Here is a 72,089-nt window from a genome sequence, read left to right as displayed (position 1 = left end):
GCCACAGTGGATTCTGGGGTAGGTATCACGGATGCCCTCAAATCTTACACAAAGACTCACTTTAAGAAGGAGCTCATAAGCTGGAAAGGGAAAATACTCTTACAAGCACACATATACTCACAATAATGGAAAAGGCACTATTATATGCACATTATGTGTGTATATACTAGGAGGCTAACCCACATTAGGCTTGTGAGCATGGGAGCATGGGAACAAGCTCTAGTGGAGCATGGGTTATGAGACTAACCTTAAGGGTTAAGGTTAGGGTCAGGTATCCAAGGGTCACACATGGGAAATGGAGAGTCAAGAGTCACTTGAGGGCCCTCCTATATAATAGGGGCATGGGGCACACTCAAGGGAGGCTAAGGCTATGTTATCTTAAGGCTAGGTTATGATATGATGTCCTCTTGTATAGAGGATTATATCTACTCACCTACCATTTCACACTATAGCTACATGCTACTGGATTGGAGTTATACCTTTTGATGGTATGGGACATCAAGGTAAAGGTATGATGTACTTCATTATAATTCATGAATGAGTTTATGCTTGATTTATGCATATTTATGCATAACAATTATCTAGAGAGATCTTAGGGTTTTAACAGTGGTATCAGAGCAATCTCTAGTTAATTGTTGTTGATTTTTCTTTCTTATTATAATTTTTGGTATTTTTTAAAGTAAATTTTAATAGTTACTAAATAAAAATATTATTTTATTGATTTGTTTTGATGATTTTACACGTGGATCGTCGATATGGCAGTTGAAATGCGTGTTTCTTCTATTCAATGGATGAATCGACGTTGCGGGGAAATTTCGTGAGTTTAATGCTAATTTTTTCTTATTTTTTGTGGTTTAAAATAAGCATTAATGGAAATTTTTACCAAAATACCACATATTTTATTGCGGATATTTTTTGGTAGAATGAATTCCCTGAATTTCTATAGTTTTTAAGAATTTTTCTAATTTTTTAAAAAAATTTAGAGTATTTTTATGATTAAAAATGTATTTTTTATACATTTTTACGGGTTTTTCGCGAATATGCAATCCATTTTTTACCAAATTTGTGCTGAAATGCAAAGTGGGGCAGCCAATTGATGCATTGGGTTCTCTCTCATGCGCGTAAAGTTCTTTTCTTCCCCCAAAATCTGGAGATTCTTTCTCTTTCTCTATTCCGCGTGAACGCCTCTTAGAAGACACAATTTAATTAAATATTAATCAAAATTAAATTTTAATTATGATTAAAGTTTTTTAATTAAATCTTAATCATCTCTGATTAACAGAGAAGAGAGAAGATGGAGTGGTGAGAGAGAACTTGGATTTGGAGAAGAAGGGGAGGAGAGAGGAGAGAGGAGAGAGGAGAGAGGCATCTCCTCCTCTCTTTCATGAAACGAAAACATGCAGGGGGAGGGGGGGCGCGCTGCAGCGCTGGGCGAAAAATCGCCACCCCCCTAAAATAAAAAAATTTAAAGGTTTTTAAAACCTTAAGCTTTAAAAGTTTTATTTAAAACTTTTAAATATATTACAAAAGGGGCTTTTTTATAAAAAAACTTTTCAATGCTTTTCAAGCTTGAAAAAGAGAAAATTTGAAATCTGAGAACAAAAAATTCTCTGAAATTTTTTGGAAATTTTTTCTCTTGGTGCCTCTTGGCTTTCTATCTCCTGGGAAACCTATTGGCTTTTCGAATTCTGAGAAACCTTTTGGCTTTCCGAATTTCAAAAACTTTTGACCTTTCACATTCCGATTTTTTTTGTCTTTTCATTTTCTCGAAACTGTTGGCTTTCCGTATTCCGGGAAGACCATTGAGATTCCGAAATTTTTTGACCGTTCGTATTCTTATACGTTCATTTTCTCGAAACTATTGGCTTTCCGTATTCCGGGAAGACCATTGAGATTCCGAAATTTTTTGACCGTTCGTATTCTTATACGTTCAGGTTAAATTAAATTTTTTTAAAAATTTCTGAAAATTAGTGGAAAATTAGATGTAAATTTTCATTGGATTTAAGAATTATCAAGCGGAATTGAAAATTTCGTGAACAATGGGATTCTCAGGAAAAATTAGGAATATTCTAGGAATTATTTTTTAGAGATCCTAGAAATTGGTATTTTTAAAATATCAATGGTATTTTGGTAAATTTAATTGCTAAAAATTTTTCAAAAAAATATAGGTTGGAATGCCATAAGGTAGGTTTGGTGAAATTCAAAATTATCGTATTTTGAGACCCTATACGATTAAGGAAAATTTGGAAAAAATCATGATAATTCTTTTTCTCGAGAATTTAATATTTTCGAGGGTTATTTAATGTTGAAGTGCGTTTCTCGTGCTGACATTGCATTGATGTAGGTTATTCGCATATTATTAATACGATTGTACCTCGTATTAGTAGTTATTTCTGTTTGGATTAATTCTAAACGATGTTTTCATGATTTTTTACCATTGTTTAGTCATTCTTTTTGGACATGTTCCTTAATTTCTTTTGATGGCTATAATATGCGTTTAAAGTGTGTCTCACCTTTGACACTTGTCCATGATAATTTATTTTGCACTTGTTTAAGTGTGGTCTATGCTTAATTTCTTAAGCCTAAGACAAATTCTATCATGGGTTAGTTGATCTGTTTTTTTTTTGTGGATTTTATTGGATGTTTTCTAAGTTTTATATGGACTCATTAGGTTCTGCCCTAGATCACTTGTGTCTAGGGGTTTTTTATTGAGTGCTACACACGTGTTTCACTTGCTTACTTTGGAGTTTTATTTGAACGACACTACGTTCATATACTCCAGATTGATGAGTTGGCCAATTTTAATGCTTCTTTTGGTATGATTAATGACCATTAGATGGCATGCATTAATTTTTTTGATCAACTATGATTTTCATGGATTTGAGGATCTTCTATGCTTTTATCCATGGTTTTATAAGGATCTTTGGATCTTTGGATAATATCATGTGCTTTAAAGGTAGCATTTGCCTTCGTTTTTTGCACATAATTTTGGAGTATATTCCTTGTACTCTTGTACATATTCGAACTTGGATACCTAGTTGCTTATGTATCTAGGTGAGTTATTTTTCTACCCTAGCTTTATTGTGTTTATTGGGTAGTTATCATTAGAAAGACGCCAATAATTCAAATTCTTTTCATGATGTACTCAAAAAGGTATATAGAGACAAGTTTTAGTATGTGAAAGTCTAGGATAAGGCCATCTTATTCCTTTTATACAGGATTTTATTCATATTTCCCAGACGTCATACTAGGGAGTTTCAAATTGGTAAGGTATGTATGGGTGGTGGTATAGGACGCTAGCAATTCCTCGCATATATTATCTTATGAGATAATTTAGGGGGCTCAAGATTGTTGCTTTGCTAACATCACTTAGCATGTTGACCTCAACATTCAAAGACAATCTCATTTTATGAATTCATTTAAAGTTGTTGTGTGGGCATTCTCTAGATAAACTTCTTTTATCTATAGCCTACATGTATTGATGAGTGTAATCTCGTCAGTATTTTCACTTGTTGAAATCTCTTTCTTTAGAAGTTCAACGAGTTTATCTTGTTGTGTTCGGATTAAGGAAATTTGGATTCTTCCTTTTTGGCATTTCTTTCTCTAATTTTGTACTTTAGGTGATTTATACAATCCACCTGATGGTTTACGAATGAACATATGTGAATCATCGAGACGTTGATGACTCTCTATGTTGATATGGGTAACTCAGGATGCCGATAATTCCATGTGCAGATGTGGGTACATCGAGACGTTGATGACTCTCTATGTTGATATGGGTAACTCGGGATGCCGATAATTCCATGTGCAGATGTGGGTACATCGGGCCGCCGATGGATACCTAGTTCCTGCTGTTATAATGCCATGTTTTCTTACTTTTTTTTGAATGGTTTACAAATAAGGAAACTACTTTGAGTATGAATTCCTCTGATCATCCGCAGTCTGATGGGGGCAAACAGAGCGTATGAATCAGATTGTAGAGGATATACTTCGTACATATGTCTCTGGAAAAGCATCAAATTGGGAAAAATATCTTCCAATGATGGAATTTGCCTATAGCAGTTTTAAACATACGGCTATTGGTTTTATCCCGTTCATGCTTATGTATGGGTATCAACCCAGGGCACCTATTGATGTCGGTCTTAAGGACATACGGCTATTGGTTTTAGCCCGTTAATGCTTATGTATGGGTATCAACCCAGGGCACCTATTGATGTCGGTCTTAAGGACATCGAGCTTGATGCATCGAGGGATTTCTTATGTGATATGCAAGAAATGCTATCCAAAGCTTGGGATTCTATCAGGAGTGCTCAGGATAGGGCACGGTTCTGCTGATAGAGGACGCTCAACTTGGTCTTTTGAACCAAGAGTGTTGGTTTATTTAAAAGTTCCTAAAGATTCTCAGACTTTCTCAAAAGAAAAATGCTTGAATTTATCTCCTAGATATTGTGGTCCATTTTGATTTATACATCGGATTAGCACGGTTGCGTATGAACTTAAACTACCTCTATATGTTAGAGTTCATCCAGTCTTTTATATCAATAGATTGAAAGGGAAACTCCGAGGTGAGGATAACACAGTTATCAGGTTCATGTTGAAGTCAAAGAATTATCCTATGTTCTACATGAACCTGAAAAGGTACTTGAATTCAGGGAAAGAAAACTTTGTAGTTGACTAATCCCTAAGGTTAAAACTAGGTGGAAAGATAGGGAAATAGAGGATTCAACTTGGGAGTCGGTTGAGATTGTTCAGCACAGTTCTCCTTCTTTTCATTGCAAGAGTGCAATGTTTTGAGAGAGGGGAAGTATGTTATATGCACATTATGTGTGTATATACTAGGAGGCTAACCCACATTAGGCTTGTGAGCATGGGAGCATGGGAACAAGCTCTAGTGGAGCATGGATTAGGACTAACCTTAAGGGTTAAGGTTAGGGTCAGGCATCCAAGGGTCACACATGGGAAATGGAGAGTCAAGAGTCACTTGAGGACCCTCTTATATAATAGGGGCATGGGGCACACTCAAGGGAGGCTAAGGCTATGTTATCTTAAGGCTAGGTTATGATATGATGTCCTCTTGTATAGAGGATTATATCTACTCACCTACAATTTCCACTATAGCTACATGCTACTGGATTGGAGTTATACCTCTTGATGGTATGGGACATCAAGGTAAAGGTATGATGTACCTCATTATAATTCATGTGTGCATCCCTTGGGCTCAGGGGTGGTCGGGTGGATAAGTTTATGCCTGATTTATGCATGTTTATGCATAACAATTATCTACAGAAATCTTAGGGTTTTAACAGGCACACACAGAGATAGAAGGTTAAAATCTTCTTCTACTTGCTACTCTGAAAAGAGGTCTATAAATGATAAGTAAAATCCAACTTAAGTACTAGAGTAGCGGTCCATAATGTGAACACACTAAGTAGGTGAGCTGGTAGTATAAGCATACCATAACTCGGTTGGACTAGGTAGGCATAGTCTAGTTCTAGAATCACTAGACTCCAAGCATAGTGCCGAATCTATGAAGTTTCTCTGCTCCCAAGGTCTTGGTGAAAATGTCAACTAACCTACTCCTTTGTGCTAACATACACGAGATCAACATCTCCTGATAAGTGAATTTCATGCTTTCTCAAGTACTCACACTGAACTCATTGGAGAAGTAATCTCCCCCTCCATCTGACCTTAGGCACTTAACTACAAACCTGTTTGCTTTTCAACCAACATTCTGAAATTCTGAAAGTGAGTAAACACTTCACTTTTCTCTTTCATGAAATAGACCCACAGTACTTGGTGATGCCTACAACTAGGCCAAACAGTGTGACGTCTGTCATCAACGTCCTGGCCAGCCACCAACAATCTTGTGTGGTCATTAATGAAAGATACATAATAACGCTATCCTCCCATTTGATGCCATCTTTGTCGACCCCCACATACATCTGAGTTTACCACATCAAGTTCTCTCTTACTTACATTCCTGTCATATGGAAATACATTCTTTATTTACTTTCCAAACTAACATGCTTCACATACTTTATGCATTCCATCCACCTTAAACTTTGGCAAACTTGTAATAATTTCTGAATTCTAAGTAGACTTCAATCATTGCTCATTCACATGACCAATCCGTTTGTGCTAGATATCTATATCGGCCCCACAACACCTACACCTTGTGCAAACATAGCAGCTTTCATGCTTACATCCAAAGTAAACATTATGCCCAATCTTTTACCCTTTTACAACCAAACGACATTTGTTGTTGAAGTCCTCAACATAACAACCCTCAGGGTTAACTTGCAAACCATGCTTAATCATCTGACTAATAGCAACCAAATTCTTTGTTATATGTTAGGCACATAAAGTACATCAACAACCAAGTACCTCCTCTTGCCATCCTGCATAGCCAATGGCAAATTCCTAATAATGAGCAATAGGATAGGTTTTGAAATGGTAGAAATGTACATGAAGAGGGCCAAAGTTAGAGAAAGAATAGGAAAGGAAAGACCTTTAGTTCAACTCTCCTTAGGAATTTAGAGAGAGAAAATGTTGGAACCTTTGGTAAAACCACATAGGAATATGTCAATTGTGACCAAGGTTACCTAGAAAGAGAAAATTGGTTAACTAGAAATACTATTTAAGTCCCAAAGAGATCAAAGTGATTTTTATATGATTTAAGGAATGATTGTCCTCCTCTAGGAGAGAAAAAGAGAGACTTTTAGATATATATATATATATATATATATAAAGAAAGAATAAGAAATAAGAGAAAGTTCATCAATAAAATATAGATAAATTTAACCTTAGAGTTGGGAGAATCAATTTTCTCTCTTTGAATTCAATGCGCCACACAAGCCTCTAGGTGATGTAGATGACTAGTATTAGAAGGTGGTACTATGACATGCCTATGACATGTAAGAGTAGTATGTCGGTATTGTAAGGGCTTAAATGTGAAAAATACTAGCAACTAGATGCCAGGCTTGCATCCAATGGCTTTCTTGCCTTCAGGTAATTGCACTAAATCCCAAGTCTCATTTCCATACAGTGCATCCATCTACTCATCCATAGCTTTCTCCCAACACACATTTCCAATAGCCTCATCAATGCATGTGGGATCTACAACCTATACAACTTTTGCCATGTATGCATAGTGATGTGCCACATAACCATCATAGGTAAACCTCTGCACAAGATTCTTCACTCTCCTAGATCTTCGCAGCTTTGCATTCATGGCTTCCATAGCCTTCTTTACACCAGGTGTTCTCATAGCTGGTATCCCAAGATCCTCATCAAGGCTCATCTCTGAGCCACTAGACTCTCCATCAACATGAGAATGCCCTACAAAAATGTCAGGCATACTAAGGGGCTCAACCACTTTCTCTTTGCCTTTATGTGATGTACTAATCACATTTGCAGGACTGGTATTATGACGCAGCCTGCCACTCCATGGTCTATCAACTGAACCACTAGATGAGGACTCTCTTGGTCCACTAGATGAGGACTCTCTTGGTCCACTCAAAGACTGTGATTGCTGACTTGCATTCTGTGCAACCACATTTCCACTCACATTAGCCCCAACAACAGCTTCTTTTTCAGCAGCATACTAAGCTGCTCATCTCATAAAAAACATCATCCCTGCTTACCCTCGACTCACGTGTAGCAGGGTTATAACACCTGTATCCCTTTTGCTCAAGGGAATATCCAATAAACACACATTTTTTAGCTTTTGGATCCAGATTAGTTCTCAGCTCATCTAGCACATGCACATATGCAATGCATCCAAAGACTTTTAGATGAGACAAATCAGGTTTTCTACCAGTAAACCTCTCCTCTGGAGTTACATCATGTATGGCTGCAGTTGGAGTCATGTTCATGATGTAAACTACTATAAAAATAGCCTTAGCCCAATAGCTATGTGGCATATTCTTCTCTCCCATCAATGCTCGCCAAATCTCAGCAATGTGTCTATTTTTTCGCTTAGCAACTCCATTTTGCTACGGAGTGTATCTGCATGTAATTTGTCTCTGAATACCATTCTTCTTCAAAAATTCAGAGAACTCATTGGAGAAGTACTCTCCCCCTCCATCTGACCTTAGGCACTTTACATGTTTCCCTGTTTGCTTTTCAACCATAACTCTGAAATTCTGGAAATGAGTGAACACCTCACTCTTCTCCTTCATGAAGTATACCCACACTTTCCTTGTGTGGTCATCAATAAATGTCACATAATACTTGTAGCCTCCCATAGACATGGTCTTTGTAGGACCCCATACATCTGAATGCACAACATCTAGTGCATTTTTGCTCACATTTCTGTCACGTGAAAATACATGCTTTGTTTGCTTTCCAAATTGGCATGCTTCACATATTTTTTGCATACCTTCAACTTTAAACTTTGGCAGCCCTGTCACAATTCCTTTAGTCTGCATAGACTTCATTCTCTGCACATTCACATGTCCAATTCTTTTATGCCAAATGTCTGTGTTTGCAACAATTCCTGAACCATTTGCAAACATTGCAGCACTCACTTCAGGCATGTTTACGTTCAATGTAAACATTCTGCCCACTCTGTTGCCTTTTGCAACCAACCTGCACTTGTCTTTAAAGTCTTCAACATAACAACCATCAAGGTTAAACCGAACCTGCAAACCCTACTCAATCATCTGGCCAACTAAAACTAGATTCTTTGTTATGTTCTCGGAACATGAAGTACATCTGCAAGGTACTTCACTTTGCCATCCTGCATAGACAATGGCACATCTCCAACATGGGCAATTGGATGAGTAGTGTCATCCCCTGTTTCCACAAAACTTGGTCTTTCAAGGTTTTTCATCTCCTTGAACCACTTCCCATGACTTGTCATGTGGTTCGAAGCACCTGAATCAACGTACCATACATCATCTTTATGTGCTGCTTCAACATTTTCAGACATGGCATTAGCGACATGCTGCATAACAAACAACCTTTCATTATCCTCATTGTTTCTAGGATGCATAGTTGTTTTGTTGCAATTTTCCATTTTGCATGTCAGCCTGCTTCTTATAACAATCTGCATGCACATGTCCAGGCTTACTACAATAAAAGCATCCACATGTATCATTATACTGCCTTTGCCAATTTCCATGACCTCTTTGACTCCCCCTGCCTCTGAATTGGCCTCTTCCACCTGCGTGTTGTTGTTGTTGTGAATTCTGGGACTGTTGTTGTTGCTCTGCTGCTGCTGGCCATAATTCTGATTACCTGTTTGGCCACGTCCATGGCCTCCTCTACCTCGTCCTCTTCCTGAACTTGTGTAGAAGGCATGTTGCTCTGAACTGTTTTTGTTTTGTGATTGAAGACTGTTGGTCTTCACCCAAGCTCTTCTCTTCTATCAACATAGACACCAAATCTGTGAAATTGGGAATGTTTTCCTCCCGAGTCTGAATAGACGTCTTGAACGCCTTGTATTGTGGTCCGAGACCACGTAGACAAACTTCCACCTTATCTCATCATCATCTACTCAAACACCAATAGATGTAAGGGATTCCACAATACCCTTGATCTTCAATGCATAGTCATTCAGACATACTCTTTTTCTCCACAGTATGAAGTTCATTCTTCAACTGTATCTTTCATGCCTTGGTATTCGTTTCATAGAGTTTTACTAAGGTGTCTCACGCCTCCTTGGGGGACTTGGCATCCTGTATATGCCCAATCATGGTATCCTGTATACTGATAGAGAGCCAATACATAACTTTTCTGGCTTCTTGGTTCCAATCCTTGAACTCTTTCACATTATCTGCAGTAGTTGGATTGATCTCCGGTATCTCCGGTGCCTCTTCATGCTCACCTTCTATGTAGTCCCAGCAACCCTTTCCCATCAGGAAATTTGTCAACTTGAACCTCCAAGCATGGAAGTTGTTCTTGTCAAGCTTCTCAACAACAATCTGGTTTATGTCATCATTTGACATCTTGCCAGACACACAAATTTACCAGAAACAGCACTCTGGTGGTTTGCCCTGCACAAACTGCTGTATTTTTTGCAGCGGTACTGTACTACACTCAAATATCACAACCAGTGACCTCAATGTGCATACATACACCCAATGGCAATTGTTTGACCTCCTTGCAGCACACACAATGTCTGCACAACCAATTTGTCTTCCTGCAGTTCTTAAACACAGAGTTCTGCATAGAATCGATGACTTACCCGCAGTGCTCGAAATCGCCTGCTTTCCAAAAAACGGAGGTCCTAACACGCCCGAAACGCGTTGTCGGCTTAAAAAATTCGTCCAATAGGATAGTATAGTTGCCCTATAGCTTTACTCCCGCGAAGAAAGCTCGTCAATCAGAGATCGTTTTTGCTGGTGCCTCCCGTAGAGCTCCCGACAAGGGTGTAGTCGCCAACACAAATAGGGAAGAGTAGATGAAGCTCTTACCCTCGTATCGCTTCCTGTGCTTCTCTTGCTTGCAGCTCAGTCCTTAGCATGAACCAGGCTCTGATACCATGAAAAGATGCAGGGGAGAAGAGAGCTTGAGCTCTTGCAAGCATACACACACTCACAAAACCCTAAAAGAGTATACACAGGGTGAGAGGCTGAAAATCTTCTTCTTCTTCACACAACACTCAACACACCATATACAAAGATAAGAGTACACACAATATGAAAAGGTACTCAACCAAATACATACTAGGGTTCTCTATAGTGTGAACCCAACTAAATGAGCTGGCGCTATAACTATGCCAGCTAGAATGGCTGTCACACAGCCTGTCATCCCACTGGTCGCATATCACCCATGATCTCACCAACCATGCCAGTGGTGTAAGTGTGGGGCCTATCCCCCAGGCAGGTCATCAATGTCCACCGCCTCACTAGATGAGCTTGATATCTCAACAACTTCTATTAGCCAACATGCAGTGGCTAGGCTTATGCTTAATGGTGGGGTGTTTGAGCCCAGAGATCGGCCAGACAGGGATGCCCACTTAGCCCTCTCTCATTTGTAATTTTTATATAATCTCTACTAGATAAGCTAGTGGAGGATACCAAACATCAAAGTGATGAACATGTCTCTGCTTTGATAGTATCGAAAATATTCCAAGAAATAGACATATAAGGGCTCTTTGTTTACTTGGTGTTTGCTATTCTGAATAGGTTTTTACTAGGCATGTAAATGTTGACTATTTAACCAAGTGAATGGCCTCTAATATGGATGAGATACATACAGAGTACTTAACCAAGTGAAGGCCTCTAATATGGATGAGATACATACAAAGTACTTATACCATAATTGAAGTCTCTCCTCCATTATTTGTACTTTTGGGCTAGCATTTCCAAAAGGAGGCCTTAGTATTATTTTATACTTTACTAAACAAAGAAAAAAGTCCTTGATTATTTGATTCAAATAAATATTGATTGATGTTCATTTTTATAGGTTGCATGTAAAGGCTCCATTTTTCCTCGAAAGCGCATATCAAGTAGGCTTTTGTTTTTTTTATAAACATGCTACAGTCTATTTTACACATTCAATGCATCGCTCCCACTTGTAGGTTGTTGTCAAGCAAGGGTCATCGACATATAACCTCTACATTGGGATCCCTAACCACTCGACTACACAGCTGGGGCTTTTCCTTATCATACCTAGCATATAAAGCCTCTCTCTCTCTCTCTCTCTCTCTCTCTCTCTCTCTCTCTCTCTCTCTCTCTTATAATAGACATGCTACATTCTATTTTACACATTCAATGCATCGCTCCCACTTGTAGGTTGTTGTCAAGCAAGGGTCATCGACATATAACCTCTACATTGGGATCCCTAACCACTCGACTACACAGCTGGGGCTTTTCCTTATCATACCTAGCATATAAAGCCTCTCTCTCTCTCTCTCTCTCTCTCTCTCTCTTATAATAGAAGATATATTACCAAAAAATACTTTATAAATGGCCACATGGCCACCATATGATGGCCACCATATGATGTACTAGCTTTCCCTCACTACTCTGAACCATAGGTGTAGCTCGGAGTACCCTCATCCAATATATAGCCATGTCATTTTCCACCAAATGAGCTGACCGCAAAAGGAAGAGACTTACTACAATAGTAGCCCTTTTATACGACCTATGTGAGCTGTAACACCAACTTTTGCATCAAATATGAAGGCATTCCTAGTTAACTAGATATGCCACAAACCTATCCACTTAGAAAAATGAAAGAAAACTGAATGTTCTAGGTTATCCGGCCCATTTGGAATCTTGCTAAAAATCAAGTCTTTAACCTTTATAGGCCTATTTGTCAACAACAGAATCCATATGCGAGAAAGGAAATCCTACACCTTCTTTGCCACCGGACATGAAATGAAAAGATGCGGGCATGTTTCCCTCAACATCTCAGATCGTATGACTGGACATATTTTAATTTTGTTAAATCTCCACTCAATCGGTCAAATGGTAGAGCAACATTTGCAAGTCACGTTTAATGCCAATGGTTACTTCATAGATGATATGTCTTATGGCTGCAACTTGATTTTGCCAAAGGTAAAAGTGATGGTAGAATGTTCAAGCCAGAGATGCAAGCAGCCATGTTTACTCAAGGTATGGGGAATATTTTAGATGTTGAAATATAATATAAAGAATTGGGCATGTGAATTTTCAAAGACTGAAACACAAGCAAGAAACATGCGTTGTGATATATGTGAGACATGCTAATTCGGTAAAACATTGTAGATAACCATCTCCATAGTAATGAAGGAGACTAACAAGCCATTGGACATGATTTATACTTATGCGGATGGGGTCCTATTAAGCAAGACATGTTTCAAAAGTTCAAAGAATTCAAGTCAATGGTTGAGAAGAGAACTAGTAAGCAAATAAGTGTTTGAGATTGGATGGAGGAGGTGAGTACATCTCAAAAGAATTGGATGGAGGAGGTGAGTACATCTCAAAAGAATTTGATGCATATTTGAAGCAACACGCAAAAGAGAGAGAGAGAGAGAGAGAGAGAGAGAGAGAGAGAGAGGTAAAAAGACTTTATATGCTAGGTATGATAAGGAAAAGTCTCGGCTGTGTAGTTGAGTGGTTAGGGGTCCCAATGCAGAGGTTGTATGTCGACGATCCCTGCTTGACAACAACCTACAAGTGGGAGCGGCGGATTGAATGTGTAAAATAGACTGTAGCATGTACAAAAAAGATACAAAAAAAAAGCAAAAGCCTAATTGATATGCGCTCTTGAAAATGGAGCCTTTACTTTGCAGCCTATAAAAATGAACATCAATCAATATTTATTTGAACCAAATAATCAAGGACTTTTTTCTTTGCTTAGTAAAGTTGAAAATACTACTAAGGCCTCCTTTTGCAAAAAGTACAATTATATGGAGGAGAGACGAAAATACATACATACATTCAATTATGGTATAAGCACTTTGTATGTATCTACAGATGTCTACATATATTAGTTTATACACATACATATATCCATAGACATAGATACAGAAGAAGTTCAAGCTATCATATTTCAAGCTATCACATGGACGAGCAGCCTCTTTTCCCGATCGGCTCTTCATCTCCAAAACCAAAATCAACGTCGCAGCTCTTTCCTGTCGCCAACCAGGTGAGTGCAAAGCTGCGATACATTGGTTGCTGTATAACTTGTTTTAGTCTGTGTGGAAGCGTGATCAGCTTCCTAATATGCCCTTGCTTTTGCAAAATTGCATGAATAAAGCTGCTGAAAAGTGGCCTTGTTGCCCTAATCAAGGTGTGGAAGCATGATCAGCTTCCTAATATGCCCTTGCTTTTGCAAAATTGCATGAACAAAGCTGCTGAAAAGTACCCATCTGCACGGCCTTGTTGCCCTAATCAAGTTTTGCAACCCATTAATCTAATCATCACATCAAATAAAAATTTCTTCAGGCTTTGATGGGTCATGCTTGGGATCAGTGCGCCTACCCACCACCACATCCCAGGTGTTGCTTTAGATCTCCTCACATGTAGGCCATGTGAATAAATCCTGTGTATGTTTTAAAATCGGCAGCTGCAGGTTTAGGTCTCCTCGAATGTAGGGCATGTGGATATTCCTGTGTTTGTTTTTAAAACACTAAAGTTTGTCTTATGGCAGGCAGGGTCGCAAGTGTCGGCAGTGTGTGAACCCCATACATGGCTGTCGAATTCGAGCTTTTCAGAGGGCCTTCTTCCAGCACCTACACCTATTCCCGAGTGGTATGTGGAGGAGCTCAAGAGTCAGGAGCAGCAGGAGGACCATGTGCCGCGTCAGAAGGCAGATTGGTTGCTTGCCAGCTCATCGGAGGACGAATACAAGGAGGATTTTGGAAAGGCCAGTGTGGCATCTGACAAGAGGGACGAGAGCGAAGGAGGAATAAGAAAGAGGAGCAAGGAGAGAAGCCACAGGCACGAAAGAAAAAAGGACAAGAAAAAGAAGAAATTGGGAGGTCAAGAAGTAGACAATAGTAGGCGGTTTAGTGCCATAGAGGGTTTGGGATTGCATAGAAAACGGGATGGTGGCAGTAGATGGGTGGATATAGAGACCAAAGACTATTCGTTTGATGCACGTGGAGACCGTGACAATCTGGTGTATGGTTCCCTGTACAGGTTGGTGCCACCCCTTTTCTTGTTTTCTTTTGTTTTGAGTGCATCAATGCATATGAGGCCCCTTACACATATAGCTGGCACTTGGTGGGTGGGCTTGATTGCTGGTCATGAGATGCAGTGAGTTTTTAACTTATCGTGAGGTTCTCTGACAGCAGGAACAAGCACATTGTATGCATACAGGCCCTTAGACAAGTTCACTCATCTACTTACTGCGTTCGTTGTGCTATACAGTGATAAAATACTCAGAACAAACATGGTGTGAAATCTGTGCAGGATGGATGTTCCTCGTTTCTATCGTCACCAAATAAGGATCCGATCAAGCAAGCAGGGGAAGCCCTTATGCACCTTAGTTGGTTTCATGCGCTCAGAGGAAGATGATGCCACCATGGATGAGAAAGTGAGAGCAGAGGGGCGCTACTGGTCTGCAAAGAATGCTTCTTTAGAGCGACGCAAGGATTTTAGGAGACTTCAAATCAGAGGGAATTCTTCCAGTTCCAAAGCCAGGAAATCCTTTTCAGTTCCTTCTGGTGATTTTATGTCCCTTGAGGACTTTGATTTTCAAGATAAAGAGGCAGAATCTAGTTATACACTTAGAGAAGAAAGCTGGGATGGTTATGTTATGCGTAAGACAAAAGAGTTCAACCAGTTAACAAGAGAACGTCCACAGGATGAAAGTTTGTGGATTGCTTTTGCGAATTTCCAGGTATCCTCAAGCTAAGTGTCTATTTGTACAAACACACATTTTACCTTTTTGTACACAAGGTCAATAGATCATGGTTTCTGGTCACAGACTATTTGATGTGGGTAAAGAAAAATTACTAGACAACCCTATCCACGTGGAAATGTCAAACTTCAAAATCATGCCTTACATGTTTGGCATAAGGCAGATGTGGTGGTGGGAGCATATATGCTTTAGAATATGTAAAGGGGTTCTCTTTATAAAAAAGACCTATGTCTATAATGAATTCATGCTTTCCACTACTCTTGTATTCCCTTAATCCCTTTGCTATTGTGTTGATAACCTGATTGGTCAACATCTCTCTCTCTCTCTTCTCCCCACTAGCTGTGTGTTCGCACTCTTACCCTAGGCATCTTGCCAACACTCTGACTCTATGCGGAAGCTCCACGACGCCTTCCTGAGGATTTGGCGTCACGGTCCCTTTCTCACTGACAGTGGTGGTGAGCCCACTTGGCACTATAGACCACATGTGTGGTTATATCACCCCCCCCCCCCCCCCCCCCCCAATCTTCCCCTTTCCCCCTCCCAACCCCAATTGTATGAGATAGCCTTCCCCCTTTTCAGTTTCTTGACTAGCATCCTTCCTCCTTTTCAGTTTCTTGACTGTCACTCCCCTCTATGGAGCTGAGTTTGTACTTAGCCATTATGGCTCGTTTTGCTCGGTAACTAATGGAAGGATCTCTTTCCCGGGATTAAAAAAAAGGTGAGAATATCCTTAATTCAAGGTCACTTTTTATACTAGCTCATTAGTTAGCGACTTACTAATACTCAATTAGTACTGAATGTCCCCAAAATTGAGCCATTAATTAACTTTAACCTCACGAGTATTGCCATTCTAGTTATGCCTATGTAATGGACCCTTATTCAAGGAGTCTTTATATGCTTTTCCCCAGCACAAGTGCAAATATCTGGCATGCTTGGCTTTACCAATGGCTGTGCGCCCCCAACACAAAATAGTTTGCAGCTTTATGACTGCGTGTACTCCAATCTTTGAATGTCGTAATTTTTTTTAATCACAATGTGAATTCAGGGCACAAACATCCTTTTAACCAACAAAGAGAGAGAGCATTACATCTATGCAAGCATGCCGCATATAGTGAGACCTGATGCCGTATTACCAATCATGCACATTGTCTTGATGAAGGGATGTAAGATGATCTTGTTTTCTGGTCCATGGTTAGAAACAAAAAGAAACTAAAGGGAGGCATGTTGTATTTTTATCTCGACTTCAATCTTTAAGCAAAAGTGTAGTTTTGTGTTTTCATTGAATGCTTGATAACCTTGATAACATTTCATTTTCAGTCACAGTTTTTCTTTTACAGTTCTTGTTTAATCAGGATCTCACGCGTGTTTTCTGGAAACAATTTTTTCATGATGTCCTTTTCCAATCAATTCGAGCAGGATGAGTTGATAAAGGCGGCTTCAAAGAAAGCTGGTATGCAACAGGCAGTGGAGAAGAAGATTGCAGTATTGGAGAAAGCTTTGGAAATCCACCCCCTCAGTGAGGATTTGTGGTTGTTGTTTTTGGACACATGCCGAAAAAAAGACCCCACATCGACCTTGGTGTTGAAATGGGAGAATTCAATTCAGCACAATCCCAAGAGTTATAAACTGTGGAGAGGATACCTTCATTTCAGACGCGGAGAGTTCTCTCTCTTTACAGTATCATCCCTACGTAAAGTGTACATTCATGCCCTTCAAACGTATTCTTCTGCTCACAACCTGAAGGTGATTTCGTAACTATATTATTTGCACAATTTTTGGCAGTGCTTTTTTGAGTAAAAAAAATATTTTTGCCTCAGGAAATTTTGTTGTAGTTTGGAGGTTTTTTTCTTTGAGTAATAACCAACAAGGGCCTTGTTTGAGAGAGGAGGAGCCAAATAAGACTGAAACAAAACCTCTGCGTCGTGAGGAGTACAAGCCATTTTACCAACTTTTGGATTGCACAAAGACACCGGTACATGTGCACAGACTAAAAAATACAGAACTTTCTTGTGTCCGTATTATCTGTTCTTTGTACCATTCGGGATTCGAAGGTCGGAGCCTTATGAAAACACAACCTAATGGGGATGGGAGTAATGCCATTACAAGAAAACTGTTTTTGTGTCAGAATTTACAAAATGGATTGCTTTAGTACCCAAGCCAAGATCTGCTTAGTCTAAAAGAGAGAATCAGCATTTATTACCTTGCAAGATGGTTAAACACATAGCAGTACATCCCTGTCCTTGTCACTGCAACCCCTACATTGCCTTTCCAGACTCGTAGTTCACACATTGGCCATCGTTCCTCGCTTGAAGAGGGTTCACATTAGGGCATTCTACCTGTCAGTATGTCTAGCCCCAGCCCAGTCTGTACACACCCATCTAATGGGAGGTAGTGATGCATGTGACATCCTTTTGGAGAATAAAGGTAAATAGCCACCCTGATGACTTTAAAGACCAATGTAAAAAAGAAGGTGATTCATGCATCATTCTGGAGGGGCGAGAAGAAGCACATGCAGAAGCATTTGGGGATACCTGGAACACAGCAGGTGCAAGGTTTGCTCTTCTACGTGCATGCACATGATTTTTTTTAAATATTATCATCTAATTTAAAATCAAAAGGGTCTATCAATGATAGTCCCATTATATTGCGTATGACCAAGATAGTGTAACCAATACATTTAGGGTTACAGTAGTAGATGCTGGTGTCATTATAAAATGAAATTCAGTTAAGCACCTCAACCATGGGTGCTCCAAAGGTCTCAGGTACTTGAGTTGCCATGTAATTACTTCTGCCTCTCATATTCATTGCCTCAAACTTGAGTCTCTCTCTTCACGTGATACAAGGAGGGCTCCACCAGACAAGGACTCCGAGGAACATTGGAGTCCAAAGACCTCCCGAGGAGGACCAGATGACATACACAGTAGGGGGCTGCACCATCACGGCCTTTAGGAGTCACCCTAGACAGAGCCTATCGGTTGCGGTGGGCGAGACGTCAAGCACTCTAGCCTGAGGTGTACCTTCAGATCGAGGAGATTCTACAGTGACGGAGAGATGCCCCCCTCCCAATTTGTCAAACAACTTCGTTCTTTTTTGGGATTCATTGTTTTCCTTTGGAAGTAAGTGCGATACTATCCTAAGCTAACTTTGCCATTATGAACCTTCTTAGAGGACGTCGGCACAAGTCGAGTAGTCCTATTGATTGGAATGAAAAGGTGGATGAGTCTTTTTGAAGCCTTAAGATGAAGTTGAAGGATTCACCTGTCTTAGCCCGTGGCAAACTATTCGTAGTTGATATTGATTTTAGTGATTTTGAAATTTGCACTAGGGGCATCTTTGTTCCAAGAGGGGTAAACCTTTTGCTTTTGAGAGCAAGAAGCTCAATAAAGCTCAGGTGTTGTAGCCTACTGAAGTGCTGTACCCTACTCAAGAGAAAGAGCTTTATGTTGTCATACATGCTTTGAAGATATGGAGACACTATTTATATGGCTCTAGGTTTAGAGCTTTCCCCCCCCCGGAAAAAGATCCTTAAATTAGTTAAAGAGAAAACAGCCACAAAGGGCTAAGTACAACCACGAAGGGATAAATACAAACTCGCCTCATATAAGGGTGGGAAACAAGTGATCATAATGGGGAGAGATGCTTCTCCTCCGGCTGGCCGCTCTATGAAGAAAAGGCTATCTTATACAGGGGGAGGGGAGGGAAACAACCACACAGGTGGTCTGTAGTGCCAAATGGGGTCACCGCCTCTATCTGTGAGGAAAGGGCCAGGCCTCCAAAGTCTCAAGAAGGCTTCCTGCCGCTTCCGCATGCGGTCAGAACCTCCTTGCAGCTTCCCCCACTGACCGCGGAGGGTGTGAATGATGTCAAGCCATATGCTCCTGATGGTCTGAGCCGGTGGAGTGTGGGTACCCTCGATGGCCTTGCTACATCTAGCACGCTAGATGTGCCAGGTTGCTATGCTACTGTAAATCTCCCAGCGTTGGCATGAGCCTGGATGCCAAACACGTGCAGGTGGGGCTATGACTGGTACTACTGTAATACGATGGCGGGAGACCTGAAGGGCATGGCCTCCCCCATCCTCCTCGTAAGTCCTGACCACTCTAGCCTCGGTGGCCCAAGCGACAATACCCCAAGTGATAATCCGGGTCGATGCCCTATCCATAGCAAAGATGCGGAGAATTCGTTGCCAAATCTGTTGAGCCTTCGGGCAATCCCAAAGGCAATGTTGCTGAGACTCCTGGGGGTGGCTGCACCTCGGGCAAGCTGTTGGCCGCCCTCCGACTGCCAGCCAAGTACCCATTGCCAAACTCGTGTGTGCCGTCAACCAGAGGGAAGAGAGTGATCTTCCTCGACCGAAAGCTGTCCCAAAGCCTCTTCCAGAAATCTGAAAGGAAGCGCTGTGATAGGTCCTGAGACTGCAAGTGTGCTGCTGTTGCCGGTGTGCCATCTATCTCCGACATTTGGATCCTGCCGCCGAGCCTTGTTGTATATGCAAAGAAAGGGGCATCCAGAGTCTCCACCCGATCTGTGGGATCATGCCATGTCCACTCTCCAGGGTCCCACTGCAACCGTGTGAGAGGTCGGCACTCCCAAATCCATAACCGCCAAAATCTCTCCCTGGCCACCTTGGCCGGTGCTGGATCTATGTGCCATGCATGTGCCCGAAAACCAATCACCCTCACCCTCTGCAAGGTGCAGCCTCTGAAATCCTCCAAGGGATCTCTCTTAGCTGCCATGTAATCCAATAGAAAAAGTGACCAGACAACTGTCCTCATTTGCTCCATAGACCGCCACGAGAATATCTTGAGACTGGTGAACACGGCTAGCCATATCGGGGGGGTCGGGACTGGAATAGGAGTCGGCCACTCCGGAGGAATAACTAAGTCAATGTCGATGCTGAGCATGTCTCTACCCCGGATCCCTGTTAGGCCTCTCTCTTGCTCCTCTTGAGGTAACTGCCTGTGTGCAACCCAATCTCCAAGAGACTTGGCTGGTCCCGTGCTCAAGGCGCCCCAGGATATGTGCGGTCGGGCCCCTAGCATGTGGCCACTGGGTAAACGGATCAGGGGTTCCAAATCAAAGGCTGTCGAAGCTGCTCCTCTGAGGCCACTGGAACAATCTATCTGAGGGCTGGCTTGAGATGATCCCAAGCACGAAGTAAACTGGTTGTGAATCTGTCCTCAAATGCAGGACTAAAACCACGGGCTCGCATCTTTGTGAAGATCCATCTAGTGCTTTGTGGCCACGGGCCTCCAAGGCTCGGAGTGCCGGCTGAAATCCGGGCCAAGAGGAAATCCTTCCAAGGCTCACCACTGGGTTGGAGTCCTCTGACAGTCAACTTGGATTGGGGATTGGAGGGAACAGATGCATAGATCTTTTTCTGAGACAGAGTGGTTTTGGAGACGGGGCCGGGTTTTCAGAGAAAAGGGTTGCCGGGGATGGATGGATGATAGAGGGACTTCGGGAAAAGATTGGGATGATGACAGTCATCTAAGAACAGGTTGGATTCCCGTCATCAAGTTTAGCAGAGGGGGATGTCATGTGCATAAAGTGCCATGGACATTCTCAGATGTTGGTCCAGAACAGCCAGCCAGAAAAAGAGTATAAGAACCAGATAGAACTAGGATTATGGAGCATAGAGTGCAGATTGGCTAGTGTGGACTTGGAGAAGACCAGGATGCTGTCGTTTGCATGAAGGGGTACTGTCGGTTGCTTCCAGGAGACGTCGGCGGTACCAAAGACCAAGGCGGCTGAAGGAGCATCATGACATGGCAAGGCGGCTGCAGGTATAGCATTGTATGATTTATTTAGCCAGTCGGCTGGTCGGCCAGCACTTCTCTTTTCCCAAGGGCCTATAAAAGGCACTCAAAGCTCATCATTGTAATCATTCATTGTCACATGCACTCTGCACTCAGTGCATGGTGACAAGATGGCTCATCATCAGAAGTGCAACAGTTGTACAGTTTTAGAACCCAATAGGATGATATTTGTCGTACGCCGTGATCCCATTGTACATCCTCAGTCCAGGATAAGTCAGGCACGAGCTACGTAGGTCTGAAGGTTCAGTCTACAGCAGTTTCCAGCCCTGAAACAGTTGTTTGCATCAGTGCCCAGCCTTCTGTGCATCATCCACACATTCAGCAGTCATCTGGTGAAGGTAACATAGCATTCATATGTGTTTTCAGCATTCTAACAGTGTGTAGAACAGTTCACCTTCTTCTTCTTTGAGCCTCAGGTGTGCAGCCCTTCCTCATGCCCTTGGGAGGAGTGCATAGGCTCGAGATCAAGTCATTGAGGTGTTTCTACAGCAGTGTACAGATCAGCCGCTCTCCGATCCTCCGAGATCTTGCGTTCGGCTTATCTACAGTCCAAAGTCATTCTCTCTAAAGTAATAAAGCAAATACTATCTCGTTATCGGGATAGGGGGCCCTTCAGTGGGTAATTCGGGACCCAATTTGGTGTACAGTTATCATCTCTCTCTCTCTCATCTCTTTAAAGTTTGAAGTAAATGAAATGGATTGCTAAACTCACGAAACTCAGGATACAGAAGACGGTGTGAGCATATTGTGTGACAGGATCAACCAATACAAAGACTTCCGCTGCATATCACATTGGTATCAGATTCAGATAGTCCACACACACCGTATCCTAGCGTGGGGGCATCCTCGGATGGTTAGATTGCGTTCCGGCACGACCACCGACTTCACCACATGTCTACAGGAGAGAGTACTCATCAGCCGGAAGACGTCTCCCCCGAAGGAGACCTTGTTCTTCCGCCTACAACAGACACCATAGCTCTTCTTAGAGCTCAGAACTAGCTACTCATGGAGCGTCTCCAACTCTTGGAGGCAGCAGCAGCACGTCCTTCTACACCTCCAGCAGCACCCGACTACATCTCCCTCTTCTTTCAGATGGAACAACAAAGGAGAGAGGACGAGGCCCGAAGGCGAAGAGAAAAAGAAGAAAGACGGGACTATGAGGAAGCCCAACGCAAGATCGACGAAGACCGGCGTAAGGCTGAACTCGCCGCTCGGGAACACCAACGTGAGCGTGATCGAGAACGTATGTTACTCGAACACCAACGGGAAAAGGAGGCCATACACTTGAGGTATCAGTAGCTCTCCTCAGTCTCCCCAGTCATAGGTGTCACCAGCCAACATCCCGCAGCAGCATCAACCACCATCATTCGCAGTCAACCGAATTTCAGCAAGTATGATGGTAAGTGTGATCATTCTTCAGTTAATCAATTTGTTCATCAATTTAATGCTCATTTTCCATTAGCTAGGATCACAGACCCACAAGACAAAGTCCACTTAGCGGCTCCCCATCTCACTGGTGAGGCAGTCACTCGGTGGCAGCATTGGTCTAGTATTCATACTGACCAGGCCACAGGTGTCACAGCCTTTGACTTGGACATCTTTGTCCATGACTTGAAGACCAGATTTCTCCCGCCCCAGTACATGACCGGTCTGAAAGACGAGTTCTATGGACTCAGACAGAACGGATCCCCAGTGCTTCAGTTCTCCGGTAAGGTTATTACTTTAGCACAGCAGTTAGGGTTATCTGAGCAGGCCAAGATGGAGCAATTCATTCGTGGATTGGAGGCCATACACTTGAGGTATCAGCAGCTCTCCTCAGTCTCCCCAGTCATAGGTGTCACCAGCCAGCATCCCGCAGCAGCATCAACCACCATCATTCGCAGTCAACCGAATTTCAGCAAGTATGATGGTAAGTGTGATCATTCTTCAGTTAATCAATTTGTTCATCAATTTAATGCTCATTTTCCATTAGCTAGGATCACAGACCCACAAGACAAAGTCCACTTAGCGGCTCCCCATCTCACTGGTGATGCAGTCACTCGGTGGCAGCATTGGTCTAGTATTCATACTGACCAGGCCACAGGTGTCACAGCCTTTGACTGGGACATCTTTGTCCATGACCTGAAGACCAGATTTCTCCCGCCCCAGTACATGACCGGTCTGAAAGACGAGTTCTATGGACTCAGACAGAACGGATCCCCAGTGCTTCAGTTCTCCGGTAAGGTTATTACTTTAGCACAGCAGTTAGGGTTATCTGAGCAGGCCAAGATGGAGCAATTCATTCGTGGATTGGACTCCAACATTCGGTTCACAGTTCGTAACTTTGAACCAAGTACATATGACCGGGTTCTGACTCTCGCTCAGAACGAAGAAATGAAGCTCAACGGGGGCAAGCCCAAGCAGACATCTCAGCCCAGTACGAAACCCCAGCAGCAGCAATCAGCTGCACAGACAGGGAAAGGTAACGCATCTTCTAAAGATGCTAAGAAGGACAGCAGTAATAGCTCCAGTTCAGGGGGTAAGAAGGATAAAGAACCTAAGAAAACCCCTGATGAAAAGGCTAAAGCAGGCATTACTGGAGGTTATCTTCCTCCAGAGAAGCAAAAGAAGTACCAGTCAGAAAATAGATGTTTTTTCTGTCATATTATAGGGCATGGTAAGAAGGATTGCCACAAATGGCAAGCGGCACAAGCTGCCAAAGCTCCTTCTGCCACAGTTGCCACAGCCTCCCCAGCTCCTCCAGCCCCGCCTACTACCTCAAATGCAGTTCAACTTTTACCTTCCATGCATCATATGCCATCTGTGGTATTTGATGCTAAGCAGGAGGGTGAGAGCGATGCTGCCCAGAAGAGCCTTATCCGAGCTTATGGCTCTGCCCAGGGCCGACAGTTTGTAGTCCTTTTCGATATGGGCAGTTCTGAAGACGCCATCTCTCCCCAGTTGGCTAATAAATTGAACTGCACTTTAGTCCCATATCATCTGGATGTGGACGGGTTTACACTTGGTCTTCGCACCCACATTTCCCAGAAGGCACAGCAGTTTGCCTTTGAAGTTCAGAAGGCCTCATTTCAACGAGATTTCATCGTCTCACCTTTGTTGGGGTGTGACATGATCTTAGGAATTCAGTGGTTCCGTCAGTATGAGCCTATTCCCAATTGGGGGCAGGACACTTTTACTATTTGTAAAGGTTTTCCTGAGCCTGTCATGATTCGGGGGGATAGAAGCATTCTTGGCATCCCATTGATTTCACATCTCCAGGCCCGACGAGCTATCCGCAAGGGAGCAGAAGGAGCACTCCTTTATGTTCGTGCTCAAACAGCCCCTCCCTCATTAGTAGCATCCATTACATCTTCAGTCCCTCAGTTAGCAGACCTCCTATCCAGACACCAGGACATTATGCTTAGGGACGATCTCCCACCCAGTCTCCCACCCTCTCGCCTTGAGGACCATCACATTGATTTGGTCCCTGGATCAGATCCTCCTAGCAGGTTTCCCTATCGTCTTTCCAAGACTTTAGAGGGCGAGTTGGAAAAGCAGTTATCTGAGCTTCTCCGAGCCGGATTCATTCGGCCTTCTTCCTCCCCATTTGCTGCACCTATCCTATTTGTCCAAAAGAAGGACAAGTCTGCACGCCTTTGTGTAGACTACAGGGCATTAAACAAACTCACTATCAAGAATAAGTTTCCTATGCCCAGGATAGAGTACATTTTGGAGCGTTTAGACGGTTCTAAGTTTTTCACTAAGATCGACCTCAAGAGTGGTTACCATCAGGTCCGCATTTTTGAAGCTGACATTCCAAAAACAGCTTTCAGGACAGAGCGTGGTCACTACGAGTTCGTAGTCATGCCTTTTGGGCTTACAAATGCACCCGCAACGTTCAATAAGATGATGTCTAGGATTTTCGCAGTCCACATTGGGAAGTGTGTTTTCATATTCCTTGATGACATACTAGTCTTCTCAGCCACTGCGGAGCAGCATGAGAAAGATGTGGAGAAAGTCTTGCAACTTTTGCGAGATAATCAGCTCTACATAAACGCCAAAAAGTCTATCTTTGGTGTTAAGGAAGTTCAGTATTTGGGCTACATCATCGGTTCCGATGGGATTAGACTGGACCCATCAAAGGTTCAGGAGATCTTAGATTGGGACATTCCTAAGACCGCCCAAGAAATCCGTTCATTCGTAGGTCTTTGTCAGGCCTATAGCACACATGTCCATCAGTTTTCCAACCTTGCAGCACCTCTTACCGACTTGCTCAAGGGGGTGAAGACTCGCAAGCAGAAAGTCTCAGTTAGAGGTAAGGCACTTGATGCATTCCGTGCACTCCAGAAAGCTGCCTCAGAAGCACCTGTATTAAAGTTACCATCATGGGACGAACCTTTCGAGGTCATCACCGATGCCAGCAATGTAGCCATAGGTGCAGTCCTCCAGCAGGACAATAGACCCGTGGCATATTACAGCAGAAAGTTGGATGTCGCCGCAAAGAATTATTCGGTATATGACAGAGCTTTTGGGTGTGATCACAGCGCTCAAACATTGGAAGCCTTTTCTTTATGGACAGGCTTTCACAGTGAAAACAGACCACCAAGCACTTCAGTGGCTTCAGACTATGCCAAGTGCCCAGTGGAGTGATTGACAGGCCAGGTGGAGTCAAATCTTCCAACAGTTTGGAGGTATGATTGAATACATCCCTGGTAAGCATAACCCAATAGCAGATGCTCTCAGTCGAAAGTCCAGCATCCAGGCAGTCCAAGAAGCTACCATTCTCGAAATCACGGGGAAGGACTTGGATAGTATGAAAGACCAATATGTCGACTCCCTTGAGTTTGGTACTCAGTATAGTTTGGCCCTCACTTCTGAGCCTGGCCACTATTCAGTACAGAACGGTTGGTTGTTCTACAAGAACCGTCTCTGTGTTACTCGGGAAAAGCGTTCCGCTCTTCTCCACGATGCCCATGACTCCTTAGTTGGAGGACATAGGGGTATCAACAGTACCCTCGAGAAATTAGAACGGTCCTTTTATTGGCCAAAGATGAGGCGTGATGTCTATGCACATGTACAAGCCTGTAAGATTTGTCAAAAAGTCAAGGTTCCCCATACAAAGAAGGCAGGTTTACTTCAACCTTTGCCTATTCCCGACGGACCTTTCATTGACATATCTATGGACTTTGTAGGGCCTCTACCAGCATCCACTGGATCCCGTAACACTCAGTGTTTTACCATTGTGGATCGCTTTAGTAAGTTCTGCATGCTCATCCCATGCAAGCATACGGCCACAGCCGAGGACGTAGCCCGTCTGTTTCTCAAGCATTGGTACCCAATTTGTGGTTTGCCTAGCACCATAACATCAAACAGAGATTCCAAGTTTACCTCGCATTTCTGGAGGGCATTATTTGAAAACTTTGGAACTAAGTTGCAGTTGTCTAGTGCATTCCATCCCCAGACAGATGGCCAGACAGAAATTTATAATCAGTTGGCCTTTGATGTCCTCAAGTCATACTGTCATGACCAGCAGTCCAAATGGGAGCACTATCTTCCGTTGGTCCAAGCTATCTTGAACGACACTCATTCATCCAGTGTCGGACGGACTCCATATGAAGCAGCCTTTGGTCGCCGTTTTTCTTCTCTTTTGACGAGAATGGTGTCTCCATCTTTAGAGGCTAATAAAACCACGGAAGCATTTTCCGAGATTATTGAGTCAGTCAAAGACCGCTTGACCAAAGCTCAGGAAGCATATAGCAGACAGGCAAATAAATCTAGACGAGATGTCCACTTCAAGGAAGGGGATTGGGTCTATTTGCGTATCATGAAGCAGAGATTGAAACAAGTGGGCAAACGTTGTCCCAAGCTTTCATTCCGTAGTTTTGGCCCTTTTCCAATAGTTAAGAAGTTAAGTGATGTCTCCATGAAGTTAAAGTTGCCTGCCAGTTGGACAATGCATGATGTTTTCCATGTTTCTTGGCGAAAACCATATGTTGGTCCAGAAGTGTTTTATGTTTCAGATGAACAGCAGCCAGACGTGGTAGACGAGGCAGAAGTTATTGAGCCTGAGCAGATCCTTCTTCATCGATGGAAGCATGGTTCCAGTCGACGAATTCGTCAGTTCTATACGAAGTTCCGAGATCGAGGCACCCACGAAGCCGTATGGCTCGACGAGGAGTTCTTCCAGGAGTACCCCCAGTTATTGGCGGACTACTTGGAAGCCATGAACCTGCCGCCAAGCTAATCCGGAGGGAATGTCACATGCACTCTGCACTCAGTGCATGGTGACAAGATGGCTCATCATCAGCAGCAGTTGTACAGTTTTAGAACCCAATAGGATGATATTTGTCGTACGCCGTGATCCCATTGTACATCCTCAGTCCAGGATAAGTCAGGCACGAGCTACGTAGGTCATTCCTCAGCCTTAGTGGGTCAGTCAGTCAGTCAAGTCCCTTAACCCACTTGGAGAGAATCATTCATGTATGTAGAGTCAGTAGAAGCCTTAGAGTTTGCATCAGAAAGCACTCTGCATCCTGCATAATATGCATACATATGCCTGTGCATCATTTAGAACATCCCCAAAGCCTTAGGGAATTTACTGGGATTTATTTGGTATTTTTCCCATATTTATTAGTATTTATTTATCATTATTTGCATTATTGGGCATTTATAAATATTAACTTTATTAAATGACCAACCTCCAGTTAGTATAAATAGGCTTGCCTAGAGCCTCTTTTCCTCATTCAGTCTTCATTGTGCTAAGAGCTCTCCTCTTTCTTGCTTTCAGCCCAAGACTAATCCAACCCTAGAGCCCATAAGCTTGCTTCTCCAGCCCTTGAGAAACCCTAGCTTCATTCAGCCCTAGGTGCTTGCATTCAGCCCTGAATTCAGCACTCAGTTCAGGCCCAGATTCAGCATACCCTTCACCCTCAGTTCAACGCCAGAATCAGCCTGCATAGACCTGCGTTTTTGCACAGCCGTACAGTAGCAGTGCTGCGTTTCTGTTCCAGCCGTACAGCAGCCCTGCAGTCCCCTGTTGCTCATGCGTTTCAGTCCACAGCCCTCTCCACAGCTCAGCGTTTCTGTCCACAGCAGATTCCAGCCCTGAAGGTTCAGTCTACAGCAGTTTCCAGCCCTGAAACAGTTGTTTGCATCAGTGCCCAGCCTTCTGTGCATCATCCACACATTCAGCAGTCATCTGGTGAAGGTAACATAGCATTCATATGTGTTTTCAGCATTCTAACAGTGTGTAGAACAGTCCACCTTCTTCTTCTTTGAGCCTCAGGTGTGCAGCCCTTCCTCATGCCCTTGGGAGGAGTGCATAGGCTCGAGATCAAGTCATTGAGGTGTTTCTACAGCAGTGTACAGATTAGCCGCTCTTTGATCCTCCGAGATCTTGCGTTTGGCTTATCTACAGTCCAAAGTTCTCTCTAAAGTAATAAAGCAAATACTATCTTGTTATCGGGATAGGGGGCCCTTCAGTGGGTAATTCGGGACCCAATCTGGTGTACAATTATCATATCCTCTCTCTCATCTCTTTAAAGTTTGAAGTAAATGAAATGGATTGCTAAACTCACGAAACTCAGGATACAGAAGACGGTGTGAGCATATTGTGTGACAGGATCAACCAATACAAAGACTTCCGCTGCATATCACATTCATTCCTCTAGGGAATGGGTCCTTAGGGTCCAGCATTAGGACCAGATTTTGGGTGTTTATCACCTTTTGTATGAGGCAGCCTAGGGCTGTAGAAAAGTACCTTTTTGTACTCTATGATATGTACTGAATTTCCAGCCATCTCTCTCTCTCTCTACTCTCTCTTCATGTCTGCGTTTTGCATCAGTAATGTTCTAAGTGGTGTTTAGGGCTGAAAGAAGACCCCCAGAGCTTCCGTGTGTTACATACCCCCTCTTGTGTCCGTTTAGGCACTGGGATAGATCTCTGGAAGAAATCAGTGAGCTGGAGCTGTTGCCCACCTCTCCATGTGGTATGAGTCCGTAGTAGTGCCTCTATGGCGCGCTGTCTCTAGCAAGAACTGGCCAAATCTACGTTGGTCTGCGGATTCCATGATCTGGCGGAGTGAGGGATGTCCACTGAAGATGGTGGTGTATCTCTCTCTAATGTCACTATATGCTCTGCATCTGCATACATAATGCTCCTCACTCTCAACCTCCTCCTGGCATAGTCTGCATATGCTCTCTGTTCTGGGGATCCGTGCTGCCCTACCTGCCTCAATCTCAAGCTAGTGTGATGACACTCTGAGCTGGCCAATCGCCACTCCAGCACTGTGAGGCGTGTACACATCCATATATCTGGGTTGCTGAATGAATCCATCTGCTGAGATATGCATAAACTGATCTCTGTAGTATAGGATCTTTGGCGGTTAAGGCTGACTGGGTGTAATCCAAGTCTCCTGAGTGTATCGATGCCATAAATCCTGCCGAAGGACTCTGTTCCTCTCACTATGAGAGAGCTGGATGTGTGGTGCATGTATATCATACTGGAAAGGTGGCAGGTGATCTATGTTGAGACCATGCTGAGTGTCACCAATCGGCCGACCATTTGGTTCATCTCCAGATTTGTGTCTCGTTCACTTGAGGCCGGGCCGGCGTCTCATGTGAAGGGGCTAGTATTTTTGCATAACATGGACGGGAGCCAGATTGGTGCCACCCGTGTGTTAGCAGGATGGTGTCATATGGATGGGAACCAGACTGGTGCCACCCGTGTATGACCTAGACTGTGTTCTATCCATGGGATTGTCACGACATGGAAGAGCCAGTTTTTGTGCCCCGTCTTGCCTATGGGACTGTCACTCCATAGGGAGGCTCGTGCCTGGAACTGTGTCTTACCTATGGGACCGTCTTACCTATGGGACCGTCACTCCATAGGAAGACCGGGATTTATGTTTTCTGTCGTGCCATTTTTGTGCCCGACAGATGTTTTGTACTTGTTCCATGAACGGGAGATATGTCCATGATACTATTTGCACATGCATTCATGTTTTGCATGTTTGGAACTGTTTTCGCATGACTTGTATTCTTGTGTTTGCCTGTTTGACGTGCCACTTACTGAGCGGGGACGCTTGCCAGTGAGTCGTGAAGTTTGCTCTGTCTTTTGACGAGTTTTGTTGCGTGTGAACAGGTGGTAAGTGTATTGCACTTGTTTATTTAATAGTTTTCTTTCTAACCTTTAATTTTATGAGGTTGTAAGTTCACATTCATTTTAAGGTGGGCACCCACGTGTGGGCCAAGGTGGGGAGGGAAACCCCACACTTAACCCTTTATGTGTGGGGGTGGGTGCATGGCCACCTACCCACACCACACCTTGAAACTGGCCGCCCCCATGCAAGCTTGGGGAGCCGGCCAGCTGTGGTCGTGTACTTCCTCTCCAACACCTACAAAGGAGCTCTCATACAGCCGGTGATCATCATCTCTCGGCCTTCCTCAGGTGGCTGCACGTTGGTGGGCTGCCCTCTCTACACAGGTGGTTGCGCGCTCTCTCCAGCAGGCTGCGACGCCGCCTCCTCCCTTGCAGGCGGCTGCACCCTCTGCCCTGCAGGCGGCAACAACCCTCTGCCCTGCAGGCGGCTGCTCCCTCTGCCCTGCAGGCGGCTGTAGCCAGGCGGCTTCTTCTCACCCTCAGACGACTGTGCGCTTCCTCCACCTCTGCACTGCAGGCGGCTGCAGCGAGGTTTCCTCTTCACTCTCCAGGCGGCAGCGCCTCCCACAGCAGGCTGCGCCTCCTCATCCTCCCCTTGCAGGCGGCTACGCCTCCTACAGCAGGCTGCGCCTCCTCATCCTCTCCTTGCAGGCGGCTACGCCTCCTCCTCCTCCACAGCAGGCGGCTGTGCTCCTTTGCAGGCGGTTGCGCCTCCCTTCCATAGGCGGCTACAGGCGGCTCTGCACCTCCCCTCTTCAGGTGGCTACACCTTCTACACAAGCAGCTCCTCCTCCTCCCCCTCGACAGGCTGCGGCGCCTTGGTGTCCATCTCTAGTAGCTGCACACAGACGCCTCGGGTATTTGTCTTCCATTAGCGAGCTGCAAGTAAGTGGATTCAGATTTAAGTAAAGGATTTTGTTGTAATTCTGATAAAGGATTCTCTCTACCACTAACACCCGTTCGGTGCCGGGTAGTCCAAGCTTGTGGAGAACCACGGTCCATGGGTGCCGAGATCGGGAGAGTAGTACAGGAGCGCCTGTTTGTGCGTGGTCCTGGAACACCAGTGGGGCGCTCTCCGCGGATTCCAGTGAAGGCATAGGACCGTAGAGACTGGACCACTCAAGTGATCGCTCTACTTCGAACGTCGACTTTGAGCCTCTTGTTTGGTACTGTATTCTTTTGTACATGGACATCATCTGGTTCTTTGAACCCATGGAGCATTGTATTTGTTAAATACTCCCTATAATATATCATATATTGAGGGGGGGGGGTCGGCCCGTTCCGGCCCCAGTGCTGGTGTCCATCTATTTCATTTCATTTCATTTCAAATTCCAGTTGTTATTAAGTTGTCCATTTCAAATTGTGATATTAAGTTGTGCTATTACGCGTGTGGGTGTCCAATGGAGTCTATTCCCACTTGACGGGATCGGTTTCACTGAGTGAGCCACTGTATCATCTGTGAGTACCATGATCTCCTATCTCCACTCTTTGCGAGCTGCCTGGATGCCTCAAAAGCTCTATGTGAGAGTCGATCTGATGGCATATCTCTGATCCTCTGTATGAAGCAGATCGTTTGGAAGAGGGCCTTTACTAGCATAGGAGGTGCAGCAAACTCCGCTCGGACAATGTCATATGGGACGGAGGGTTTACTGTGGATCATCCGTGAGAGCATGAGAATCTGAGGCCTCTCTATCTGAGACCATGTGGAGGTGGCGAGCCCAGGTGCCCATACTGCTGCAGCATACATCAAAGCAGGGGTGACTAGTGTGTCAAACAACCACCCCTTCGTGCCCTAACCTAGATCAAAATGATAGACCTTGGACTATCGATCTTGGACTATCGCTTGAGGGATTCAAGATCCTATATTATCCTTGAGTCAATACTTATTAATCATTGAGATTACTCGTACTATTAAGAATAGACATAGAGACAATCCCCTTATTTTGGTGCTTGAACCATATTTAAAAATCATTAAGTGACATTACATATTTCTACTATCACTACATCGGGGCTCCTCGAAGTGTGCTTGGTGACATTGTCTCTCTAGCATGGCCATAGCTGCAGACCCTCGTGTGAGTCTATGTGTCATAGTAAATCTTCCTGGCGGAGTCGCAAATGTAATCCCCAAGTACACATATGAGTCTACCACCTCTACCTGTCCTCTTGCTAGTGTGAAGATGGCCTGTCGTCGACGAACCGGTCCTGAGGTGTGGAAAATCATGACCTTGGTTTTCCCAAGGTTCACTGTAAGTTCCCTCTGTGTGCAGAAGTCATCGAGTGCATGGAGATGATGCTGTAGTCCCATCTACGACTCAGAGACCAAAATAATATCATCTGCATATAGCATAATGGGGACTGTGGTACCTGAGATGTCTACCCCGTGCCCACCACCGTGAACAATGAAGTCAGCCACCTCATCAATGTATAACCCAAATAGTGTAGGAGAGAGTGGGCATCCTTGCTTCACACCTATGGTGCTAGCAATAACATCAGATAGCCCCTCGGGACATCGTATGCGCCCGAGGACCTGCTCATATAAAGCATAGATGCCCCAAACCATCTCTGATGGGATCCCCAATGACTGGAGGCGCTGGAAGAGTCTCTCCCGTGGCACCGTGTCAAATGCTTTGCGAAAATCCACAAAGCAGTAGTATAATCTCCTCTCCCGTGCCCTAGCCTGATCGATCAGACATCTCAGAGTGAATATATGGTCAATAGTGGAGAAAGCTCGTCGGAATCCAGCCTGCCCTGGTGCTCACAGTCCCTCCTTCTCTGCATATGAGCTCAACTCTGCCTCGAGCACTGCACCATAAAGTTTGGCCAATGTATGACCAATCATGATAGTCCTGTAGTTGCTGGGGTCTAGCATGTCTCCCGCTTTGTGGAGAGGCACGATGGTGTGCATAGTCCACTCAGCTGGTAGGCCCTCCACTAGTGCCCTCTTAAAGAGGTGAGCAACAAAGGGTGCCAGTGTGTCAGCTGCATAAATAAGATGCTTACTCTGTATACCTGTGTGGTCAGCCGATCTCCCATGCTGTAACCGGCGGATAGCTCTCGGTAAAGAAAGTAGAGGTAGTGGTAGGACGGGGCTCCTGTGGCTGTGGTATGGGCGGTTGCTGAGGGATATGGTAGAGGCTCTTTGCATATATGTGCCATGTGTGTGGATCCTCAATTGGGGTACGAGGGCAAGGCTCTCTCATCCTGCGCCATGCAGTGGCTGTATCTTTGCTCATGAGTAGGTGGTATATATCCCAGTACTGTGCCTCCTCATATGCACGCCTCTCACTTCGTGTGAGGGTCCTTATCTGTCGGCTCGCCTGTCTCTGTGTAATGGTCCCCAGTGCTCTCTAGGCACGGAGGTGTCTGTATAGCTCTTTGCACTCATCATCATACCACCGATTCTGGGGCATGCTCCCAGATCTATCTGTGTGCGCAATGTGTGTATGATGGGGGAAGCTGCGGGTGGCGGCCGTATGTAGTAGAGATGACATCTGAGTGGTGAGTGTGTCTAGAGGTGACAGGGGATCCATCTGGAGTAGCCCGTCATATACATGATGCTCATATATGTCTTCGAGGTCATGGGTGAAGTAGAAAGTGGTATGTGATGCCTGTGTGGGTTGTGTGGGTGCTAGTGTGGAGCTCGCCAATGACAGCAAGAGGTACGTGTGATCCGCACCGATAGGACAGGGGGGGATGGTGAAAGATGTCACTGCCTGTGTGGTCTCCATGGACCCCATGATGTAGTCCACTGTGCTACCGCCCCCTGACCGTGGAAAGCATGTCAGTGCTCCTGAATCCTGCCACTGTCTCTCCCGTTATAAATAACGAGATGGTGTCGGGCTCCCAACTCAAGTAAGTGATGACCATATCTGGTGTTATCCGGCCCCATGTCCTCTGACACCCTGCAAGCTCCCGTATCCTCCACCTCTAGTGTGTGCATCACCTGGGGGTGCTCGAAATCATAAATGTCGCACTGTCGGCTCTGTGTCCGTGCATTGAAGTCCCCCATAAGGACTTCCCCCGAGGTTGGAGTAGTGTATGATCTCATCTGAAAGGGCTGCATATGGTGACTCTCCCTCTCTATTCTCCTCCTCTATTGTCATGGCATATCTCGATCCTTTAGGAGAGAAGTAGCAGAGAGCAATGTATAACACCCTGTCTGCAGAGAGCTGCAGTGTGATCCACATGTATCTAGCCTCCTGGTGACGTGCTACCACCCGTAGGTGCTCATGTAGCTCTCGCCTGAAGAGTACCGCTATACCTCCAGATCCTCTTGATGTGCTCTGCCGTGTGGCCCCCCTGTGTGTAGACTCCCACTGATAACCCTCTACTTTGGGTAGCCCCCTCTCTGGGCTCTGGTGTGTCTCTGTAAGTAGTATGATGTCCCGTCCCTCCATGACCTCCTTCCTCTCAGGATGTGTCCAAAGTGCTCCATTGCAGTCCCAAACTGCTATATGTATCTGCCATAGCCGATGTCCCATAGGCCGCCTGGCGCTTATCGGTGGCCTTGCCATCGATGATGACACGACCATCGCGATAGAATGCTCTCTTGCCCTCTTTCCGGGCCTGTAGGACTCTCGGCATGCATGTTTTCCTGTGTTCTATCTGCATCTTCGTAAGGTCGTCATCCAAATAGATGGGATCTCCCTGTAATCCTCGTAGAATCACCCTCTTCCTCATGAAGGTGGCCCTCTCCGTCTCTCCTGCAAACTGTAGGATGAGGGCTCGCTTGCGTGTTGAGTCTTGTTTTGGTGAAGGGGAGAGGGTCCTCTTCCCTGTAGCCGAGCTTCATGCATAGAAGCTGTCCATCTTTCTCGGGAGTGGAGTCGGGTGTCTCGGCTATACCTGTGACTCGAATGTTGAGGCGGCGGGCCTGACTCATCTTCTCCTCTTCAATGGTGGTGTGAATGATTTGGTGTTCTTTGCTTTGAGTCTCCTCCCTCACCTCTTTACGGATGTTCTTCTTCACCCATCCTGATTGCTTGGCTTTAAGTTTCCCCTCCATGTCCTTTGTGATCTCCTTGGAGATCTCTTCTTTGATGGCCGTGCGAGTGTTGCCATTGATCTCCCCTTCTTCCTTCTCGGTGTTCTTGACGGCTACCAGTTCCACTTTCAGTGCACTCACCTCCTCCTTGAGTGCCGTGTTCTCTTGTTCAAGTTCCGTGACCCGTACTTCGAGGGCCATGATGTGCCGGTGTAACTTGTTCTCCACCTCATTGAGGTTGGAATCGGATGTCTTCTTGTTCTCCTTGATTAGTGCCTTGATTTCCGTCTCGAGGGCTTCGAGCTTCTCTTGGAGACTCGGAGCCATTCCTTGAGATTATTCTGCAGTGCTTCCCACAGGCAGAGAGGAGCGAGAGAGGGAGCGCAGTAGAGAGAGAAATGAAATGAAATGAAATGTTATATTAACGTCTTCAAAAGGCCAAAGTGACCTATGAGACCAAAGTTACAACCATATATGACATCTGATACACTATCTGGAAAAGAAAAGAAAGGACTGAAGGTAAGTAGAGAGAGAGAGAGAGAGAGAGAGAGAGAGAGAGAGAGAGAGAGAGTTTCTGGCAGCGCAAGCAGGCCAGCACAGCGCGAGCACAGCAGCGCAGTACAGCAAGGTGCGCAGTGTAAGCAGGGCAGCTCGGGCGGGGTGGGTACGAAGGGCAGCGCCAGGCGCAGCACCGCAAGGGTGTGCAGACCACCAGTTCGCAGCGTGAGACCACCAGCGCACAGCGCGAGCAGCGAGAGAGCAAAGACGTCACGCCATGGACAGCGCGAGCAGCTAGGGGTGACCACCAGCGCGCAGCGCGAACGGCGAGAGGGAGAGAGAGAGAGAGGGAGAGAGAGAGAGAGAGAGAGAGAGCAGCGGCGAACAGCGAGAGAGCGAGAGCAGCGAGCGAGAGCGAGAGAGAGACCACCAGCGCGCAGCGCGAGCAGCGAAAGAGCAAAGGTGTCACACCATGGACAGCGAACCAAAGAGAGAGAGAGAGAGAGAGAGAGAGAGAGAGAGAGAGAGAGCTGCGAATCGTGAGGAAGAGGGTCGGACAAAAGGAGAGGCCAGGGCTGGGGCAGCGTGGGGTCAAGGTGTGAAAGGAAGGAAGAGGCGGTGGAAAGAAGGGGGCGGCCAAGGGAAGGAGGAGGCGGTGAGAGGAAGAAACGAGGGGGGAGGAGCAAGCGATGACGGAGGAGGGGGCTGAAGGAAGCTCAGAGGGGGGGTGAAAAGAAGCGCAGGGGGTGCTGATGGAGGCGGATGGCGAGGGCCAAGGCGGCCGGTATCTAGTGACAGATCTTTTTGGCTGCATGTAGTCTCACTCCTCACTGCAAAGGTTTTTTTTTTTTTTTTCTGTGATGGATTATCAGTCTCACATCTTTGTCCTTCTCACAAGTGGGGCACCAGGTTTTCTACTCAATGGTGGGAGTTCAAGTGGTTCACCCTATGCCCGGCCAAGGGTTTTCAATATTTCTGCTTCCTCTTGCAGGGGCCCTTCGTGACTGCACCTGTCCGTTAAAAAATCAGGATGTGACATGTGCGTGCACGATGTTTTTGCCCAGAAGCATCTGAACCCAGCCTTACTTCCACACATCCAGCATACGTGTGTACACACAGACTTTTTAACCAACTAAATGTTCCGAATCCATTATATTCACAGTTGAACATACAAGAAATTGTTTGCTAACAAAGGTATGCCTGGTTTGGGTTAACAACATGTTCTTTTGTTGGCTTTGCAGGATTATGCAGAAAAGATTGAAGAAGGCAATGCAGTTGAGACAGAGAAAAATTTGGTTTCTCTGTTTGTAGACCTTTGCCGGTTTGAGTGGCAGACAGGCCACCATGAGTTTGCAATCGGTTTGCTTCAGGCTCAAGTTGAGTATAGTATGTTTCCTCCTCCCATAGACGTAAGTGAGAGGAGTAAGAAGAGGCTCTTCAACGAGTTTTGGGATAGTGGAGCCCCAAGGGTTGGTGAGGATGGAGCAGTTGGCTGGTCAGCATGGCTACAGAAAGAGGAAGAGCGAATACAGAACGCTGTGGCCATGGGTCAAGTTGATGATGATATGGATGATGAGAAAGAAACAGGAGGGTGGACAGGCTGGTCTGAGCCCCTTCCCAAGGATGTGAAACTAGAAGATGAACCAATGCCTTTGGTGGATGGTGAAGTCGAGGAAGATGATGAGAATGCAGAGGTCAAAGACATGGAAGAAGATGAGAAAAATGACACAATTCTACTCGAGCAGCTAGGTTTGAGCCTTGAATCTGGACAGGAGTTGGAGGTGAAGGACACGGCAACTTGGAGACGCTGGTCAGAAGAGGAACATAGCCGGGATTCTGTGCAATGGCTGCCAATTCGTAAAAGTAATTGTAAGTTTCTTAATGTACACCTTTGAGCATGTGGCTGACATATGGTGGCTGTTCTTTTGCTTGAGAGCACGCATGATGCTTGTAATTTTTTGGGTGGAATTGTTTGTGTGCATGAAGAGCAGTGAAGGCAGCCCATGATGAAGAGCTATTGCCAGAAGCAGAGGAAGAGGATGAGCAGCTGGAGAGAGCTGTCTTGTTCGAGGATATCCGGGAGTGCCTGTTTTCTCTTAAAACGGCTGATGCCCGTCTTGACCTGATTCACCAATTCACCGATTTTTGCGACGGGCCTTATCCACAGTGGTAAGGGAACCACTCACTTTGCTTTATCCAGGGTTTTCGCTTCTGGGTTGAAGTCCTAAGTTTAATAAGTTTAATTAGCCAAATTAATACGCCCTTGCTTGTCATCCAAAAATAAGGAGGGTTATGGACATAATCCCCGCCAATACAGGGGGGATCTCCTCTGTCCAACCCTGCCTGCCTGTTGGATGGACGGGTCTTTGTCTGTTAAGGGCCTAAATTGGTTGGATCCAAACATGTGCAGGTGCTGCTCAAATAGTGTTAAGTGGAAGGAAAGGATGGAAGCTGTAGAGCACCTTTTTGGGCCTCTTCTTGAGGAGATGGAGAGTGCAAGCTTATCATCCGAAGGAGGTTTCAAAAGGGATGGTTTTTTCCAAAACTTTGTGGGTGGAGTGGAATGGATGCATGAAAGTGAGGGAAGATCCAACTTTTTGGCCAATGCATTGCTTCTGTTACGGCCGCTTTTCCCACATAATTTCTGGCTGCAAGAGAAGCTTCTGGCTGTAGAGGGTCATAGAATTGCTGTTGATGAGGCTGGTGGTAGTGTACGCACTCATGGACCTCGTGTTCTTGCCAAAAAGCTTTTAAGGAATGACCGCCAGGTGTTCTTCTTCTCTCTGGCTTGACTTGCAGGTTTTTGTGGTCATGTTTGCAACTAGTTTTCTGACTATGCCGTGGTCTGATGAGGAAATAGGCTGTTCTTCTGTGGGGAGCGTATGCACGTGCTGAAGCATCTTTTGGGAACCTTGAAGTAGCCCGGAAGGTTTTTGACACCACATTGGCATCATTGAGCTCCCTACCCGAGGTTTGTGCCATGCTATTGCAGCTAGTAAGTTGGTAGTGTGTGTGCTTCCTGTAATTTTGTAGATACGTTATAATGCTTCTTGTCTAAATATGTTCTCTGTACAACTCTGTTGCAGGAGATACAGGTGTATTCTCCTATTCTTTACCAGTCTTATGCAGAGGTAGAACTCTCTCAGACATCCTATGCCGCCAAAAGTGAATCTGTTCTAGTCCGCCAGAAAGTGTTGCATATCCTTTCATGCCTTGGTTCTGGAATGCCGTACACACCTTTTAGATTTGATAACCCAGTCTCAAGTACCCAAATACTGAAAGCGAAACGCGGGTTCAAAGAACAGCTGCAAAATGCTCGGAGAAGACGGGCTCAAGGAGACTTGAGTGATCAATTCAGATCTTTGATAGGATGTGTGGCTATATTCGAACTGATTACTGATGGGCACGAGGCAGCAGGTTCAGTGTATGAAGAAAGCTTTGCAATAAGTCTTCCAGGTTTGCTTCCTTGCCGTGTATGCTGTCGATTTTCCCTTTCCATGTGATTGATGTGTTTTTTTCCAGTTATTTTCTCTTTTAGAGATTCCAATTTAGAGAGACAAAGAATGATATATATATTAATGTCTTCAAAAGACCCAAAGGGTTCTTTAAGACCAACAAAGTAGTACAATATCTCCATGAAAAATTCAAAGTCATGGAAGAAAAGGAGTGTCAGTGAGGGGTGAGTACAAGTAGCTCTGGGGCTGATACAAGGTTCCAATGTCTACAATGGGGAAAGGTAGTGCAAGACTCATATAATGAGACCATCCTCCTCCAAGAAAGAAGGATATATTAAGTGTCTACTAAAGACCCAATGGGCCTATGAGTCTAAAGTGATACAATAATGTCCATGGTATATCTCATGGAATGGAAAATAAAATAGAAACAGAAACGAAACATAAACAAAAGAGACAGAGAAAGAAAGAAAGTATTATAAACGTCCACAAAAGACCCCAAGGGTCTATGAGACCATAAGCGATACAATGATACATTGATATACTGAGCCATGGAAAAATTAATTGAGAGAAAAGGAAAAACGACTATCACGAGTGTCTTGAGATGTATATCAGCATGCGACCTTGTACAAGAGAAACTAGTCATGATCAACTAATAATGATGCCCTTAGCTGGTACGGATTTGATGGCCGAGAGAATATATGGCCTTAATGATGGAAGTGTGTCATGGCGTCGAAGAACCTCCTGGAGCCGCATTTGTCTGGTGGTGGAGGGTTGTGATGCTCTAGGTCGGGGACGTTGATAGGTTTTTTCGTGTGAATATGTCCAATGGATGTGCTTATCTCAAACCCCAGGAAGACAATAAGCCCGTAAGGTATGTTCGAAACCTTAAGAGTAAAGTGGCTGTTGCGTGGCCACTTGCTAAAATGAAACTAGCCGTTATCAGCCCGGCCAAATGAAGAAAGAAACTCTGGCATGCATGAGTAGTCGACAAGGAGGCGCATTGGGAGCACATAGGGGACGGAGATTGAATGAGAGGATTGATGGGGAATTGTGTAGCAGCTCTGAGGAAGTTGGTGGGGATTTGTTTTGTTTGGGAGACGACGTGGGAATTGGATTGAGGAGGCTTGGTTTTGTCCAGAGTAGAGCATGCAGAGGTGGCAGAGGATCTTGTAGGATGGTTGGTGCCCTAGGATCCCTGAATAGCAACTCTATTGGAACTTGGACCAGCCCAAGGCTTTTCTCAACAATTCCCTGCTTTGGTTGACGGTGGAAGTCTGTAGATGTGGCTGTAGAGCCTTTTGTTAATGGTTATGGTGGATTTCCTTCGTTCTTGATGCTTTCGCTCTTTCTGTTTAATCCCCACGTCTCAGGGATGTAGAGACACGGATATTTTTTTAATCTAGTTGATGAAGTCTGAGAGTTTGGCTTGTCTTAGCTGTGAATGGATGCAAATTGTGTTTTTGATGTTTTAGTTGTGGTATGTGTGTTGTTTTGATTGAGTTGATGGAGATGGACCATTGGGGTTTGTTGGTTTGATGTTTGCGGTGCTGCTTCTGAGTCAGTGTTGACTTTGAGAAGGTTTGAGTCAGATTAGGTCAGTTGAGGATTAGATATCATCAGTTGAAGGTGTAGAGGGCTAGGGTTGCTTTATTTGGGTTGGAGAGAAGAGATTCTGAGTCAGGTCTGACAGTCAGAGGACTATTAGAAGTCCACTATCAGCAGCAGTTGGCAGTCAGACGGGTTGGTGGCCTAATGAGTGATCAGAGTCTGCTGTGAGTCAACTGCAATCAGTTGAGTGACCATATGGATGTATGATGACTAAAGAAATGTGAATATTTGGCCTCTATGATGGAAGCATGTCTGTGTTGTTGGCGAGGTCCAGGGAGTCTGGGACGTCGGGCTCGCTGTAGTGCTGTGGCCTGGTCTAGAGTCGAGAGAGAGAGAGAGAGCATCTACTAAAGACCCAATGGGCCTATGAGACCAAAGTGATTCAATAATGTCCATGGCATATCTCATCATGGAATGGAAAATAAAACAGAAAGAAAACATAAACATAGCTATCTCACTGGGGTGACACAAAACTGTCCATGGAAACTCATCATGGAATAATAAGAACATAGAAACATGAGAGCAGCATCAACTCAGAGTAGATGTTATACCACTCTCCAAAATATCAAGCATGGGGCTAATGAGTATGGCCGAGAGGTCTGCCTCAGCTATGTCTCGTGGAAAGGTAGCTTGATGGCGGTAGAGCATGTCTTGGATCTGGAGCTGATGTAGGGCGTTGGGCACGCTGGAGTTGGGAGGCTCGGCCCAAGGTAACTCCTCTCCCATGTGACTGATGCGATGGAGGTATGTGACTATCTGGAAGAGTGCATCCACTACCATCAGGGCTGCAGCAAACTCTGCCTGGATAATCTGGTGTGGGACTGATGGATAATCTCATCATGGTACAAAAGAAAACAAAGACTAGAGCTATGAGTTGGGAATGTCAAATCCAAGCCATATGATACAAAATGGGACCATCATCATGTAAGAATTGTGCATCTCAGTGTTTTGGGGCTTTACTATTTATCTAGGATTTTACTGGTTTTTCTCCTAATTATTTGTCCAGGGCCAGTTGGCCAACCCTAGAGACAGTCGGCTAGTTTCCTCTTGCACTATATAAGGAGTTCCCCATTATTCACTCATTCATCCATTTCCCTTGCACATAGTTCAACACTCAGTTTTTGCTGGCCATTGCCATTGTAAAGCTTTACTGCTGTTATAAAAGGTGATCTTCTCCAACTCTCTCAATCTCCTTTGCACTCTCTCATATGTTTACTGTTTATGCTTCCGCCTGTGCTTTCTCCTTCATGGTATCATACGCTCAGGTCCAGGGTGCTCCAAACTCTGCAAATCTGCCCACTTTGCTGTGCATTTTTGCTTCCATCACTTATCCTGCTGCATATCAGTCCCATACAGTAGCTGCGTTTCAGTACCTTGCTGCGTTTCTGGCCCAGCCCTCTTTTGGTTGCTGTCGGCCAGCCCTACAGGCTGTGTTTTGCTCTTCAGAGGCAGGTTTTGAAGTGTTTTGGTTGCAGCATCTGTTGGTGGTGCGTTTCTTGCTCGTGGTGCTGCCAGACAAGTGGCTCTTCACTGTCTTCTTCCTCCACGAGTCCCTGCTCTTCTGGTATGCTATTCCAGGTGGATCTTGGATTGTTTTGCTGCTGTCCCGCCTCTTTCTCTCTACGGTTTGTGTATACATGGCCTCTAAAAGGTTCTGTACAAGACATTAACAAACAATACTCACTCAACACCATTCAGAGCACAGACTCTGATTTATCACAACAGCATAATGATTGCACAAACATCAAGAAAGACATGATAAACGTTGAGCAAAGACATAGCAGAACTTCTCTTTCATTCATTAGCGATCAGAATCATCGCCATTCCCTAGATGCAACTGTCAGGGAATAACCACTCGGTTCAGATCCCAAAAGGTACATCCACACGTAACTAACCACCAACCCCTTTGACTAAGGTCTAAGAATTACATAAGAAAGCCCTAACACTTGGCACAGCATGTACCTCTCATGGCTATATAAGCACCATGTACAAGGCCATTTGTAACAATGCGTTTGACTGCTTGCCAATGCTTTGTGCCTGGGCTGTGCATGAATTTGCTCAACAAAGACACCCCAAAAGATATGTCAGGCCTCGTGTTACACACGTAAATGAGGCATCCCATTGCCTGCTGTAAATGCCGGCCTCAAAAGGCTCTCCAATATCATGCAGAGTAAGCCGTACACCTGGTTCTACTGGAGTAGAAATGGGCTTACATTCATCCATGTGAAACCTTTTTAGCAAACTTTTTATGTACTTAGTTTGCTGCATAACAATGCCATCATCTGAATGCATAAACTGTAAAGGCCCTAAATCTGACATATCAAATTCAGCTTTCACCCAAAAATTGTGAGGCAACTTTTGTGCTTTCACCATGCATCTTGCCATCTCCATGAGAGATCTATTTTTCCTCTCAGCTACACCATTTTGCTGCGGTGTATAAGGCACAGTACATTGGTGTTTGATGCCCTTTTGAAGCATATAATCCTTGAATGCATTCGACATGTATTCTCCATCTCTATCTGAGCCGAGTGTTTGGACTTTACATCCACACATATTTTCAGCCATTGCTACAAAGTGTCGAAAGCATGTAAACACCTTTGCTTTCGCTCTCAATGGGTAAACCCAAGCAAACCTAGAGTAGTCATCAATGAATGTGACGAAATAAAGATGCCCCCCTGTGGATGGTGTCCGCATTGGACCACATACATCACTGTGTATGAGCTTTAATCTACTTTCAGCTCTAACAGCTCCATTTTTGATGCATCTTTCCCAAAATACACCCCTCACATACATGTCTTGTTGGAGACTCAAGAGGTGGCATATTATCAACCATATGATGCTTCTGCAAAAGCATCGAACTCGGAAAATTTACATGCCCAAAATGAGCATGCCATAGCTCTGCATCATGCATAGCAGGAGTGTGGGCAGCCACTGTATTTGGATCATAAGTACGCTTGTCATAGCTGTCCAGCTTATACAAGCCTTTGTATCGTGTTCCAGAAGTGACTATTTCATATCCCTTTGATGGGTCTTTTACCAAACACTTCCCATCTTCAAATTCAACCTTTAAACCTAGGTCGTTTATGGCTAAGACGGAGAGCAGATTTTTCTTTATCCCTGGAATATACAACACATTTTTCATACATATATTGCCACCATTGGTTGCAACAAGTATAACATTGCCAATTCCCTTTACTAGATATGTGGTATGATCTGCACATGGTACAGTGCGGCCATTTGAAGCATAAACCAAGTGCTGAAATACATCTTTGCATGAAGTGATGTGGCTCGAAGCACCGCTATCAAAATACCATGATACATCTTGTCTGTCATGCAATGCAAGACATATCATTGTTTGAAGCACTTGGTGTGTCACTAGTGCATGTGACCACAAAAGTGTACTCTTCCTGAATTACATTAGCTGATTGCTATGCTTTGTAATCAGAAGAGTCTGCTACTACATTGCCTGCATCTTTCTTTTTCTCTTTTGCAATCCGCTTTCTACATTCATTGATGTAGTGGCCAGGCTTATGGCAGTAGTTGTCAGGCTTACCACGTATGCAAGAGCTGCAACGCCCTTGCCTACTACCAACATCTGGCAAGCCAACCACCATCTGGTCCTGGAAAGCTCGCCTCAAAGCATCCACATTTAAGTGGCCAAAACGAAAGTGCCGCAAATCTCCGACCTGAGAACCTGTCAATGAGGAGAGTGCAGAGAGCTTGTAGATGCCATTCTCCACACCGCCTTCCCAAACAACTTTGCCAGTCTCACGGTCCCTTAGAGCAACTGAATGCTCCTCAAATTCCACCCGAAAGCCAGTCTTGCATACCTCATGCACTGACAGAAGATGAAAACCCAGAGCAGGGACATAAAGAACACGGGAAGCATGCTTGCCCCCCTTGCCGTCGGGAATAATCTCCATCCGGCCCTCACTATGTATCGGAATAGTGGAGTTATCGCCAATAAAGATACGATCTGACTGTCGTTTCAGATCCAGAAAGAAGTCACAGGATGGAGTCATGTGCCTGGAAGCACCACTGTCGAGAATCCATTCCCGGGTATCCTTCGCGGTGAAGCCAACTGCCTCCTCGCTTGAAGATGATGAAGCATCGGAGTCCACCATCTCTAAGTGCACAAACGCCGGAGTCTTTGCAGCTGAGGCTGAGGAATCAGCACTCTTCCGTGTCCGCTTAGGGCACTTCCTCCAGTAGTGGCCTTTCTCGCCACAATCATTACAAGATCTTTCGGCCTTCAGCTTCTCTCGTCCTGGATTAGGCTTCTTCTCAGAAGACTTCTCCGGTGAAGCCTTCCCTTTGCCCTTGTTGTTATTCCGGCCTTTCGACCGTTGGCCAGTTAAGGCCTCCGAACCTCCGCCGTGAGGAGGGTTCGTGAAACGTTCCTCTTGGTCCAAGACCATTGGCACAAGCTCCTCCCAAGTAATGGTGCTGAGCCTGCCACTCATGATCAACGAGGAATAGAAAGCAGAATACTGACCAGGCAAGTGGGAAAGCAAAGTGATGGCCATATCTTCAGATGATATCTCTTTCCCAGCTTGTAGGACTTCTTGCTGAAGGGCCTGCAGCTTGTTGACGTGTTCCCGCATCGTCGAAGACTTTGCAGGGTTCATAACCTGCATCTGCACTTCCAAGGAGATCCGTTTCATGGGGGATACCCTGTTATACAAAGAAGCCAAGTGCTCCCATACGCCTCTCGCCAGCGTCATGTGCTTCACATGATTGATCACTTGTGGTGTGCAATTGAGGAAAATAAACGACCGGCGGACCCTGGCGTTGACACGATCCCAGATGTGTGCCTGTGCCTCTCGGTCCTTCCTCGTCGATAGTAACTTCCCTTCCTCAGCTTCCGGCCGTGGAACCCCGATGATGATAAAATCAGCAAGGTCATATGACTCCAGCACCGACTCCATCATGACCTTCCAGATGCCGTAATTGGACCCGTCCAACTGACGATCCACTGGGAACGTGGGGAGAGTCGGAATCTTCACGTGCTTCTCAGCCATCTCTAGTAAATCTGCCATCGCGGAGAGTAACCTGAAAGGGTGGGTGGGTGGGGAAAAAAAATCTGTAAACCTGCAAGTGGCTGTCCAGCACCTAAGCCCGCCTTCCTCTTGCACCTTCTCTTCCCGTTCAGCCCAAAACAGTCCACCAATCAGCAGCCTAACGCTCCCCCTCTTGCTCAGAAAAACGCCCAAGATCTGTCTAGAGCCTAGGGCTCTGATACCATGTCAGAATATGCAGCGGAAATGATAACCAAACTTGGGTAGACAAGAGCAAGTAGACTGCAGAAAATAAACAGCACAAGAAACACAGAGAGATAGGTGTGTAAACTCTTCTCTATACACAAGATCCCGAGAAAACTGAATGAATGAGTGGTGGGGGCAAGGGGCCTATATATATGTCCCTGGGAGAGCAGTCGGCCAGCATAGGAAGTGCCCACGACTACTGAAAAATGTCCACGACTGCATAAATGCAGTCGGCTAGCAGAGAAGTGCCCACGACTGAGAAACTGCAGTCGGCCAGCAGTCCAGTAGCCCACGACTCATGTGTATGCAGTCGGGCAGCACTTGAGTGCTCCTGGCATCCTCTGGCAACCCTCCCCACCACTAGGAAAAATGGGAAAAAATAGGGAAAAATACGGGGAGTGTGGAAAAATGATAAAACACCTTATACAGGGCGGGCACACCCACAACAGAGGCCCTGGTGTATAAATATAGACAGGAGATGACTTCTAACAGTAGTGACTTTTTAGGCTTGTTTGTGGAACTCGCGGAGGGTGCCCGGGGGACTAGGGCCTTTGACACACTTGTTGATACCATCAATGCATATTAAAACATTTAAACATGGCCACAGCCTTAACACATATCCATCATCACTGTGCATAAAACATAAAAGCTGGACAAAACATCCACAAAATGCTGAAAATGGAGCTTGCACATGTGACATCGCATAGAGGCCGGAATGGGTGGACCCCCCCCCTTGGAGTATTTTATTACCCAAGGAGAATAATATCATGTACAAGCTTTGAGGGCCTTACTCTCCCCACGGGAGATGCCGGATTATCCATATACAAATGCCATAACACAGCCCAACACGAGGCTACCAAGCCGGAACACAGGCTGTAGAAATGGCGAACCAACAATATAATCCATATACCTCCATGTGGGAAGCGGCGGACGGAGTGGTGTGCCACCGGTCAGAGGGTGACGGACGGACACTGGGCGCCGGAAGTTGGCCGACTGACGGAACTTGTTTTTTCGACGGAAATCCACAGGCGACCTGCTTGCTGTTGTCAGATTTTAGCGACGGAATTCCACAGGCAGCTGCCCCAGCTCTGATACCAATTGTTGGTGGTGGACTCACACACTCACACACACAGTCCTATAGATTAGGGTTAGGTGCAGGAAGAAGAAGCTCACACAGAAAATGAGAAAAATGAAAATGAAATGATATATTAACGTCTTCAAAAGGCCAAAATGACCTATGAGACCAAAAAGGTTACAACAATTGGTGGATCTGATACATAGTAGCAATGAAACGCGTTTCGCATCCCCACTGAAGTACGAAACGTTTCGTTAAATTTGAAACGAGTTTTTTATGCTTATTTTTTTTTAATGTCAAAATTGGGGATTTTTGCCGTTTGAAAATGTACGGCTCAAAATTTGGGCCTTTTTCAGCCTTGCGCACGCGTTTCACAGAGAGAGCTTACGTGCGAGTTTCACAGAGAAAGAGAGCGTGCGTGCGTGTTTGCTACAGCCTTGCAACTAGCAGGTTTTACCTCTCTCTCTCTCTCTCTCCTCTAGCTTTCTCTCTCTCTTGTTTGCAGTCTTATAAACTGATATGAAACTTGTTGAGGGTCCCTATTGTTGGGTCTCCTCCCCCCCCCCCCAGGTACCCCTCCCGTTTCATACTTTTGGGTCGGGCAATGAAACGTTTCGAAACGCGTTTCAAAAACCTTTTTTATGAAACTCCTGGCTACTATGATCTGATACAATGTCTGTGTAAGAAAAGCTAAAAACAACTAAACAACTAACTGAAACTGAAACAACTATGAGGAAAAGTACGGTACTAGGAGCTCCTAATGGATAACATCTGGGAGCAAAACTCCAGCAACAAAGGTAAGCATCATACACATCACTATCCAAAGATGTCTCTCATCGGTCGATGGTGGATATCCTCAATGTCCTCCATGGTGAGTACTCTGACTGGACGTCTCCCATGTCGTGCTAGTATGGTCCTGATCCTTTGTTGTAGTCTCCGCCGGTGTTGAGATGGGCCTCTCATCTTGGGGCGCCTGGACCGCCCCAGCTCTATAGCCCGATCAATCAGTGTACCTCTGGTGCGGCTCTCACACTTGATATCCAAGGGGAAAAACCACATGGGAAAAAGTGCCCTTGGGTTAGCCCTGTTCACACTACCATAAGTGAGCATATGCCTACATTTCTTTCCCCCTTAAATTTTAACATGGTATCAAGAGCATAGGTTCTTATTACCTTTAGACTTCTATTTTGGAGCTTTCTAGAGCATAGGCACTTATTACCTTTAGACTTCTATTTTGGAGCTTCTAGTTTAGAGTTTTCTATTTCTTCTTTGCAGCACGCGCCAACCCACAATCAGTGAGCAATTAAACTCAAACCCGATTGCACCCTTAATCTCCTCCTATGTATAAAGATTGACGACCAAGTTTCATCCTCTTCAACTTGCGAGCTTTTAAGCTCAAAAGTTGTGTGTCCAGGTTCAGTCGCTTGCTAGTATTGCTTCTTAGCTTGCTCATCTATACTCACCACACCCTTGTTTGTTGCCCAGCTTGCAGTCCACTCAGCACCTCCCTTACGCCCACCTGTTGGTATTATTGCTCCTTAGCTTGCTCAGGCCAACGACTACTACAAGTGCGCTACTAGTGCTACTCGTCATTTGACCATTGTGGTATAGCCACCTGTTCAAGTTCGCTTGGTAGCATCTTTCCATCTCATATCACCCTCAAGCTGGTAACTGATGCCCCTCAGACATTGCCTTGCCATTGTCTCTGTTTCTGCTGCCTTGCTGGTAGCCGCATGGCCTTCTAAGCCTATTAAGGCTACTAAGGTGTAAAGCCTTCTATGCCTTGTCTAAGGCTTAATAAGCCTTGTATTATTAATATAAGGCTCATTTAAAAAGGCATCAATGGCAACTGTTCTCACCAAAGACGGCCAGGATATCTACATTGACTGCCTATCTCCGTCCAAATTGCTGCATCGGAATCCATTGCTCAACTTGGTGATAGATGCAAGATTGGAGATTGTGCATAATCAAAACCAATAAAAAATTCCCTATATTTGGTAGGAGTCAAAGCCAATCAATCACTACACAAATTTGGAGTTTTTCTTATTTTGGAAAATTTTCTGTAAGCAAAATTTTGGAGATTTTATTGGGCCTTTTTGGAGATTTTATTGGGCCTTTTTCAAATTGGGCATTTTGTGTGACATTTTATGTCAATTGGGATTAATCATGGCATCACCAGTTATTACCTCATCTTCTAAGTTCTCGGATAAGTTTAATGGCCAAGGATTTCATACTTGGCAAATTAAAGTAAAAGGGCACTTAATGAGAAAAAAACTATGGGGTCTTGTGAAACCATTGAGTGAGAAAGAGGGGGTTGCTACTAGAGCTACCACAACTGTATTACAAGCCAAAGATGAACAAGCCTTGGGAGTCATCATCACATCACTTGAAGATAATTTTATATACTACATAGATGAAGCCGATACGGCTGCCAATGCTTGGGAAACCCTAGAGAGGATATTTGGAGCTAAGGCTAAACATTCCAAAATTAGCCTCAAAATGCAACTTTATGGGTTAAGTGTGGAAGCTAATGAGGGCATATCTAGTGTTGTAAATAGGCTCAAGAGTCTTATGAGTCTATGACACAATTAGTGTATGTAAAATCACCTATGCCAGACTCCAGAGGAAGATGCTATAGCAATCTTACTCAAAAGCATGCTTCCCACTTTTGATCAAATTGTGACCGTTCTAAAGGAGCAGGAGCCCATCTCTTCTTTAGAAAGTATTATTAACTCTTTGCAGAAAGAAGAGAAGAAGGCTTCACACGTCATAGAAGGCGCATATGCTGTGTCTTACTCCAACAAGAACAAATGTGTTCATTGACCAATCACTCATCCCGAGACTGCTTCATCAACAATCCATGCTCTCATTGTGGAAAAACCAACCACTTATCTAGTAGGTGTTACTTGAAGAAAAAGCAAGAGAAGAAAAAGCAGAAGGCTCATATTGTCGAGGCAAAGGAAAGCCACTTTGTGGCAACAGGTGGCATTGAAGACTTTGATGATTCTTATGCATTTTAACTCTTTTGTACACTCCCTTTTGGGATTATAAACCTTTGTTTTTATCCATTCCCTTGATTATTGTAAGAGAAGAGTACACACACCCTATTGTTATAAAAAAGCGGGGGGCTCTATCTCACTGTTTCAAGGAGGATAGTTGTATACTAAATCCATGTATTGAGTGCCTTTCACAAGTCTGGCTTAAGGAGGGGTTTGTTGGCAATAAGCCCAACTTGTAGTCCCTAGCCTTTTTAATTTTTTTTGCATAGGATATCTTTTAGTCTAAGATCAAAGATGTAATCTACCACCAAATGCCATAAGCAGTGATGTCATCCCAAAAATGTATCCAATCACATTGAGTGTATAGTAGGTCCTTTTTATAGGAGAGACCTCATCACATATTCTAAGCATATGCTAGATGTGATGCCTCCACATATGCTAAATAAGATTCCACTACATATTCTAAGTATGATGCCACCACATATGCCTTTTAAGAGATTGCTCCTACACAAGAGACTTACACATACTAGTGGTTGTTCACACATTGGAACCACTTTATTTAAGGCTTGCATTCAGTGCTAGTTTACTCAACCACCTAACACTTGTTTATTCCCACATTAATCACTATTAATATTTAACATTCCTCCCCATAGTGATAAAGTGGCTAGAAAGCCCAATCATGTTGGACTAGGTGAAACCGATCCCGTCAAGTGGAAATAGACTCCGTTGGACACCCACACGCGTTATAGCACAACTTAAATATCACAATTTGGATGGACAACTTAATAACAACTGAAAATTGAAATGAAATGAAATGTTGATGAATGGACACCAGCACTGGGCCAGAACGGGCCGACCCTCCCCCTCAATATATGATATATTATTGGGAGTATTTAAAAGATACAATGCTCCATGGGTTCAATGAACCAGATGATGTCCATGTACAACTGAGATGAATACAGTTACCAAACAAGAGACTCGAAGTAGACATTCGAAGGAGAGCAACCCACTTGAGTAGTCTAGTCTCTACGGTCCTGTGCCTTCACTGGAATCCGCGGAGAGCGCCTCACTGGTGTTCCAGGACCACGCACAAACAGGCACTCCCGTACTAACGCCCGGCTCTCCCGATCTCAGCACCCATGGACTGTGGTTCTCCAGAAGCTTGGACTACCCGGCACCGAACGGGTGTTAGCAGTAGAGAGTATCCCTTATCAGATTTACATCAAAGTCCTTTACTTAAATCTCAATCCACTTACCTGTAGCTCGCTAGTGGAAGACAAATACCCAAGGTGTCTAAGTGTAGCTGCTAGAGTTGGACACCAGGGCGCAGCAGCCTACTGGCAAGAAGGAAGAGTACGCAGCCGCTTACTGAATGGAGAGGAGGCCTGGGCGCAACCACCTGTGGAGGTCTGGGGGCGCAGCTGCCTGTGGAAGAGGGCGCAGCCGCCTGTAGAGCCACTTGTAGAGGAGAGCGCAGCCGTCTGAGGAGGAGGGCGCAGCCGCCTGCAAGGGGAGGAGCGCAGCCACTAGCAAGGGGTGCGCAGCGGCCTGAGGAAGGCGCAGCCGTCTGAGGAGGGCAGAAGAAGCCTGGCCCGCAGCCGCCTGTGGAGTGGCGTAGCCGCCTGCGAGTGAGCAGCCGCCTGTGTAGAGAGAGAGAAGCCGCCTGTGTAGAGAGAGAGCAGCCGCCTGTGGAGGGGAGCACAGCCACCTGCAAGGGGAGAAACGCAGCCGCCTGCAAGGGGAGGAGCGTAGCCGCCTGTAGCCGCCTGCAGAGTGGAGAGGAGGATGATGGGATGGTCGCCTCCACGGTCGTCCCCAAGCTAGTGAGATGGTCGGTCCTTTGTAGGTGTTGGAGAGAGAGCACACGTCCAACAGTTGGCCGGCCCCCCTAGCTTGCATGGAGGCGGCCAGTTCCAAGGTGGGGGGTGGGTAGGTGGCCATGCACCCACCCCCACACATAAAGGGTTCCCTTTACCCTTCATAATTAAAACGTGGGTGCCCAAAAATGGGTGCCCACCCTACCAAGGACATCAAGTAAGATTTGGGGAGGGTGTCCACTCATTAATGAGTGTGAACCTGCAACCTTATAAAAACAAAGGTTAATATAAAATAAACAAGTGCAATACACTTACCACCTGTTCACACGCAACAAAACTCGTCAGAAGACAGAGCAAACTTCACGACTCACTGGCAAGCGTCCCCGCTCAGTAAGTGGCACGTCAAACAGCTGCATGTGCAAATAGTATCATGGACATATCTCCCGTTCATGGAACAAGTACTAAACATCTGTCGGGCACAATGATGGCACGACAGAAAACATAAATCCCGGTCTTCCTATGGAGTGACAGTCCCATAGGTAAGACACAGATCCAGGCACGAGCCTCCCTATGGAGTGACAGTCCCATAGGCAAGACACGGCACAAATACTGGCTCTTCCATGGCGTGACAATCCCATGGATAGAACAGTCCAGGTCATATACGGGTGGCACCAGTCTGGCTCCCGTCCATACGACACCATCCTGCTAACACACGGGTGGCACCAGTCTGGCTCCCGTCCATGTTATGCAAAAATACTGGCCCCTGCACATGAGACACTGGCCTGGCCTCAAGTGAACGAGACACAAATCTGGAGATGGACCAAATGGTCGGCCAATTGGTGACACTAGGTTTACTTTATCTTCTGGCTGTTGCTTCTTGTCATCGGAGGTAGAAGAAGCAGAATTTGCAGAGTCTTCATCAACCTTCAGCTTTGCAAGCCTCTTCCGACACTCTTCGATGTAGCGTCGTGGCTTGTGGTAGTAGTGACACTTTCCTCTCTTCTTCTTGGTGTCACCCTGTAACTTTGGTTGAACACAATGCTAATCAATACACTTAAATACACTAAGATTTGATGGACACTAGCTCAAATACAAGAAGTAAATTGCTGAATTGACAAGAGACACACAATGAGCCGGAACGGCCGACCTCTCTCTCAAATAAAGTATATTGATCTTGGGAGAATCGAGTACATAGTGTCATGGGCATTTCTGACCAGATTTCCATAGCAATGCATATGAATACATTATTGCAAACAAGTGGTTGTCGATGTAGACTTGCAACCCACACTACCCTCTCAAGTGCCCATGTTCCCTACCATCTGCTCTCTATTGTTCCATCAACACATGGTAGCAACAATCTGCAAGAGAGCACGTAGGACAAGAGAACACTACACAGGGTATGTGATCTTGTAATCCGGTTCCTCCCTCTTGCTACTTGCTCCCATATTTAAGCATAAAAGCTTACCAATAGCAAGTAGAGTCGATGACAGCAGAAGTCTTCGCAATGGAAGTCCTTGGAGTGTTGAGATCTTCGATTTGTCGCCTTTCTTCGCGACAAAAGTCTTCAAGAGGATGAAGGGAACCTTGGGAAAGCTTCCCCTATGGTTCAACTTGAGAAAGGAGAGCTGAAATTAGGGTTTTCAGCAAAAAGACCAGAAATTACAGCAATAAAGAGAGCTGTTTTGCTGAATTTCAGTCATTAGGAGTGTGTAGGAGAGTGATTAGCATCCGGAAACACTCTAGGAAGCTTGGAAAACACCCTAGCAAGTTGGGTATGGCTATGGAGAGCTTGGAAATGGAGAGAAATGGTGGAAAAACAGAGTTTTCAGCTTCCAAAAATCTTCATTAAGAGAAAACACGAATTTTCTCTTAATAAGTAAGTGGATTGGGGTCCAATCAGGTGAAGGGACATGGGGAGATGCCCATTTATGAGTAAAAGGGGAGGATCAAGTCCTGGACATTGAGTCTTGTCCGCCTTGGGACTTCAGTGAGTGTGAACTTGGAAGCGGTCATAATTTATAAGTGACTTTTGGGCGCCCAAACTTTAATGAAGTGGGAACGCACTCACTTATAAATATTGGCCAAGTCCTAAGGGCTATTTGAGCCTAGATTGGGTAATACTTACCACCTGTTCACATGCCACACAACCATGTTAGCAGACAGTTTCACACGTACGGTTCACGGGCGGGCATCCCCTAGCTCGGAACTACACATAGGTCATGCAAGCATGAAAACAACATGCAATTTCATTTGCAGGCAAGCACATAAAGATGCTATGCAATGCAGCATTGGTATGGACAATCCCCGTTCATGAGACTATACCAAAATAGACATGCTCCAGGCAAGTACACGAGGTACCAGACCCAATGGAACACCAATCCACCAAGCATTTCCGGGCATGTACACGGAGCCACAAGTCCCAATGGAAAGCCAAGTCTACAGTATCACATGAGTGGCATCAATCCCCGGCATAAACAACTGCCATGGACACCAGTCCAATGTACATACATAATAAGAAAGCACGGGTGGACCAATTGGGTGGCCAAATGGTGACATCCCCCCCGGCTTCTAAACAGTTGTCCGCAACTGAAAAGCATCCAAATATGTCTGAAGCACATGCGGGCAATCTCTGAAGAACTCTTCATCTACCCATTTAGCATCAATGGGAAGATAGTTCTTAAACTTCACAAGGTAACGTCTCACAACTTTGCCTGCAGAAGCAAGCTTGCGTTTCTTGTGATACACAATCTGCTCTGGCTGCAAGATCTCCTCAAGCTCATCCACTTCTGGTGGATCCTCAATGACCATTTCACTGGGCTCCGGCCCTATATACTTGCGAAGGAGACTCACATGAAAAGCATTGTGTATGTGCCAATGACTAGGTAATGCCAATTTGAAAGCCACTTCATTGATCTTCTCGATCACTCGAAAAGGCCCAGAGTACCTGGTTGCAAGCTTAGGATATGCACCCTCTTTGCGAGGCCTTTTTGCAAGTCTTGCTTTCTCAAATTTCAGCAATACCCAATCATTCTCTTTAACATCCAATTGCCTTCGATGCTTGTCGGCAGCCTTTTTATGCTTGTCTTGTGACCTTGCAATGGCTGTCCGCACTTGAGCAAAAGCAATATCGAAGTCTCTTACATACTCATCAGCTGCAAATATCTCATCCTTTGTGCGAAGGATGGGTGGCAAAACCACCTTACCATAAACAATCTCAAACGGGGCCTTTCTCGTAAATGCATGCACCGTGTTGTTGTATGCAAGTTCCACAAGCGGTAAGTACTTCTCCCAAGAAGACTTTTGATCCACTACAACACATTTTAAGAGATCCAACACAGCTGAATTTGCAGCCTCACTTTGCCCATCCGTTTGAGGGTGATAAGCTGATAAGAAGTCCAATTTGGTGCCCATATTATCAAATAAGGCCCGCCAATAGAGACTTGTAGTCCTGGGATCTCTATCCCCCACAATGGACTTCGGCATTCCATGATGTTTGAACACTTGTGCAAGATATATTTTAACCATATGCTCAGCTTTGATGGTCTTTTTGACCGGCAAGAAATGAGCTTCCTTGCTAAACCTGTCCACCACAATTGTCCAAATTGCATCATTGTCCTGTTGGGTACGTGGCAAGTCCATAATGAAATCCATTGTAATACTTTCCCATGGCTGCGTGTGAATAGGCAATGGCTGAAGCAAACCTGGTGCCTTTTGCCTATCAAATTTGACCTTTTAACAGGTGATACATGCACGTACATGTGCCTCTATGTCCTTCCGCATACCTGGCCAAAAGAAATACCGCTCAATCATGTGCGTAGTAGAGGTATTACGCCTCTATGACCAACATATGGAGGAGCATGGCACTCATCCAAAACCTTTTGCCTCATGTTAGACACCACGCATAGGCAATTATCTTTCATGAGATAACCCTCTTTGATCACATATGAGGCATGTGCATGACCAGCCATCAAATCAACCCAAATAGTGGCAAAATCAGCATCCGTATGATACAAATCACGCATAGTAGACAAGTCCCCATGAGAGGCAACCGAGATAGCTGCTACATACGGCTTTTGTGACAATGCATCGGCCACTACATTCTTCTTTGCGGGGTGTGCAAGATCTGAAAATGAAACATAGAGAGGAAATTGGCCATCCTCATATGCTTCTCTGATAACTTAGTTTGAGTAAGAAAATACCTCAAACTCTGGTGATCTGTCTTCACAGTGAAATCAGTCCCAAGAAGATAATGTTTCCATATAGTAAGTGCATGAATTACAGCCAAGAGCTCTTTCTCATAAATGCCAAGAGATAGCTTTGCATCATGCAATCTACGACTCTCATAAGCCACGGCATGTCCCTCTTGATTAAGGACAGCTTCTATGCAATTTCCAGATGCATCACATTCCACACAAAAAGGCTTTTGGAAATCCGGAATGATCAACACTGGACCATGAGGAGTTGCATCTTTCAATTTGAGGAATGCATCTCTCTCTACATTAGTCCATTTGAACACGGCCTTCTTCTTTGTTAAATCATCTAAGGGAGAAGCAATCCATGCAAAGTGCCGAATGAACCTACGGTAGTAAGAGCATAATCCAAGAAAACTACGGATCTCATGCACCGAACTCAATTCGGGCCAATTCCGAATTGCATCAATCTTTGCAGGATCCATCCGCACTCCATCTTTGGACACAATATGCCCAAGATAATGTATCTGTGACAAGAAGAACTCACTCTTCTTTGCATTTATGAAGAGTTTATGCTTAGGGAGCTCTTCAAAAACAATGGCCAAATGAGCTCTATGCACTTCTTCGGTCTTCGAGAAGACTAGGATGTCATCAAAGAAGACACCTGTAAATTTCCTGTACCCACGGAATATGCGATCCATCATTCTATTGAATGTAGCTGGGGCATTTGTAAGACCAGCTGGTGAAGAGGGTGATACCATTCCCCTTGTATCTCATGTACAAATTAAGAAAGTAATGAAAAAGAGTGTTTTTGCGTACTTGATTTTCGTACGAGATCATGTTGAGAAAAATAATGTACATGTAAACACTCTTAGTAATGATAGGCTGAAATTTTTGCAAGAGCACAATGATTGTTTTGTTGATGAGTTACCACCTGTACGACCGGAAGATCATCGCATTGATCTTGTGCCGGGTAGCTCACCACCTAATAGGCCAGCCTATCGTGTAAGTGCATCCCAAAAAGAGGAGATCATGAAGCAAGTAAATGAGCTTCTTGAGAAGGGTTTGGTTCAGCCAAGCTCGTCCCCATATTGTTCACCCGTCCTCTTGGTACAAAAGAAGGATGGATCCTTTCGTATGTGTGGATTATAGAGCTTTGAATAAGCTTACTATCAAGAATTGGTTTCCTATTCCACACATAGACGACATCCTTGACAAGTTGGATGGATCGGCATGCTTTAGCCAAATTGATCTCAAGAGTGGATATCATCAAGTGCGTGTAGTGCCGTGAGGATGTACACAAAACTGCTTTCAAGATAGCATTTGGGCTTTATGAGTATCTTGTTATGCCGGTCTTTATGCATGAAGGTGATCCTGTTGGTCTTGTAAGCCTTGCACGGATCAATACGTGTATGCCAAGGCTTTCCAAGCAATACATTACAACCATTCAAAGGCGCCACAAGAAAATCCTCATGATCCACATAGCCTTGAATGTGTATACGCAAATTTCCAAAAATAGGCATGACCTGCACTTCTCTACCAACAAAGGCAGCCCCTGCTTGAATTTGAGGACCCATGTCCTTTGGTTCAATACCCAAAGCAGCTGCCATCTGAGTGGATATGAAATTTTCAGATACACAATCATCAAACATGAACAAAGCGGGCTGATCTTTGAGCTGTCCCCAAGCTTTACATATAACCTTATCTTTGCTATCATGTGAAGTGTTACCCTGCACATCCGGAACCATATGCACATTAGGCTTTGATGCGTTTGCATTATCACGCTTCTTCTTATTTAGGCATGCCTTTGCAATATGCTCGGTGCTACCACAAGTAAAGCATTTCCCCTCACTCATATATTGCTTTTTCTGTTCCGGAGTGAGACCATAGTCTCTCAGTTTGAAGGGACGCTTCTTGGTAGTGTTATTTTGAGCCTTTGGACCATTTTTATCTTGGTTTTGGTGCTTTTTAGGTGGCTGTCCATCATTTTGCAGGTTTTGGATAGCCCTCTCTTTGCCTTGAAATGAGGGTTTAGCCTTATTGGATCGACTCAATTTGAGTTCTAATTGCTCGGTGGCGGTGGCGGTGGCGGCTGCGATTACTTGGTGTAAGGTATGACTAGGATAGATTTGTAGTCCCGCTTTGTACACAGGTTGCAATCCCGATTGAAACCTTCTCTTCCTTTCCGCCTTGGTGACGTGCATAAATGGAGACACCTCCAAGAGCACTTTCCAAAACTTTTGTTCATATGCATTTACCGATTCCCCCTCATTTTGCTTTACCCAATCCCACTTCATTGTTATCTCATTCAATGCATTGGGAGGCAAGAATTGAGCATAGAACCTCTCCTTGAACTCTTCCCATGATCTAACAGGATTCGGTGAGAGCTTCTCCGTGAGCCACCAATGGGCAGCAGTGCCTTTCATGAACATGCTTACATGCCGGATCATGGATTTCTGAGTGAAATCCTCATCACTGAAAGCAATATCAAATTGGGCAATAAAAGCAAGTGCCTTTGATGCATCATATTCCCCATGATATGTGTCAAACTTCACAGATTTGTCTCTGGCTTTGAAGTCACAAGACTTTGATGCATGTGTGTGCATCTCAACATGTTTTCCCCCATATTTGTCCATTGGGACAGCCCCTGTGACTGGCATCATTTTTGGACCAAAAGGTGATGCATAAGGCATAGATACATGTGCCTTGTAAGCATGAGGCTGACCTCTCAACATGCATTGATACATTTTCAGCCATAACTTCTCCCTCACGAGCACACTAGAAGGCATGAGTGGCATGAGAGATACGCGGAATACCTGCACCAACAGAAAATTGCAGCCCATGTTGCATGTGTTGTGCATGCACATTTTCAGCCGGTAATGGCATTTGACATACATTTTGAGCACTGCCATAAACATTGTATCTTTCACGGGCTACATAAGGTGTTTCTGCATGGCATGAAGTCACTGATTGTTCCTCTCCCATAGCATGGATTCATCCTCTTAGACATAAGTTCTTGTTCGGGCACTTGTGGGTATTCCAAGACATGTGGGATGGTTGCCTTTTCTGTATAGGCATCCTCGGTACGAGCCAAGTATGCACGTGCTGCATCCCTCGGTTGCATGTGCAACTCTTGAGCAATCATTGCCATTGCATGATCCATATAAGATTTAGCTTTCTTGGCCTTCAAATGGTCATGTACCAATGGATCCTCGCGGCGATAAGAGATTCAATTCTTCTTGTTGTGCATGGAGAAGAGCCTACATACGAGTAAGTTCAGCCCTCAAGACTATGGACTCTTCTTCCTACATCCTCTCTTTGCCACGGGACGGCTGTCCCGCATATTCATGTTCCCTATTGTGCACCACATGAGTTTGCTCATCGTGTAAAGCATTGGAAGTATGCATTTCATTGTCCCTGCCTCTTGTGTTAGCATCTCCAACATTCATTGTATGGCTGTCCATAATGTTCTAAGTGTAGAGATAGCTAGTGTTCACGGTGATCGTCTCTCACGATAGAAGTGAAAGAGAACCGTATGCTCTGATACCAATGTAACTTGGTTAACACAATGCTAATCAATACACTTAAATACACTAAGATTTGATGGACACTAGCTCAAATACAAGAAGTAAATTGCTGAATTGACAAGAGACACACACAGAGCTGGAACGGCTGACCCCTCCCTCAAATAAAGTATATTGATCTTGGGAGAATCAAGTACATAGTGTCATGGGCATTTCTGACCGAATTTCCATACCAATGCATATGAATATAGTATTGCAAACAAGTGGTTGTCGATGTAGACTTGCAACCCACACTACCTCTCAAGTGCCCATGTTCCCTACCATCTGCTCTCTATTGTTCCACCAACACATGGTAGCAACAATCTGCAAGAGAGCACGTAGGACAAGAGAACACTACACAGGGTATGTGATCTTGTAATCCGGTTCCTCCCTCCTGCTAATTGCTCCCATATTTAAGCATAAAAGCTTACCAATAGCAAGTAGAGTCGATGACAGCGGAAGTCTTTGCGATGGAAGTCCTTGGAGTGTTGAGATCTTCGATTTGTCGCCTTTCTTCACGACAAAAGTCTTCAAGAGGATGAAGGGAACCTTGGGAAAGCTTCCCCTATGGTTCAACTTGAGAAAGGAGAGCTGAAATTAGGGTTTTCAACAAAAAGACCAGAAATTACAGCAATAAAGAGAGCTGTTTTGCTGAATTTCAGTCATTAGGAGTGTGTAGGAGAGTGATTAGCATCCGGAAACACTCTAGGAAGCTTGGAAAACACCCTAGCAAGTTGGGTATGGCTATGGAGAGCTTGGAAATGGAGAGAAATGGTGGAAAAACAGAGTTTTCAGCCTCCAAAAATCTTCATTAAGAGAAAACACGAATTTTCTCTTAATAAGTAAGTGAATTGGGGTCCAATCAGGTGAAGGGACATGGGGAGATGCCCATTTATGAGTAAAGAGGAGGATCAGGTCCTCGACATTGAGTCTTGTCCGCTTCGGGAGTTCAGTGAGTGTGAACTTGGAAGCGGTCATAATTTATAAGTGACTTTTGGGTGCCCAAACTTTAATGAAGTGGGAACGCACTCACTTATAAATATTGGCTAAGTCCTAAGGGCTATTTGAGCCTAGATTGGGTAATACTTACCACCTGTTCACATGCCACACAACCATGTCAGCAAACAGTTTCACACGGACGGTTCACAAGCGGGCGTCCCCTAGCCCGGAACTACACATAGGTCATGCAGGCATGAAAACAGCATGCAATTTCATTTGCAGGCAAGCACATAAAGATGCTATGCAATGCAGCATTGGTATGGACAATCCCCGTTAATGAGACTATACCAAAATAGACGTGCTCCAGGCAAGTACACGAGGTACCAGACCCAATGGAACACCAATCCACCAAGCATTTCCGGGCATGTACACGGAGCCACAAGTCCCAACGGAAAGCCAAGTCTATAGTATCACATGAGTGGCATCAATCCCCGGCATAAACAACTGCCATGGACACTAGTCCAATGTACATCGATGATAAGAAAGCACGGGTGGACCAATTGGGTGGCCAAATGGTGACACACCCTGTGACGAGTCCACTTTGCCTTTGTCCCTAGAGAAGTAGGCTCCGTCTCCTTTGCTTGCATCACCCTTGGATCTGTTCTTCCTTGTCTACTCCTCTTGGAGAAGTAATCCAACCAACTCCTCGAAGGATATAGGATTGTCTCCTTCTCTCATAGAGAGATTCAGAGAAGTATGGAAACTTTGATAGGACTCAAGTAAGGAGTTAAGAACGGTAGTGATCAATTTTCTATTATCAACTACCTCATCTATATTCAGCAGCTATTCTTTAAGGTCTGTTATCTTGGTAAGATGATCTGGAATGGAATCACCCTTGTTCATGGTCAAGTCGTCCAGCTCCTGCATCAGGTATATGACTCGTGCTTCATTACGGGACTAGAACATGATCTCGAGGACCACCCAAGCAGCCCTTGCAGAGTTGTAGGATCAGATGTGAGGTACAATCGAGCGCTTGACTGAGAGAACGATCATGGCCATTGCTTGAGTGCTACAGCAAACTCTGCTAGGATAATATCACGTGGGACCGATGGTTTGATGTGTATCATACGGGAGAGCAACATGACTTGAGGCCTCTCTATCTTTGGCCATTTGGCTGCTTGAAGATCAGGTGCCCAAAAGGGTGCTCCATACATCAATGCTGGAGTGACCAAGGTATCAAATAGCCACATCTTGGTCCTCGGCTCCTAGAAATAGGCTTGGCAGCATTGTCTCTCCATGAGAGCGAGAGAAGCATACCCTCTCATCAGTCTAGCCTCTACAACATGGATCATCGAGGAGAGAGGTCCGATAAAAGCGACTCCGTACACATGAGAGTGCAATCTCCGCTGGTGCCCATGTAGGTGAAACTCAATTCAGATGTGAAAAGAGGGGATGTGTTGAAGACCATAACCTTGATTTTCCCAAGGTTTACTGTGAGATCCCGTTGTGCACAAAAGACTTGTAATGTGTCAAGATGCCTTCGGAGAATCTGCAATAAACACAATGTCATCAGCATAAAGTAGTATAGAAACAAGGATGCCTGCTAGTGATGTGCCTTCTCCCCCTCCTCTATCAATGAAGGCCGAAATCTCGTCGATGTGGAGGCCAAAGAGAGTGGGAGATAGTGGGCATCTTTGCTTCACTCCGATGGTACTAGAGATCTCCTCCAATAATCCTCCTGGGCATCTCACCCGCCCTATGACCGGCTCATATAATGCAGTGATGCCCTAGTCATGTTTGATGGTACCCCCAAATCCTGAGTCTCTACAGTAGTGTGGCTCGAGGCACCGTATCAAAGACTTTGCAGAAATACACAAAGTAGCAGGAGACCCGTCTGTGTCGTGCTTTGGCCTCCTCTATAATGGCTCGGAGGGTGAAGAGGTGATCCAAAGTAGAGAATGACCTGCAAAAGCGTGCGTGCCCTAATACTTTGTTCTCTCTACTAGTGTGTTGAGCTCCAACTCAAGTACTGACCCATAAAGTTTGGCCAGTGTGTGGCTAATCATAATAGTCCTGTAATTGTTGGATGGGTGTGATGATATGGGCTGTCCAGGTGGGTGGGAAGCCTTCCGAAAGAGCCTTGTTGAACATATGGGCAAGGAGGGGTGCTAGAGTTCCCCCCCCTCCCCCCCCCCCCCTCCCCCCCGCATGGGAGATGTGCTCTTCCAAGGGGCCCTTGTGGTACTGTGATCTACCGTTTTTGAGTCTCCGGATGACTCGGGCCACTATGGCATGTGTCACGGTGTGAAAAAGGTGGATGTGATGGGACATGGATGTGATGGTGATGGCATGGGGGGCTGATCTGGTACTTTGTACACGGATCGTGCATGGTACCATATGGATGGAGATGTGATGGGTGTGGGTGGGCATTTCTCCTGGATTTTCTTCCAGCCCTCGTTACAGTTCACACCTTTGAGAGATTGGTATAAGTCAATGTATTGGCTGTGCTCATTTCTTGAGTTTGATTGTGTATTGGTTAATCCTTTGAGCATCTCGGTCTCGGATTTGGCCAGTTGCAACCCTGCATATGAGACGCTCACGTGTTGTGCGGCGTTCCTTGTCATACTAATCTTTCTGGGGCATGGTGCCGGTAGGGGGTCTGGTGGTGGATTGGCTGGTCGATGGAAATGTGGCTATGGAAGAGGTGTGTAAGATTGTGGTGAGCTGAGAGGTGAGGTTGGCTAGTGGGATATTGGGGTCTATATATGTTAGATGTCGATAGAGATTGTCGGAGTAAGTTAGAGTCCCCATCATGATGGAAGTGAATCTGGGTGTAGCGGGAGAGGGGGGATGGTGGTGAGGATGGTCGGGAAAAGCCAAGGCTAAAGGGGAGAGAGGCATGGTCAGCTCTAAGGGGGCAGGTGGGAATGGTGAAGGCATGTATGGATGTGGCTAAAGCTGGAGATCCCATTAGGTAATCTACTGTACTTGAGCCTCCGCCATGTGGGAAACATGTGAGAGCTGCAGAAGGCCAACGAGACATGTCGTTGCAAATGGCTAAGCCATGTGTGGTCCCCACAGCACGAGGAACTCTTCCCCTGATGTGCTGTAATGCCCCCTCTGATTTGTGATGCCCTCTCTATTCTCCTTCAGCCAACCCACGTGCATCCCATAGAGAGAAAAATAGAGAACTCTCTGACCGAGGTGTCGATGATCTGGCAGACGGCGAGAGCGATCATGGAGGTCTTGTTGGTGCTGGACTGGGCTTGAGCGATGACGTCGCGGTTCAGGATGATGGGACAGATAGCGCGCTGCTGAATGGCCGTGGGCCTCTGGAAGCCGTAGGTGTAAATGCCCCGCACGAGCTCGTCTCGGATTCCTATCGCGTCGAAGCTGCTATATACTTCCATGCCCGGGCTTGTCTCGAAGGCCATGACATCGTCACCCACCGGCGCCCTGCCTCTGCCACCACCTGAGGCCATCGCTCCGCCTGCACCACCACCTGAGGCCATCGCTCCGCCTATACCACCATCTGAGGCCAGTGCTCGCCTTAGCCGAAGGAAAGTAAACAAAACGCCAACTCTTGCTCTCTCTCTGTCTAGTGCTGCCTGCGCTCTCTGGCGACCAGCCTTAGATGCGCCTCGCACCACCACGTCTCCACACGCCACATGACGACTCCTGTAGCCAGCCCACGTGAGAGAGATATTGAGGCTGCAATCCCAAGGTGATGCGCCACCCTTCGCTTTTATAACCAAAGATGCGATTCTGCCTGCTTTCCCCAAAAAGCCAAAAGCAAATAGCAAAAACGCATCCTCACAAAAATAATATATATACATATTTTAAAGTCATCAAAGATTATAAAACCTTATAAACTCAAAATCCTTTTGTCCCTTTCTTTAAATCCTTTTGTCCCCTTCACACTTGGGCTAGCCACACATGGGTTTCTTTCTCAATTCCAAAGTGATGCCTTTCACACTGTCCATCCCGTGCCCGTGCCCACCTGCTTACTGTCCAGAGAAAAACACAAGGTCGTAACAGCATTGGGTTTTGTCTACCTCGGGACATCAGTGTGTGTGAAGCTCTCTTACTCTAACTCTCACTCTCCCTTACTTCTCTGTTAATCAAATGCCATAGCCATGTTTATCTTCAAACCACCATAGCTCTCCTATTGTTTATCTCATATGCTCTCTAACTCTAACGCTCACTCTCCCTTACTTCTCTGTTAATCAAATTCCATAGCCATGTTTGTCTTCAAACCACCATAGCTCTCCTATTGTTTATCTCATATGGTGCGCGTGGTCAAAGTGTTCCGCGCGTAGATCCTCGTGACCATTTTCTCTCCCATTATGCAGCTTTTTAAGAGCTCTAGTGACATTGAGATAATCGAAGAGGTAAGATGATGTAGGCTAAGGGATGTGTGACATTTGTGGTATAGATTGATCTGACACATCATACAACTGTCGTGCATAGGCTTCTTAGAGGCTAGGGTCTTTGATAGGTGTAGGGGTTCTTTTTTCCTCAGGAATGCGCCAAACTTGTGAGTTATCGTCGTTCAAAAAGAGCTGGTATAGCTCATGTTCTTGTTTGGTGAGAAATGCACGCTTCTTTCGACGAGTGAGTCTACGGGAGATGCTTTGCATCTCACGGGTTCCCTCTTGTGTAAGAGGCCAAGTCTAGTGGTTTTGCACTCTTCGTCATACCACCTATTCTACGGAAGACCCCAAGGGTTTATGAAACCATAAGTAATACAATGGTACAATGGAGATACAGAGCCATGGAAGAACTGAAAAGGAAATGAAAAAAATCACCAATGTGTGTATACATGCACATAGCATATGATTATCCTATGATCCCTCCTTAATACTAATCTAAGGGTAGAAAGAGGGTCAGGCCTTTGTGATGGGAGCATGTCATGTCGGCGGAGAACCTCCCGGATCTGTATGTGTGGTGGAGGATCCTGGTGATCTGGGATTGGGGGCAGCTGGCTCGTAGAATGGATTGAGCTCTCTCCCTAATAACTCCTCTGGGGCACGGAGCTGGAGCGCAGGTATGGGTTCTGATGTCATAGCAAATTCGCCGATATGAGTGGTGGACTATGCGTGTACCATAGAAATCTGTGATGGATCTCTTGAGGTGTTCTGTGGTGGCTAGGACTTGTCTCTCAGCGTGTTGCCTCAACTCTACATCCCTGTGTCATCTGAGCTCCATCAAGTGCATGCCCAAGCATCTTTGATCCTTATATTGTGTCACCCGTGTGAGTGGCCCGAATCCTTCTCAAAAGAGGTAGTGGAATCTCCTCCCATATCTCCTAGTCAGATGGACAACGAAACATATAATGGGCCTCATCCTCTACCACTTCTGTGGTGCATACTCTGTATATCCTCTCCTCATGTGAGATGATCTCGGCTCTGCCAGTCTCAACTATGAGGCGGGGGGAGGATACCTGAGCTGGCCAATTGTGATAGCATGGCATGTGACATGTGTATTTGTATGTATCCTGGGATCTCAATGAATCCATCCTTGGAGATAGTCTCAAGAAGTGATCTCTGTAGAGCTCACACTTTTTTCCAATCTATGACGGCGACACCCATGTCATGTGTAGTCGGAGTAGATCTAATTGGATAATTTGGTTGATCTGATGTGGTGAGAGGTCGAGGTAGGGGAAATCTAGGCTGTACTGAAATTTGCGGAGACGGTCCATCTATAGGCCATGTGCATGAAACCGCTCAACTAACTCCGACTACCATGCATGTGTTGGTAATGGTGGTTGTCATGTGGATGAGGAGGGCAGTCCAGCTCGTCTCACCCTCGCCCGCTCCCTCTCCCCCTCATGATATAACTACATAGAGGACTCTAGTGCTAGCCGTGGGCAGAGTGTATACATGCTGAATGTAAGTGACGGCATCTGAAATCAATGGGGCCACCCCAAACTCTGCACACACATAATGTCACGTGGTACGTATGGGTTGACTGTGGCCATCTAGACACCCTGTTGTATATAACCCATCTCCAAGAAGTGTCTACCATATGCTGTTGCCTTCCGCATATCCCGTTTGGCCCTCTTTAGTCCCATCTCAACCAAGTCACTCTCTGATAGCATAATGGCACCTCCTGTGGGGAGAGAGAAAGAAAGAAAAGAAAGGAAGATATATTAAGCGTCTACTAAAGATCCAATGGGCCTATGAGACCAAAATGATACAATAATGTCAATGGTATATCTCATCATCGAATGAAAAATAAAATAGAAACAAAACATAGCTATCGCATTGGGGTGTGATACCAAACTGTCCATGGGAACTCATCATGGAATACCAGGAACATGGAACATGAGAGGAGCATCAGCCCCCAATAGATGGTATACCACTCTCCAAAATATCAACTATGGGGCTGATGAGTATGGTCGAGAGGTCTCCCTCAGCTATGTCACATGGAAAGGTAGCTTGATGGCGGTGGAGCATGTCCTGGATCTGGAGCTAATGAGGGGATCGTGGCCAACGTCCGGGGGGTCGGGGGCGTCAAGCACGCTGAAATGCGGAGGCCCGGTCCGAGGTGAGAGAGAGAGAGAGAGAGAGAGAGAGAGAGAGAGAGAGAGAGGAATCCCTCCTTGGTATAGTCATGTGGGTGGGGTAGGCACGGTAGTGTGGGTAGCTGTGACCAACCAGAGCTGTCCTACCAGTGAGCCCTGCCTTTAGATGGACCCCATTGTATCACTCTTCACGTTTGCTGACCAGTTCAATACTAGTTCTTAGCTTTTCTTCCATGATGTATTTGGTACTAAGCCTTTTCCGGCAACATAGTGTACCTTGATTTATAAAAGGTTCTGTGCACGTGTGAGTGTTAAATACCTAAGAGTCAGGTCCTCAAGCCATCAGCTCATGGCTACATCACTTCAAGGCAATAGGCCCCAGAATAGTCAAAAGCAAGTCCTTGACGGTCAAATATGGCTAAAACACTTAATATAATTATCTTCCAAATTTGATCAACTTAATTCACAATGCGGTGAGTCAAACATTGGCTAAAATTAGTCAAAGCTATTCTGAAATGGTAAAAAGTGGCCAAAAACAAGTAAATCTGGTCAGAAGTATTCATAACCACCACTTGTTTTGAATTTTAATATTTGCAGGTAAACGGCAACAGAGCCTTCATTTTGAACTACTGTATTCTGAGTACATCCATATGCTAGAACAATACAAGCAAACTGTGAAGCCAATGGTTTTGAGGCGTACTATCCTCCGTGGGTTATCTCAGTACCCCAGCAATCCACAGCTCCTTGGTGCTTACATTCACTGCAGTTCACGCTCTGCATGCACAAACAATCTCCGCCGTTTCTTTGATGATGTGCTGCAGAGGTATGTGTGAAGGCTTTTTTGGAGTTTTTTTATGTGACAGAAAGCATTCCTTGCAAACCTGCTGTGTACGCTACTTTGATGAACTGATGAGGTTGAGCTGGAGATGACATGTACTGCAGGAATCCATCAACTGTGTTAATTTGGCTGTTTGCCATCTCTACTGAACTCTGGAGAGCTGGAAGCAGACCTCGGATACATAGCTTGTTTGAAAGAGCCCTGGAGACCTTAAGCATGCAGCAGTCTGTGCTGTTGTGGCGATGCTATATGGCTTATGAGCTTCAAGTAAGAGGTGATACAGATGCTGCTCGTCGTATATATTTCAGAGCCATTCATGCCTGCCCATGGTGAGTTCTTTTTTTGGTCGTGGTATGAGAAGGATCTGTGTTGTTGCAGGCTTGCTGATGCAAAGTAAATATTGTATACATGGCAGGTCCAAGGCTTTGTGGCTGGATGGCTTCAAGAAGATGAGCACTGTATTGAGTGCAAAAGAACTATCAGACTTCCAAGACATAATGCGGGAGAAAGAGCTACGGCTCCGGACAGATGTGTATGAGATTTTGTTGGAAGATGAAGAAGCAGAAGACAAATCCTGATCTGCTTGTAACATCCTTCTGTTCAAATTCTTGATGTAAATTGTCAATGCGTTTTTGGTGTTTTCATGTGCTCATGTGCAGGTGTGGGTGTGTAGCATGATTGTGCACAGGTACACATGCATATGATCTATGATGTGGTTGAGTTGAATTGTGTGATGAAATCCATGCTGGAAACTCTTTGTCACATGGCATGGTATCTGCGTGATTAGTTGGTAAGATGGTATAATATCAGCTTACAACATTGGGCTGTGTGAGTCGCTTAGAGTGACAACATGGTTGGTATGTGCAACTGGACAAGGCACGAGTAGACTCTAGAGTATAGCCTCATGATGTTTGGTTTTCTGTGAACAGTTTCAATCCTGTCGTGCAAGTACATTAATGGCCATATGTCATGCATGTTTGGAGTCTGTAAGTGTGAATTTAAGATCAACTCATAAAAGAACGATCCGAAAATGATGTGTGCATGTAATATAAGGGGGTTTATAGACAACTCCCGCCCTATCTTCACTGCCCCTGTGCACAAGCTAGGAGAGTGAACAAGCTATGGCCGTTATTCTTATTGGAAACAAGTTTGGATTAGACTACAAAAAGTGTAAGCTATAAGATGTTGAAGTTTTGCATGGCAAGGCCTCCTTCAGCCCACACCTTTTGATTTGTAGAATTAGCACTAGGATCACCATTGATTGTTTTGCATGGGTAGGTGGCGGTCCGGGCCTTCTTGGTACAGTAGGATATTAACTCACTGCTTGATGCTGAGAGATTGAGCTTCTTTGTGGCTAATACATGATCCAAGGCGAGGTTATATTTGTGTTGAAGTGGAGTCGAAGTAGAGATTATATTCCTTAAAGGTCTTTGGAGATACTTGCAAGGTGGATGCGATAGGTCATACCATGGGTCAACACTCACCATGGCCCCCCTATCCAGAGATGTACTTGGAGGGTTGTAGTTGATGAGGTTAGTTGAAGGTGTATGTTTCTATCCTAGGTGTGAAAAAAAAATGTCATACCCTTTGTGAAATATGTAGATGTGGTGTATAGGCAATGGGTGGAAGGTGTGCTCCGTGTGTGTACCACGAAGATTTCTATAATTGAAGTGCCTTTGACTCATTATTGCTTTCCTCTGCATTTTTTCACTTTGGTTGAGAGAAAAACAAATGAGAGGCTTTTTCATGTTGTTTGAGGATTTGGTTTTTGACAAGATTGGGATGTTCAAAAGAATGGTAGAACAATCACTTACGCGTATGCCATTAAATGGAATCCAAGTGTTAGGTTGTACCGTGGGCTAGGCTTTCTCCCAACATGGTCTCTCTATTCAGAGATGTACTTGAAAGGATGTTGGTGATCCTAAAGTATACTTTGTAGTACTTTGGGGTCAAGCAAGTGATCGTGGCCTTTGGTGTGTCTAATAGTTTTTTTGGCTATTTGATCAAGGAAAACTGTGAGCTTTTGCATTTAAATGTGTTTGATTGAGAAGCTTGTGACGGTGGTGGTGTACTTACGTTCCTTTTGTGGAGGTTATGTCCTTAGTTTGAGGTTAGTGCTCTTGTGCTTTATGCGAAATTCTCCATTGGAGAAGCGGGTTGACTCAACTGATAACAATGACTCTATGAGGTGAAGAATGGCATTGACTGTGGATGATATTTCCCACAAAAGCTTGTTGAGGGCATGTGAGTAATGTGTTTTTTTAATACCTTCGAGCTCTTAACCTTGTTGTCCTTTTCTTGTTTGATTTGTCACCTTGTGCTCATGGCTTTGTTGGACTTTCTTTCTACGTGTGTCGACAAGTGAAACTTCCTTGTAACCCACCTTTCATGTATGTTAAGAGCTTACCTTAGCCTTGCTGAAGTATGTGCTGTTGCATCTTGTCTTAGAGCTGCAAACTGCAACTTGCCTATGTGGGTGCACTAGCTCGTTTGTCGCCTCCTCCCTCCATTGTCACACCGGAATGCTCCTTTGCCAACAAAGGGATAAAGGGAGAGCTCTCTATGCCTAGATGGAGGCAACGAGAGATGGTCATTCACGATGGTTCTCTCTTACGAAAGGTAGGGAAAGAAGAAGCTAATGGAAGAGAGAAACTTACAATTTAACTTATTCAAACAAGCATCTATCTAGTATGCAAGATTCCAATAGCATCCGAGTAAGTAAGAGGAGGGAAGAAGGGGACCGCACGAGTAAACTCTGGCAAGGGAATGATTGTGTATTGCTTATTATAAAAAATGACTTCTATACAAATGACTACTTTTCGCACAAGGTTGGCAAAAACTTATATAGAAATGGCTAGTTTCCACACTAGGTTGGCTAAACTTAAGAATGGTTCGGTCTCTATTACTAGTGGTAAGCAACTATGTACGCAGACTTCGTAGCTTTCCTTATTTAACATTTGGATGGGTAAGTTGGGAAAGCGCCTTATAGTAGGTCGTGTGGGTGAAACCATGTTAACATACAAAGTAGTTAACATATCCTCTTCTTAATGGTGACCAGGTTCTCATGTCACCCAAGTCGGTGGTGAAGCTGTTGCTAGGATGGAAAGGTGTGGATGGTCCAAGATATGCCATGAAGTTGGCAGTCGAGGTTAAGTGGTATAGTTTGGGACTGATCCACCAACCGGATGCAGGGCAAAGTAGTGGGAGGTTTTGGGTAGCCTTGATGGCAGTGAGCTTGACGAGCGGCATGAAAAGTGATAGGTGATTTAAAGGTTCTTCATGCCAGGTCTCCTTTGGGTGTGGAAGTAGTGTGGACCCTTTAACATGAGGTGGGTGGTAGAAGCGGTTTGCACCTTGGGAGTGGCAGAATGAGTGAACCATGGAATGATTTACATTGGTAGTTGGCGGTCCGGATCTTCATAGCACGATATGAGTATGTCAGTGGCATAAACATTGGGGTTATTTATGAAGGTTGAGACGATGGGTCGTTTCATGGGCCAAACTTGCGCTCGCCATGGTCTCCCCATCGAGAAACGTACCTAGATGATGAGGATGCTTGAGATATCAAGGGGCGTATTGATGTGTGTACTAGATATAGAGTCCGTGTGTATAGTTCATGGGTCCATGTAGTAGCTTCTTCTTGTGAAAACACCAACACACTACTTTCTTGGACACTTATTTGTCTACTTTCTTCGACTCTTACACATGGTTGGAGATAGGACATTGCATGTTAATGTGTAGCAAGGATGGTCGATAAGGCGGGTGTGAATGAGATTGGGTTGTCCATGAGAATGGAAGAATTTAGGACATGGCATGTATTTGGCAAATTGCGAGTGACGAGTGGCTTGTCGGAGAATGCCGAGATCGTGGGATACGACTTTGTAGTGACATGGGCATCTTTATCTTGTTCGATTAGCATGGGTGTGGGCATGTTTTGCGCCTTAGAGGGAGATGTGGAGCTTTGTTGATTCTTGGGCTTTTGCCAGCTTTGGCAGCTCTTCTTCCCGGTTAGGTTCTCTTCTCGGGGGAGGTTTCCATACGTCATCTCTCACCTTCTCTCTCTCTCTCTCTCTCTC

The 72,089-nt window shown here is 45.0% G+C and overlaps 1 protein-coding gene across 3 annotated transcripts; it reads left to right on the top strand.

Annotated features, from left to right (window-relative positions):
• The first annotated feature begins 13,404 nt into the window (after positions 1 to 13,404).
• Positions 13,405 to 68,831, top strand: LOC147642189 (uncharacterized). 3 transcript variants are annotated; one of them, XM_086803522.1, is made up of 13 exons: positions 13,405 to 13,581; positions 13,881 to 13,933; positions 14,086 to 14,576; positions 14,850 to 15,279; positions 16,717 to 17,043; positions 36,981 to 37,608; positions 37,731 to 37,908; positions 38,150 to 38,507; positions 38,600 to 38,710; positions 38,826 to 39,195; positions 67,773 to 67,998; positions 68,118 to 68,342; positions 68,429 to 68,831. In XM_086803522.1, the coding sequence occupies exons 4-13, from the start codon at positions 14,851 to 14,853 to the stop codon at positions 68,589 to 68,591; spliced, it is 3,015 nt and encodes a 1,004-aa protein (XP_086659648.1). In that variant the 5' UTR covers positions 13,405 to 13,581; positions 13,881 to 13,933; positions 14,086 to 14,576; position 14,850; the 3' UTR covers positions 68,592 to 68,831. The 3 variants fall into 3 exon arrangements, with proteins under 3 accessions (XP_086659648.1, XP_086659630.1, XP_086659639.1); XM_086803513.1 differs by having other exon boundaries at positions 13,448 to 13,581; positions 14,090 to 14,576; XM_086803504.1 differs by lacking the exon at positions 13,881 to 13,933 and having other exon boundaries at positions 13,417 to 13,581.
• The last annotated feature ends 3,258 nt before the right edge of the window (positions 68,832 to 72,089 follow it).

The sequence above is a fragment of the Cibotium barometz genome, chromosome 1, assembly GCF_041138505.1.
Source record: "Cibotium barometz isolate CiBa-2024 chromosome 1, ASM4113850v1, whole genome shotgun sequence".
Taxonomy (NCBI): Eukaryota; Viridiplantae; Streptophyta; class Polypodiopsida; order Cyatheales; family Cibotiaceae; genus Cibotium; species Cibotium barometz.
This window is presented reverse-complemented; position numbering and strand designations above follow the sequence as displayed.

Bases quoted from the DNA above. Each gene is read 5' to 3' on its own strand.
- LOC147642189 (XM_086803504.1), top strand. From the start codon at position 13,498: ATGGACGAGCAGCCTCTTTTCCCGATCGGCTCTTCATCTCCAAAACCA. The intron at 13,582-14,085 runs GTGAGTGCAAAG...GTCTTATGGCAG, and splicing joins TCTTTCCTGTCGCCAACCAG to GCAGGGTCGCAAGTGTCGGC. The intron at 38,508-38,599 runs GTGTTCTTCTTC...ATGAGGAAATAG, and splicing joins TTTTAAGGAATGACCGCCAG to GCTGTTCTTCTGTGGGGAGC.